Genomic DNA, 72,089 nt, shown 5'->3' with positions numbered 1-72,089 from the left:
TTCCTTGTTGCAGGACTGCCCCAATGCCATTCCCTGAGGCATCACATTCTATCTCAAAGGGCTATGTAAAATCTGGAATAGCTAATACCTGCGGAGACATCATAAAGGACTTAAGATGGTCAAATGCATCCTAGGCAGTGGCATCCCAAGTAAACCCGTCCCTCTTAGTTAAATTGTACAACAGCTGACATATTTTTCCATAGCCAGGGATGAACTTCCTGTAATAGCCAGTAAGCCCAAGGAAACCCCTTAACCCTCTCACTGTCTTTGGAGGAGGCCAATCTTTGATAACCTGTAACTTAGATGGATCAGGTTGCACCCCTTCTCGAGAGACTACATGGCCTAAATACTCTACACAATTCTACCCAAAAGAAAACTTAGAGTATTTGAGAAATAATTGATTCTGCTGTAAAACCTGAAACACCAATTGCAAATGGTGCAAATGATCTGTCCATGTCTTATTATAGACCAAAATGTCATAAAAAAAAGCGAGAACAAATTTTCGCAGAAAAGGTTTGAATAAATCATTCATGAGGTTTTGAAATGTGGCCAGAGCATTAGTAAGCCCAAAAGGCATTACTAAAAACTCATAGTGGCCCTCATGGGTACGGAATGCAGTTTTATCAACATCTTCAGGACTTATTAGTATTTGATGATACCCGGATCGAAGATCGAGTTTAGAGAAGTAGACTGCACCAAAGAGCTCATCAAGTAAATCATCAATAAGCAGTATTGGATACTTGTCCTTCACAGTCAATGCATTTAGCTCCCGATAATCAATACACATACGCCAAGTGCCCTCTTTCTTCTTAACCAATAGGACAGGGAAGGAAAAAGGACTGTGGCTGGGACGAATAAACCTCGAGTTAAGTAATTCTTGCACAGTTTGTTCAATTTTAGTCTTCTGCATAGGACCATAATGATATGGCCTCAAATTTAGAGGTTTGGCGCCTAGAACCAAAGGAATGTGGTGGTCATGACCCCGAGAAGGTGGGAGCTTAGAAGGTAACACAAAGATGTCTTCGAAAGCCCCAAGTAACTCATTTAGTTCGTGTGATTGTTGAGGAGATAATGTAGAATAGTGCAATGACTGACCCTCCATAGAATAGAGGAAGAGACCCAAATGAGAGTTAGAAAACTCTTTATCCAAATGTTGCAATGAAACTTCCTGAATAAGTGGGGCAGTAGGTGGGTTGTGAGTCAGTTTGTAGTGTTGAGCATTGGCATAAAATTCCATGGTCAATAGTTGGAAATCCCAAAGAACAGGACTTACAGAAGATAACCATTGGACCCTAAGCACCACGTCACAACCACCTAAAGGAAGAGAGTATATGTCAACGACACAATTGTACCCTCCCAAACAAAAGGCAGTGTCCCTACAATAACTCGAGCTCCGAGCTATTCCTCCATTAGCGATCATAACCTCAAAAGCTTGAGTACTTTGTGCTTGGCGACCCCATTTCTTAAGCAACCTAGAATAAATGAAATTATGAGTACTCCCTGAGTCCAATAAAATCTTGACAGATTGTCCAAGAACCATACCATCAACCTTCATAGTTTGAACAGACTGTTTATCAGTGGTTCCATAAAAAGCAAACTTACTTAAGGACATTACCAATAACTCAGGAGGAGCATCATCGACATCAGTGAATTCACAAAGAGCATCAGAATCAACAACATCTAACATGAGTAATTGTTTTAGGCCACATTTATGCCCCATAACCTATTTATCAGGACAAAACCAGCATTCTCCTTTGTCTTTCTTTAATTGAATCTCGGCAGGAGTTAATTTCTTAACAGGCACATGACCAGCTCAAAGACCCGCAGGGGCAGAAGGAGGAAGAAGTGGCGGTTGGGATTTAAAAGTGAGATAAGTTCTAGGTGCAGTTACTCTGAGCTTAGTAAGTTTAGAGTCTAATTGCCCAGCAATAACGATAGCCTCATGTACATTTGCAGGTTTCAAAAGCTTAACATCAAACTTCAATTCACGTTTTAATCCCTCCAGAAAACAGCTCTTAAAGAGAATAAACCCAATTCCAGTGGTACAATTGGCTAATCTATGAAATTCCACAACGTAATCACGAAAGGTACCTGTTTGCCTCAATTTGAATAATGCCTCAGCACTATCCTCGAACTCATTTGGGCCAAATTCCCTACAAAAAACCTTAGTGAATGCCAACCAGTCCGGGGTAGATGTGGGACAATTCATCCATTGAAACCACTACAATGCTTCCCCTTCCAAATGAAAGGATGCAGTGAGCACGCGTTGGTTCTCAAGGATGTTGTAGAATGTGAAAAACTGCTCCGATTTGTAGATCCAGGCGAGTGGGTCATCACCGTAGGAAAAACGGGGAAAATCCACCTGCTGTGTCCACTCAGGGCGATGAGGATGCCCCCCACCTGCCCAATTGAGGTTCCGAGGAGGTGGATGTAGATCTAAATCAGGAGGAAGTGGTGGAGGAGGAACGGGTTGAGTCATAGAAGTGTCGCCGACGCCCTGAAAAGAAAACTTACGCCGAAACTGCTCAAAGTACACCGGAAGGCAACGATCGAGATGAACGGGGAGATTGGACTCCAAAGCGGAGTGCACAGAGGCCTTCACAACATCGGCGATGCTAGATTGAATATCTGCAAAAGAAGCTTCCAGAGAAGAGAGGCAAGCGTCCATGGTAGCAGAGTGGGTAGCAGCGGGTTTACGGGGCATACACGGAAGGACCAGGATCGAAGGGTGATACCAATGTTAGAGATCAAACCTCCAGACCTGCTCAACCAAACCTTGTAGCTAGCAACAATGGAGAAAAGGGAATTGGAGAAGATGAGATGAAGCACAATTCTCAATTTCTGTATTGATTTTCAACCTAACATTGCAACTGAATTACAAAAGCATATATGCTTTGCGAATGCTAGATGGCGAAATGCAAAACAATCTAACAACTTATAAGTTCTATTACAATTTTGCCCCAAAAGTTAACATATTAACCCCAACATTTATTTAATATCAAAACTGATCACAAACCATAACACTAATCTCTTAACCTTGCCCCAACTAACTTGGTCCTCCAATATTAAGTCCCTAATCTCATGGTTAATCCTCTCTTTCAGTCGATAACTCATTCATTAAGGCCATAATTAATAATTTCCATTTTATTCTTCACTCTAAGTTTATTCTCATCAAGTAATGTATAATGAGACAAGAATATATACCTAAGATGCCTTGCTAAGAACTTATGGCGTCTTTATGTTAATAAAATAAAACATCAAAATAATTCTTAGGTATGAGTACCTGATACGGTTAAACGTTTTTTTTTTTAATCCCCGAGAGTTGTTGGCCATGATGTTCCTTATTTGTTTAGTGTTTCTATATTAAGCGCCTCACCTGCAGTTGCTAAATTCCTAATTAAATTTTGTTTTTGGATTGGTACTTATACCTTCTTTAACCAAAGCGTTTGTTCCCCCTCGAACAATTGAGGTTCTTTAAAAGAACCAAAGCATTTGTTCCATATTTGTACAATTTTTTTTGAACAAATGATATTATCTACACTAAGGAGGAGGGGGTCAGCTTAGCCTCATAATGGGCTAAGCAATAATGTGGTTCAAATTCGCCTTTGGCGAGAATCGAACCTAAAACCTCTCACTTACAAGTGAAGAGGAATACAACTAGACTGTAATACTAAGTGACCATATTTGTACAATTAATTATTAGGATTAAGTACAAATAACTACTCAGTTTTCAAGAGTAATTCTAAATTGTTCTTAATTTTTTTAAAACATTTCAAATAACTATCCAATGTTTTAAAAATGGGATATTTGTTAGGTTACCAATGTTAAGTGATGACTTGAACACGTTTTGAAGCCGAATTTCCCTCTCACATCATCTATAAAACTCTAAGTATCCAGATCGATCTCTTTTGAATAGTCAAAGTTAGTGTCTTGGCTAAGTCAATTTTGAGATCCAAAACTCTATATATGAATGTTAGTGAAAATCATTGTTAGAGAAGATTCCTCCCATACAAAAGGAACTAACGCTAATTAAGGGTGGTTAGGAGGCTTTACCGTTGTACTGCTATTGCGCAATTACTTGTAGAGTTGTGGTTACAAAGAATATTGTTATTGTGGTGTAATTAGGTAATTAATTGTAGAGTTGTGGTTACACAACTTACTTGTAGATATAGCTATGTATGTGGGTTGACAAATATATGAGAGAATCATCCTCCCATTCAGAAGGAGCTAATGCTAATTAAGGGTGATTAAGAGGTTTTACGTTATGTTATTATGCAATTACTTGTAGAGTTGTGGTTACAAAGTATGTTGTTATTGTGGTGTAATTATGTAATTAATTGTAGAGTTGTAGTTACACAACTTACTTGTATATATCGCCATGTATGCAAGTTGATGAAGATATGAATCATTTTTTACAATCATCTTCAGTATTTGTTCATACTATCATTTAACAATAGTGACATCAACAATTAATGAAAATAACGTCATCACTTACTAAGATGCATTTAATACATCTCTCTAATGTTAGAGTAAATGTAGAAATATAGAGAATAATCCGAATGATGACTTTGAGGTACGACTTGAATCGTTTCCTTAAAGTGTTATTTGCCCCAGCTCAAATGAGTTTGCTAAAAGGTTCTTGGCAAATCACTTCCAGAATACAATAAAGTATGAAATATTCGATTAGCAAAACCGAATTGTATTCCTTTAGAAATAACTAGAAATAAATTGTATGGATGTGATGAAGAGAGAAAAGAGAGCAAAGAAATTATGTGGACAACAAATTTCTGAATGAATTCTCTTCTACTAATGTTACCAATATATATAGAGAGAATTGCACCTTTTAGACATATCATTTGGTTTGAGTATGCCTTTTCACCATGGGATACAACCAATGCCGGATCTAGGAATTTAAACTCGGGGGGTCCCAATAAGCTTGAGATTTCCCGGAGCATTTTCCAACACAACTTTCTTTATTTTCTTATCATGATCTGCAAGGAATTGCAAGAGCTTTAAATAATTCCCCTATTATTCGAAGTGTCACTTTCATCGTGGCCACGAAAAGGAAGGCCTTGTCGCAACAAGAACTTAGTGCAATCTATTGATGCATTCAAGCAAAGACGATATTTCATACACTCTTCTTTTGACTGTTTGATCACAACTGCTTCAATATGTGTCTTTTGTTTCATTAGATAACTAGCCGCTTCTCTAGTTTTATTGTGGAAACTACCAATAGGACCAACATGTTTGTCAAAACATTCTCTTGCATTCTTCTATTTCTTAAAACCTACCCTAGTAAAGGCCCTAATTGTGAAAAGTTGATTTTAAAGAGATAGCAATGAAGCAAAATGCCGCATCTTTAGATATATTATACTCCAACCAATCATATTCTTCAAACCACGAAACAACAAATCATCGCTTTTTCTTTGCATGCAAAGTGTATGGGAACTCATACTTTGTAGGCCTACAAGGTCCCATTTGCAAATATGCTCTTTGGACCTCATCTTGAATATTTGAAGGATAGTCCTTCATTCGAATTCTTTTTCCCGGGTCTTTCTCAAGATTATTAAAATCAATGTCACACTCATTTTGTCTTGAGCTCGAACTACCCGAACAAGTAGATGGTGCTATTGGCTTTGGCTTGAAAAATCTTTCCATATTTTTTATTTCTAAACTACACATTTAACCAAAAACACAAAACATATACCAATCAACCAATAAACAAAAATTTCATCTATATTTCAATGATAAAATGAGTATACAAACATAAAACATATCAACAATCATATCAATAATAGACTAAAAATCTCCACCAATATCTAATATAATTTGATTGAGATTAGATTAGAATACCAAAAAACTTACTTGAATTTTGAACCAAATAATGGTGGTTTGGAGAATTGAAACAAGTGGAGGTGTGATATTGGAGTAATGTAATTATAATATGGGATTGGGTGGGATTAGAAATTTAGGGTTTTGGGTGAATATAAGAAAGATGGGGGGATTAGGGGGAAAAGCAGAGGAATGGGGAAAGGAAAAGGGACTCTCGGGAAAGATGGCCCATGTGGGGCTAGGCTTTAAAAGAATATGGAATCATGGACAAACGGCGCCTTTTGCCTCATTGGCTTTAAAAATAATAATAATAAAAAATTGGCCAAAACACTGCATTTTGGACCAATTTTTAAAAAGGTCCTGTTTTCTTTCTTCTCCCCTGCTGTCTTCTTCTCCATTGCAACCTGCAAGCTGCAACTTGCAGCACAGACCTCGTGTTTGAGTACGAGGTGTCCCTCGGAAAATTTCTAGCTGCATTTTAGGATTGTCGAGAGGTCCTGCCAGGTCCCTCTGTAGATCCGCCACTGGATACAACTTATTTCAGGAGTATATCCAATGGACATATTTGATACAAAACAGCAATTAGTCATATATGTTATAAAGCATGCAGTTAGATACCTAATTAATGGGTATGTCTGTTAGCCACAATGAAAAGCTGCATAGCTTTTCTTGAAAAGATGTAATTATTAGGCAAAGAACCCAACTCTTTTCTGCTAACTCAAAACACAAGCATATACGTATGCCTATTTGATATATATATATATATATATATATATATATATATATATATTCTTGAAATATCCTACATCTAATATCATCAAGTGAATACCAACATTAACCTTCATCGATCTTGAGGCAAAATATATAATCACAAGCCTTCGACATTCAGTATTACGGTCTGGTGGTATTCCTCTTCACTTGTAAATGAGAAGTCTTAGGTTCGAATCTCGTGGATGGCGAATTTGATACCAAATTAGGTTGCCCATTGTGTGGGTTAGCCGAACTCCTCCCTCCCCCTAGTGTAAAATATATTGTTGTACTAAAAGAAATAATAATAATTACAAGCTTTTGGACCTTAAAATCCAAAATTCAAAATAATAATAGACATGCAGAAAGTGGTGAAAATGTGAGATAAAGGATGGTGGTGAAGAGGGGCAGAAATAAAGAGGAAATAATCCAAACAAAATCTAAAAGGAAAAACAACTTAAATGGTTTTTTCTTTGTGATTTTTAGTTTTCAGTTTGTGGGATTTTCCATTTACGTTTCTTGTACAATTCTCCCACCGTCCTTCATTCTTCACCATTCTTTTTTTCTTATTTCTCTCCTGCATCTAACACAAATATAAACTAAAAACTAAAAACCAAAAACCAGATAATTATCAACTGAGGTAATTAATCGCTCATATATTCCATCGCTCGGTCTAGTTGCAAGATTGAGTTTTCTCTTCCTAGCATAAAAGGTAAACAGATAACACAAACTAAAGTGCATAAAATGGGATCAAATTTTCACATGAGTTCGGTTGTACGTAATTTCCTTTGTAGAAAGCATGCTAATCTGCACTGCCGTGAACAAATATTGTCCATCACTCAGCACCTTTCTATTTGTTTTGTTGTTTCTCTGAAGCTTTTTCCTTCTGCCGTATTTCACTAGACTTGAGGGCTAGGCATTCACCGTCTATCTTGCAAAGCAACAAGAAAATGGATGGCATCTTTCAGACTTCCTTTTTTCCCACCACAAGAAACCCTACAATTGTACCTTTGCTTCTTCTCCATAAATTCTTGTTAATTTGTTTTAAATTGCCATCTGACATGGGCATACAAAGATTTCACGTAACTAATGTGATAATAAATTGGCCGAAAACTGTGATGAGATATAGTGTAGTGGTGGAGTACCCAATTCTTCTTTTTTTCCTCACTTACAAAATGCATGCATCATATTGGTGGAATATTTTTATATGCCTATTCTATTTCTATGTTTATCATATATACATTATTATTAATTTGGTTTAAACACCCAAAACCGGCACCACTGTTATATTTATACCTACATTGGGGAGAGTATCAACAACTGTGCGTCTAAATAAAATAAAAATTAAAACAATAATTCTACTTGGATGCATAAAATTAACACATTTGCTTGCACATTACTTTAATTAGAGAGCGTGTCTATTATGTGAGTTTAAACAACATTACCCTAATTAAAGATATTTTTTATTACTTTTATTAGAAATATATATGTTGAGCATGTTTGTAGCTGTGTGTGATTAAGATTAGACTGTACGAAATATACATGTTATCCTGGTTCATAGACGTGTGTAATATATTTGACCTACTCAGACACTATATATTGAATTGAGTACTTTCGAGATAAACGTCGAAAGCCAGCAATTAGTCATTGCCGATTGTATGTATTAAGTAGGATTAAGAGTTTACATCATTTTTACGCTATAAAAGAAATCAGTTTTGATGTCTCCCCGGAGCCATTTCCCTTTGCTCCTCATTCTTTTGCTGTCACGACGACGCTAATATGCATCATGACAGCCATATCATGCTCAAGTCACTACTAACTAATAATTTTCTTTTAAATAGAACAAATAAATAAGGAAAACAATTCTTTAAATTGCTTATCAACCGATCCATCTATCCTCACCTTAATTCTCCTAAACTGCATATATGATGCTTATGGGTAGCCCTATTTGCATTATTTAAAGAGTGTAAAGTTCCACTTTATCCCCTAAAGATAGGAACACAACTAGATCATTGGACTTGTTAATTCATTTTGGTGTTGGAATTAAAGAATAAAACAACGGGAAAATGACGTGTCGATCAATACCAAAGTTAGGGATGACAATTCTAACTGTTAAACCTGATAACTGTGGATAACCGCCCGAATGGATTGGATTTGGGTATGAAAATTCAGGTATATTTTGGGTATGGGGAAAAATCGTGAATATTATTCGATTATGGTTTTGGATATGGTTATAGGGGTCCTCAATCCATATCCGTAACCGAATCCAAACCGAATAATATATAATATAATTATATGTGTGTATGTATATATATATATATATATATATATTCATTATTCACCGAATCCATTACATTGAGAATACAAAAATTGCATTGTGTGAGTTGCATTTTGTGGCAAAGTTCAAAAGTTTTGATATGAATCAAAATCTAAGAGAATTTAATAGTATTTATGCGAGATATCAAAGATCAACCAATATTATCAATGTTTAGATTTAATTTTTATGTTCCACAAGATCCATTAATTAAATCATTTTATACATCAAATATTTAATGACAAAATTAATATTTACTAAATTATCATGCGTCAATTGGACGAATATATTTTTTGTATTAACGAAGATGGATATTGTCACATCCCGGCCTGGGCCCCTACCACATCCCGGGTTCGACTCCACCATAGCACGATATTGTCCGCTTTGGGCCCCGACCATGCCCTCACGGTTTGTTTATGGGAATTCACACGAGAACTTCCCAGTGGATCACCCATCATGGAATTGCTCTCCTGCGAACTCACTTAACTTCAGAGTTCCGATGGAACTCGAAGCCAGTGAGCTCCCAAAAGGTCTCGTGCTAGGTAGAAATGGGAATATACATATAAGGTTTACAGGATCCACTCCCTTGGGTGATGTGAGATGTAACAGATATAATCGTTAACCAATAGGAAATCCGTTATTCGGTGGGTATGATTATGGATAATACCCAATGGTTAATTTGTGGTTATGGATATGGTTAATTTTCGTGGTTATCGGATGGATATAGTATTTCCGTTCCCAAACCGATCCGTTGCCATCCCTAACTAAAGTAGAATGACTACATGTCAATTTTTATGTTGCAAGATTAGGCTATGCTTGAATAGTCGGAGTAGGATTCTCTTCTCTCTTATTCTCATTCCCTTCCCACCTCTTCTCTCATATATTATTCTTTGTCCTTTTATCTCTATAAAAAATTAATATAAAATGTTGATATGATTTAATTGTCACCATTCAAGTATAAGAGAAAGAAAAGGAAGAGCGATTAGGAGTTCTCCTCCTGAGTAATCACCGATATTTTGAGTGTCTTTGCTACAAATTATCTCCCAAAATTAATTATGAGACTGATCAGCATGAGTGCAAACTCTGAAGTATTGGAAGAGCAGCAATGCCTTCAGTACTGGCAGTAGGCAACATGCTGACAGTTACTTTAGTGCTAAGGTTACAAATAATACAAGCTCTCTAGAAAAAAAAAAAAAAACAACTTATACAAGGCTACAAGCTCTACATTCAGTGTGTTGCACGACACCAAGTAAAAGAATGGGCAGGAACTAAGCAAAATTCATGCACGAACAAGAGGTGGATTAATTTAGAAGGCAAAGTCTACAACGTAATTATTTAAGGGTCTATTTGTAATTGCCATTGAAATGATTGGAGCGTTTTTAGACAATCAAATGTAATTTTTAAATACTTTTTAGAATTTACACAATCATATTCGTTTAAGATGACAACTTAAACTATCTAAAAGATATGATAAAATTCCATAAGAATTTCTTAGAATTTAAACAATCACATTCCTGACATAATTAGGATTGCAACAATATGTTAATTTTGTGTGTTTAAATAATACTACTATATTTTTTTTATTAATATACTACGTACTAAAATTATATATTTTTTAATTAATATTCTACGGATAAAGAAGTTTGTGGAATTATTAAAGATTTGGTTTAAAATAGAGAACCAAATCCAAAACGGTTCCTCCTAAGATAGTGGTGGAGTGTGACGAAGCCTAAAAGCGGTAACACTTAGCAGCCACAACAAGGGAAATTTTGACAAAAAGTTCTCGATACTGTTCACTTCAACGAAAAATTACATTTTTACAATAAAAGGTTAATCCTCGTAGTATTCATTTTACTCTTTATTTTGTTTTTATTGTTAAAATTCAAAATTTTTATGCTATTTTCATTAGTTTTCTCCCAAAAAAAACAGGTAATAGCAACACCGACTGAACCTTGCTCGGCATATTCCCCATGGTTAGTGGTAAGTGCGTTTCTAAGTTGGCCAGCTCCCAAGGTGAACTTAATTCCCTTCGAATATTCCCCTCATTCCCGCGCTTTATCTCATCCTATCCCTACCCTCTTCACCATCCGATCCTCCAACCATCCCAAAGTCATCCAATCTAACGGCCCTAATACCATCACGCACCCAACAAATATTGGCCAAGAGGGCATTCGATTCCAGACAAATCTTTATGCTCGTAATATTCCATTGGAATTTAAATCCCAATAGGCTACTGAATCACACACTTGGATTGCTATAAATACCCTTCTCTTCTTTGTGTATTTCTCAGGAGAAATTAGAACAACCAAGAAATACTCCTTGTTCTTTTTCTTCTGCTTCTTTGTGTGTTTTTTTCTTGGTGCAAAAAATTTCACGAACAATGGCAGGAATTGTGGTGGTTTTTGACTTTGACAAGACAATCATTGAGTGTGACAGTGACAATTGGGTGGTGGATGAATTGGGTGCCACTGATCTGTTCAATGAACTCCTCCCCACCATGCCTTGGAACTCTCTCATGGTATGTTTCTGTTGTAACGGAAAATTTCGGATCCTCCAATTGTTTCTAATAATTTCATCGTATTTTATGTTGCACACATGTGTTGTTTTTATGGATTTTCTTGTTTAATTTCGTGATCTTTTTAATTGATTTGTTTATTTTTCGGCAAAATATTTGCAGGATAGGATGATGAAGGAGCTTCATTCACAAGGAAAAACCATTGAAGACATTATGGAGGTTCTGAAAAGGACTCCAATTCACCCAAGAGTTGTGCCAGCCATTAAAGCAGCTCACGCTTTAGGGTATCTTCGTTTCCCCACACCAAAATTTTCTTTTCTTTAATAACTCTTTTTAATTTTTAATTTTTATATTATTTATATGAAAATAGGAGATTAATTTTGTTGTTTTTGTGGGGTTTGCAGGTGTGATTTGAGGATTTTGAGTGATGCAAATCTGTTTTTTATTGAGACAATTTTGAAGCATCTTGGGCTAGAGGAATATTTCTCAGAGATAAACACTAACCCAAGTTATGTTGATGAAGAAGGAAGGCTTAGGATTTCACCTTACTGCGATTTCACCCAATCTCCTCATGGCTGCAGCCGCTGCCCTCCCAACATGTGCAAGGTATTACTTCACTTAAAAATAAATAAATAAATTCATAATTTTAAGAACGAAACAAATAAAATATATATTTTTCCAGACGAGAAAAGAATTTGGAACAATTGGGTCCAAAAGGCTTGGAAAGTTTTTCACTATTTTGTTTTATTTCCGGACATATCCTTCCACCTGTTCTATTTGTGACACAACCACCCCCCCCCCAAAAAAAAAAAAACCAAACACCCAATTTTGAATATGTCATAATCAATAAGGATTTTGACCTTCTGGTCAATATTTTTCTCATACATGATAATGATTTATAAATAATAAAAAATATTTATCGCCAACATCGGCTTTAGCTAAGTTGGTAAAATAATGTGTTTAAACTTGATATTATTACAAAATTTTCATCAAGAACTTAATTTGGTTTTACTTTGATTAATTTACAGAGTGTGATCATTGAAAGAATCCAGGCTTCTGTCTCAACTGATGGGAAGAAAAGGTTAATCTATCTTGGTGATGGAAGTGGAGATTATTGCCCAAGCTTGAAGCTCAAAGAAGGAGACTTTGTGATGCCAAGGAAGAACTTCCCACTTTATGACCTAATCTGCAAAAACCCGTTACTCATCAAAGCTGAGATCCATGAGTGGACTGATGGAGAGGAGCTTGAGCAGATTCTGCTAAACCTAATCAACTCAATTTCCATTGACGAACATGCTCAGTTTCTTTCAGCTGATTGCAAGTTGCAGACTATTTCTGTTGAGGCCCTTCCTCAAGCTCTCCCTGTCCAGCAGTAGTAAAAATTAGTCAAATAATTACTCTGTTTGTGTAATGTACAAGTGTCTGTTGTTGGTTGACCTAATTGATGTGATGCTTGGGCAAATTAATGTGATATCGCCAAGCAAATACAGGAAAACCATTAGTTTTACCCTAACTTTGTTTTCTAGGGTTGAAACAAAGGTTTGTAAGTATGTGATTTCGTATTGATAAAGAAAATTCGATCAATATATGGTGTTTCCTTGAGAAAATAAACAAAAGTACTAAAATGTTAACCAAGTATAACACTAGCTACATTTGGAAATTCACAAAACCAAATACATAAAATTAATGATCATTATACATGTCACATATATATTTATGTTACATTATCACCTACCTCATTTGTCCGGCCACAATGTTGTGCTCAATTTAGTGGTACAAGTTTTATGTAAGATCATACTTTTATAAAGATTCATTAGATTCTTATATACAAGATCTAGCCGTTGATTATTAAAGATTAAAAATGTTATTTTCGGCATTTATGTGCTTTCCAATTCTTTTTAGGGTAGTGTTATTCACATGTTCATTTTTATTTCTCACATATTTTTTTTTAAAATTTTTAACTGTTGAATTAAATAAATGAATATATAAAAAGTAAATATAAATATATGAATAGAACTATTTTTTTATATGGGTTGTGAGACGTTGTTCTGCCTGCTGTGGAGTAGCTAGGGTGGGATCACATCACCTTCATTTTGTTTCTGTCTTAACAAACAAGTCATCTCTCTTTTTCTAATTTACTAATAAAACATTAATAAAGATGGTCTCTGCCCTCTCACTTCCCTTGCTCTTGTGTTTGTATGATTACGGTTAAATTATGTTAATATTTTATATTATTATATATTTTTGTCTTATTATCTCTATAAAAAGATAATATAAAATATTGACGTGACTTAACCTTGACCACACAAACAGAAGAGCATCGAAAAAGAGAGGAAAGAGAATCTGCCTTCCTTTAAAATATCCATAAAAAGCAGAAACAGAAACAGAAGAAAACAAAAGACCATTCAACTTAATTAACTGGGGAGGCTTTCAAGGTGTTTTTAACTTTTAACTATGATGCATGCACAAAATGGGATTTTGATCCTCTCAAAGGCAACTTTCCAAGGCTGAAACGTGGACAGACTCGACAGAGACTCATACATAAAAAGAAACCACTCAAACGAGTAAAAGATGTTGGCTCTTGTTACGATCATGGTTCATGTACCAAGTATTCATTGCTTTTGTATTTGAAATGATCACATACAAAGATACTGAGGATAGTGAAATCAACTTTTATCTGACAAAATATATAAGATGCTCTTATTGTCGAACGCAAAATAAAGAGCGTTGGTATCCATATCATGATTACAAATTAACAATGTACAATCTCATAAGCTAGGAGAAAGACGTAAATATATCTACATTATGTGTCTGACTGATTGCTAGATGTCTCGCATTGTCCCTAGAGGCTTTTAGAGCAGTTTAATTTGCAAAAAGTTGATAATTTTCCATAAGGGAAGCTAGCTTAGGTCATTTTCAGTAGAGATGGTTAAAGGTTTAAAAACTAAAAAGTAGTTTAATTTGTCCAAAAACTCATCTCCAACTGATAGTTGATTGATTTTATGGAGCCCACCAGATCATTAGTTGACCAAAGGGCACCAAGTTGGCCGAATGTAGCCCACCTCTTACCCCCTTTCATGTGTCTAGCGCCTCAGTTGCAATAATTGATTCAAATTCAACGAGTAGATTTGAAAACAACTAATGATAGTTTAATTAAATTAATCAATAAATTTAAAGTATAAACTTAAAACTAAAAAACTATTGAGAGGGCTATTGTCACATCCCAGCCCGGGATCCACCATATCCTGGGCTCGACTCCGCTGTAGCACAATATTGTCCGTTTTGTGCCCCAACCACGCCCTCACGGTTTTGTTTCTGGGAACACACGCGAGCAAAACTTCTCAGTGGGTCACCCATCCTGGGATTGCTCTCGCGCGAACTCGTTTAACTTCAGAGTTCCTATGGAACCCAAAGTCAGTGAGTTCCCAAAAGGCCACGTGCTAAATGGAGGTGGGAATGTACATATAAGGCATAGAGGATACACTCCCCTGGGCGATGTGGGATCTAACAGTTATCTTTAGCCATTTCGGTTGGAGATGGTATAGGCGTATGACCTGACACTGTTCATTTTTAATTTTTTTTTTTTACAAAAGCTATAATTCTAAACAAAATTATGTTTAACCCTTTCGGTTGGAAATAACTTTATCTTTGTCGTGGGGCAAGCCGATTATATTATTGATATCACTTATCCTCAACAATCCACTGGACATTGTCATGCTGATGGCACGTATGTGTACATGCACGTTCCTAATAAAAATGATGGTGAACCTTTGTCTTTCGATAGGAAATTATTGAATGCATGCAGTGTTTCTGATTTTAGAAGTGACAATTTCGGTTGGCTTGTTGTGTCGAGACATAGTTATTCAACTAGTAAGTTCATCGTACACTCTGGTATATATACATTAGGTAATACTTTCGCCAAAACCTACTCGTTATTACACTTTTTTTTTAACTAATAGCCTAGCTAGCTATTGCAAATGCTAACAAAGTTGTGTAATTTGTGCACTTTATTTGTTTTTCCTTAGCAATTGGTACCTTTTATGAATTTGGGATAATAATAATAAGGCAAATTTTATCTGAATCTATATAACATTTTTCTACATCCAACTTACTCTCTACATGACACATCCCGACCGGAATGTCCACTTGGACTCCAAATCAAGTTGTGCTGGCCGACAATTGGAAGGTGACAAAGCCATAAAGTGTAGTGTGGTGTAATATGTGAATAAATTTAAACCTAAACGTGCCTAAATATAAGAGTGCGTTGTGAGCAGGAATGAATCCATTTCACACGTGATGTCAGAGCATAAATATAGTACAGTAAGAAAAGATGAGAATTATACCATCGAAGGTGAGAAGCATAAATACAGTACAGTACAGTACAATACAGTAAGAATCCTCGTCGATAAGAAAGCTCAGCTACTAAAACGTAGAGGGGCGAAAAACAAGGGTGAGTGGGCTTGAAAATAAAGTTTTATTAAAACCTTTCTGAAAACATTGTAACCCCTCATCGTAAAGCAAGTATAGTTTCCAAAATATACGTACTACGTATAGTATAAATATACTTACCACAGCTTGCAAAATCTCAATAATTCATTACGGTACAATATCTCGTAACTAAGGACATGACATCCAAAATCACAAAATCTCACATAAGCAACATATCTTATCAGATGCTCATCAACACATGTTGACACATGAGTCATGCAGAGGTATTCTAACATGAACATGACCGGGTGTAATAATAATATACGCTATAGTGCTACAATCACGTGAAGACTTGCGTTATTCGCGGTTACATACGAGTCGGAGTTGCATATTGCAACCTGTATGACAGGACTGGCACCTACTTGGATCCAAGGCAAGCGTGTGGTGCGGAAGTGAACATACACATGAAAGACTAGCCCTAGCCCTGGGCAAGCACTAACACGGGATGTAGCAAACGATGAGTAAATAACTTAAATATAGCCATGCCACAGTGATTCAATAATTCACATTGTCATAAAATTGATAGATAAAATATTAAACATGGCCGTAATTAGAATCTCATAAAGGTACGCATACATGTGCATCTCGTAGGATTTATGATAACTTCGTAATTTTATGTTATTTCGCTAATTCTTATAAGCATTAGACTAAGCTACGCATACGTAGTAAAGTCTTTTTCAATGTATAAATGGAAACTAACAAATATGCATATACTGTATAAAAGAAAAGAGCCACTCACCTGAAGTCCGTGCTACAACTCCCTAGCATGAATATCGAGGCATCACGAATGATCGTCGCCTAGAACAAATATCAAATCACATCTCAGAATTCTTATCGATAGACCATGTAACTTACATAAAACACATCCCCAAGGAAGTTCTAAAATGATTTGTAACCCATTGACCAAAAGTCAATCGTCGGTCAAAGGTCGACGTTAAGGTTCACAACCCTACGTAACTCAATCCGAAAGATCTGCACCTCAGATTTCCGATCCATAACTTCCCAAAAGTTTCAATAAGCTTCTAGAACAACATCCTATAGTTTTGGAATGATCCAACGATCGGATCTCCACCAATTGCTAGAATTGGGTTGCTATCAACGTTTGTTTTACAAAGTTAGAAATTCAATTTGGGAAGATCCGTATGTCGGATTCCCAATCCGTCAGTTTCTATGGTCCTCAAATTTTACATACTATAAAGTGTTAAGGTTTGGTGACGATCCAATAGTCAGATCATCAAATCATAAAATGGTCAAGTGGCGTAGTATTCTATTCTAGGTTCAAACTATTGAACTATAACAAACGATGATCAAATTGAAATAAGAACATCGAATTTAACTTAAAAAGGTAGCATCAGCCCGCTGCCCACGCGCCGCCCCGACTTGTCGGAAAATCAAAAATCGAACAACTCTAAAAATTCCAAAAGTTTATAGGAATGAAGATCTCAATGAAAGGAACAACTTTCATGCTTGGGCTGAAGTCCAATTCGGCCAGGAAGTAGCCTGAAAATGCCTCGATACTGCCAAAAACGTAGAAATGGGTGGGCTTCGATTCACCCTCTCCGATGCTCTGTTGTGCCCACCAAAGCTTGGGACTTGTTCCTGGGTTTAAGAAAATTTAACCCATGGCGGTGGTCGACGAAGTTTACTTTAGGAATGGCGGATCGCCGCCATAGGTGCCCTTGAAGTTGTTAGTGCAAACTCACGAACGCTAGGCCTAAAATCCACCAATTAATGGATGAAAATGGAAGAGGGGAGGTTATAGGATGGTTTCCAGGTGGTGGCGACGATCAATTCACTGGGAAAACTGACAGAAAATGCAGCAGGAAGGAACCGGGTCAGGGTAATCTGGTACTCCCTTTTTCTCTCTCCTTTCCCATCATTTATATCCTCTCCCATTGGTCATCTCCTCACCTCCTTCTTCTGGTTGGTCCATCCCTTCCATGTTATCCTTTCCTGATTGGGCAACAACCCTCTCTTTCATCTCCTTTCTCTTTTCTTTCCTCTGTCCCTTCTTCTCCTTACCCTCAACTAAAAATAATAATATAATAACAAATTAATTCTAAAATAATAATATAATAATTATAAGAAATATATAAAATAATAAATAGTAATCTTTACAAAAGTACTTTTTGGATTTGTAGTTCCGTAATTTTTTAACTATAACTCCAAATTCGCTTCCGCTTGCGCCTACCTGTCTGTATCGTTGAGTACTTTAGGAATACGATAAAATAATAGCTCATAAACTTCATAGAATGATAGTCAACAAAAGCCAATGATCTCGCCTCTAAGGGCATTTTCGTCAATTCACTCATTTAAAATTTATAAAAACATAAAATTAGGGACGGGTTATCACAATCTACCCACGTTTAAAAAAAATTCATCCCCAAAATTTGAAATCACTTGCTATTCAAAAGTAATGAAAAGACAGCAGAAAAAATAAACATGTAAAGGAAGATATCAAGTTATAGTGGTTGCATAAAAGAGAATGTCATTCCGTCGCGATCGGATTGCAGTGATTCCTCTTTCGTGACTCCAAACTCAAACTTTCCTTCTCCTTCAATACAATACTACAATATAAAATCCTTTATGAAAACATCATGTCAAAATAGATATATAGTAACATATAGTCAAAATATGTATATAACATATCGTACAATTTAAAATAGTTATGCTGAAGTCAAAATTGAACATAGAAAAATTTCACCTACGCACTTGTAGAGTCACATAATCTAAGAATAAGCATGTAGTAACTTTGGGTCGAGCCCAAACAATAACTAAATAAACTAACGTAAATGGCCTAATTGTCCACTTGCTTAACGAGTCCAACGAATAAGTTATCGATATTACAGTTTGTAGCCCGTAATACTGATAACTCATAGTTGTCTCGACAAGTAAGTAATAAATTCCCGAGGCTGCAATATTACCATCATGCCCCTCATTGGGAAATACACATAAATCATCCAATTAGCACCTCAATCGCGCTCACGTACTGCCATCTTGGGCGACAACGCAAATAGCACACAATTTGCTACATTGTAATCTCAATCATTCACTACTTGTTCACAATAGTCTTCTGTCAATCATGTGCTATGCATAAAATTTCCATACTACATCTCAATAGTGCCATATCCAAAACCAAAAATTGTAACCGTAGTTACAAGCAACTAAAATAAAGATAATTGTATGTTACAACTATGCTAAATGTAGAACAGACATAATGCAACACATCCATTAAGGTTCAAGTAGTTCGTTCAGATTACCTGTTAGTTTGAAGATGGATTGTGGTATCGGACACAACTTTATACTCATAGCCTTCAAGAAGACTTCGCAAGGCTTGGAAGTAAAACACGTGTCGCGGTGAGATACAATAGTGACACACACACCATATAGCTAAACAATGCAATTTGTAACGCCCTAGTGAGCATATTAATATTGAATTTCTCTCGAGTTTAGCGAAAAACTATGCCGAAAAAGCTAAATGAACACTTAAGAATTTGAGAGTGAAAACAAGTCCATCAAATCTAGAATACAATGTAACTAGATTAAATGCATAACATTTTGCTACAACGGTAGCTTCCGGAATAATCAACTACCAACGATAAAGATTCGTTCAACAGGGTATTTGTGGGGTGATTGAAGCATTAAATGTCAAAACTAAATTTTTTTTAAATGTTCGAGCGATTCACCTAAATTGTCTGTCTGTTTCAAAATCAATACGAAATGTAGTGGGGTGGACACGTACCAAAGGATGACTGGAATGCCTTCCGACATAAAAAGGTGAATATGGAATAACAGTCAAAGTAGATGTTGATCGAACTGCTAGAAATTCTAATAAATTCAAGAATGGGTAATTTTACCAAGTGGTCTAAACATAGTCCTTTTGGACCAACGGAAAATGAACTAACTTGTCACGTCGGTTGATGGTCACTGAAACATCATCATAACTCCACATGTACAAGATACTGCGTATTGGAAGCTTATGGTGATATTTTCCATCCTTAAACAGATACAGGAAGTGATTATAACCATTCAAAAAATTTCTTGATATCTCACAAATAACGTCAAAACAATACTTGTGAATTCCAAATGAGGTGGGATAAGACAGGCTAAAAGTGTTCACAGTAGATACATCTTTGCTGCGGTAAACAATAACTATGTCTGCAACCGAGGTGATACACCATGGTGCAATCGTAGATGTTGATTTGGTATCCCGAATGTCGTTGTCAGAAATTTAGCTCTTCTCAAGAGAAAGTGTATTTGAGAAGTTGGTGAAGATTTTGGACATGTTTCTCTATAGAAAAGTGTCATCCAGTTTTCAAGTAAAGATGGTAACTGTTGACTCTAAGTCATGAGTAAGAAAGTTCATTTCATATGGTTCCAAACGTTGGGAAATATAAGCGATAATCAACCATGATGCCTCTACACAGCCGAAACATCCAAAGAACACGTCAACATGGATTTCAAAGTGATCAATGTCATCGAAAGATGTAAAGCGATGGTGAGGTGAGATAACAGCTCAGTTGTTAGAAACTTTTTCATATTCAACATCTCAACTAAATTAACCTTCCTTGGTCGATAAGTGAGGAAAAACACTATAGCAGAAAAAATCGATAACAATTTGTCAATAAGGTTGACAAGACCAAAGATTGTCTAAAATTTCACAACACCTTGTGAGAATTCCAACTTTCTTCCACTACAACCTTTTTGGGAAAAAGAAAAGAATATCATCCACTGAGAGCACGTGTTTCAAGAAACGTACCTGCTCTAAACAAGTTTGAAGAATTTGGTATAAGGCTGACTATTGGTGTTTAGAGAATTTAGTCTCACTATCGAGGTAGATGAGAAAGTTGTTGATAAGACCACTATGAATTAGTTAGGCAATGGAAGAAAACTTGAGTTACAAAGATTGGTCGGCTAGACCATCAACTTGAAGTAGGGTTTAAATGGTTTTAATTATCACCCGATGAAGTTGCTAAAATCTAGGTATGACCTTAAGGTTCAGCCTTTCGCCTTTGCAGATAGGTTTGAGGTTCCCTAGAAAAGGTGTTTGGTTGGATAAATCCCAAATCGGTAAACTTTAGTAACTAAGTTCTCTCAATGATGTAGGACTTGTTCGAAAAGTCGCAAGGAAAACTGATGTAGTACGAGAAAGTTTATTAATGGTGTACTTCACTTCACCATTTTGTGATATCCCAGGTAAGATTTTGGAATATGACGCCTGGATGTACGTCCTCAAAACGTACCGTACTACTTCCTTTCACTATGCCATGTGCTAATAGGTCTGCACAGCTTTCTCAATACTCAATTCACTATAACAGTGAGAAATTAACTCGTACTTCGATTCTACTGTCTACCTGTGTAAGTGATCGAAAAGGTAGCTAATCGGAGAGGTTATGTTTACCCAGATAGATAATAAGGTAAAAACAACTATAAGTTTACTATCCTAATACAAAGTTTGCTCCTAAGTTTCCATGATTTAGTTTCTTCGGCTCAGGTAGTCATTGTTAATCAGTCTATCAGTCGCGTCGCTAATTAACACATACGATATTTTGATATTGTTTGCTACCTTGAAACTGTGAACTGACATTCAGCTATAAAGGTATCACTCCCAAATACTAGTACCTATGTCCGATATCAGAAATCATACCACCTGAATACTGGTTGACAATTCTTGGATCTTGGACAATATCGTCAATTAGTAGTGCCACCATAGGCTGATTACAGGCTAGAGCCCACTCGGGTAATTGGTTTCAGATGATTAGTAAAGAACTGGTCCTATGAGTTGGTTTCATTAATTCTAGGGAAAATACTTACTAACACGGGGTTTTCTACTGACCGTAGGTATAACAACTCGTGCACTTGTGCCTATGCTCGTCCAAATGACGAGTACATCACCAAAAGAATTTCAGAAAACTAGTATTGGTCAGAAAGTCCTAAAGCCGGAAAGGAAGTTGTTATTAATCTACTTTAGAACGAACTTAAAAGGAAGTCGATCTTCCTTTTGAAGATCCGGAATGATCACTAATGTGTTTGAAAATATTAGTGCTATCGGGGGACCAAAAGTGATTGTCCCAAGATGTTCTTCCGTCGAGTGCTACCGTTTTAGCACCACATTGTCACACGAGACATTTCTAAAAATTTTGACAAAGTAAACTTCGAAGGAATTCTAATAGATGACATACTAACGGATGCTGCCAAGGAATCAAAACTATTTATGGTTTCCATTCTCGAAAGGGTTGGTAGAAATGACTAGATGGTGGTGGAATTGGTAGTTAAATCCCCTGTAATGCACAACTATCGATATGGTAGCCCTGCCTCAGGGCCGTCAACTTGTCTCAAATCTACATCTTTCCTTGGCAGGGAAATTCTTCACTTAAAGTTTAGAGGCGGTCGCCAAATCGATTTTCTCGAATGTCAATAAGTCGCCAAATCCACCCAAAACTTAGGAAAACCTAACATGTTTTTCATAGTCAACAAGGTGTCAAAATTCAAAATTTAGGCTCAAGAACCGAGAATGCTAACATCACGCGTGTGGTGAACGCAATACTGCCCAACTTATGCTCTGATACCAAACTGACATACCCTGACTCAGAATGTTCACTTGGACTCTGAATCGAGCTATGTTGGACGACACCTGAAAGGTGACGAAGCCATAAAATGCAGTGTGGTGGAATATGTGAATAAATTTAAACCTAAAAGTGCCTAAATATTAAAGTGTGTTGTGAGTGGGAATGAACCATTTCATACGTGATGTCAAAGTATAAGTACAGTACAGTAAGATAGGATGAGAATTATACCATCAAAGGTAATCTTCTACACCAAGATTTGCCAAGAATCCTCGTTGAAAAGAAAGCTCAGCTACTAAAATCTGAAGGGGCGAAAAACAAGGGTGAGTGGGCCTAAAAATAAAGTTTTATAAAAATCTTTCTGAAAAGATTGTAAGCCTCACCATAAAACAAGCATAGTTTCCAAAATATACTTACTACGTATAATATAAAAATACTTACTGTAGCCTACAAAATCTCAAGAATTCATTACGGCACAATATCTCGTAACTAAGGGCATGACATCCAAAATCACAAAATCTCACATAAGCAACATATCTTATCGGGTGCTCATCGACACATACTGACACACGAGTTCATGTAAAGGTATTCTGACATGAACATGACTTTATGTAATAATAATATACGCTATAGTGATACAATCACGTGAAGACTGGTGCTATTCGCGGTCACATACGAGTCAGAGTTGCCTATTGCAACCTGTACGACAAGACTGACACCTACTTGGATCCAAGGCGAGCATGCAGTGCGGATGTGAATATACACGTGAAAGACTGGCCCTACCCCTGGGCGAGCACTGACACCGGGGGTAGCAAACAATGAGCAAATAACTTAAATATAGCCATGCCACAATGAGCAAATATTAAACATGGCTTGAATTAGAATCCCATAAAGGTACGCATACCTGTGCATCCCGTAGGATTTATGATAACTTCATAATTTTCCGTTATTTTGCTAATTCTTATAAGCATTAGACTAAGCTACGCATACGTAGTAAATTCTTTTTCATTGTATAAATGGAAACTAACAAATATGCATATACTATATAAAAGAAAACACCTACTCACCTGAATTCCTCATTACAACTCCCTAGCACGAATGTTGAGGCATCACAAATGATCGTTGCCTAGAACAAATATCAAATCATGTCTCAGAATTCTTATCGATAGAACACGTAACTTACATAAAACACATCCTCAAGAACGTTCTAGAATGATTTATAACCCATTGACCAAAAGTCAACCGTCGGCCAAAGGTCGACTCTAGGGTCCACAACCTTATGTAACTTCATCTGGAATATCCGCACCTCGGATTTCCGATTCATAACTTCCTAAGTGTTTCAATAAGCTTTTAGAATAACATCCTAAAGTTTCGGAATGATACAACGATCGGATCTCCACCAATTACTAGAATTGGGTTGCTATCAACGTTTGTTATACAAACTTAGAAATTCAATTTAGGAAGATCCGTACATCAGATTCCCAATATGTCTGTTTCTATGATCCTCAAAATTACGTACTATAACGTATTAAGGTTTGGTGATGACCCAATGGTTGGATCGTTGAATCATAAAATGGTCAAGTGGCGTAGTATTCCATTCTAGGTTCAAACTATCGAACTATAACAAATGATGATCAAATTGAAATCAGAACATTGAATTTAGCTTAAAAAGGCAGCGTCGGCCCGCTGGCCACGCGCCGTCGCACGTGGCAGTCGGCCGCTCCGACTTGCCGAAAAATCAAACAACTCCAAAGTTTCCCAAATTTTATAAGAATGAAGATCTCGATAAGAGGAACAACTTTCATACCTAGGCCTAAGTCCAATTTGGCCAAGAAGTAGCCTGAAAATGCCTCGATACCGCCAGAACCCTAGAAATGGGTGGGCTTCGATTCAACCTCTTTGATGCTCCACTGTGCCCACCAAAGCTTGGGACTTGTTCCTGGGTTCAAGAGAAGCCGACCCATGATGGTGGTCAATGAAGTTTACTTCAGGAATGGCGGATAGCCGCCGTGGGTGCCCTCGAAGCTGTTAGTGCAAACTCACGAACTCTAGGCCTAAAAGCCACCAATTAATGGATGAGAATGGAAGAGGGAAGGTCGTAGGATGGTTTCCAGGTGGTAGCGACGATCAATTCACTAAGAAAATCGACAGAAAACGTAGCGGGAAGTCACGGTATGGGTCGGGTTGCGCAGGAAGGAACCGGGTCAGGGTGATCTGGTACTCCCTTTCTTTCTCTCTCATTTCCCCTCCTTTCTCTCCTCTCCCATTAGTCATCTCCTCACCTCATTCTTCTGGTTGGTCCATCCCCCTCCTTGTTCTCCTATCCTAATTGAGCAACAACCCTCTTTTTCCTTTCTTTTTTCCTTTCTTTCCTCAGTCCCTTCTTCTCCTTTCCCTCAACTAAAAATAATAATATAATAACAAAATAATCTTAAAATAATAATATAATAATTATGAGAAATATATAAAATAATAAATAGCAATCTTTACAAAAGTACTTTTCGGATTTGTAGTTCCGTAAAATTTTAATCGTAACTCCAAATTCGCTTCTGCTTGCGCCTATGCGTCCGTATCGTCAAATACTTTAGGAATACGATAAATAATAGCCCATACACTTCACAAAATGATGGTCAATGAAAGTCAACGATTTGGCCTCCAAGGGCATTTTTGTCAATTCACTCATTTAAATTTATAAAAATATAAAATTACGGACGAGTTATCACACTACACCCATATTATTTTTAATTAAAAAATTAATATCTCTTTAAACCCAAATTTACTACCTAAACTACCCTCACAAACTCAATTCAAAATGTAAATTTATCTTTGCACCCATTTAGAAAACGAAATTCCAAATTGAATAGTTTGGTGAAGTTTCAACTTGTTTAAGGGAATGAAAGCTTTCTAGAGTTCAATTTGTGTGGACAAGTCAAATAATTTGGTAAATTTTCTACTTGTTTATGAATCTTGTGAGACCACCACAAATTACGATAACAAAAAGTGTGCCAAACATTCTAATCTAACAACAGTCCTCATCACTTTTGGCTTCCTAATGAACCAATTTTCAGTAGTTGTGTCATTCCTTTTTTTTTTCTTATTTAAAGCAACGGCATGAGTTTGTATTAATAGAGATCCAGAAAAAAAATAGTAGCAGATTACAAAGTCTGGGATAAATCTTGCAACACTAATCGCTACAATCATCCAACAATATGCTCATTTACTTTCGTGAGTGTTACTGTTATGATCGCAGAGAGCTACACAATCGTCATTTTTCTCTTTTTACTACCTTTTCCTCAATTTTTACTCTATCAAATCATAAGCAATTAGACTCTAAAAGGTAATGACCACACACAAAGCATAGCAAACCCAAAAAATTGAAATCAAACGAATTTTTTATTTATTTTTTGCATAAATCGATTCATACCTTAGTTTTAGGATTTAAAACTTCAAAATCACTATCCATCAATAAAAAGCTTGTTTTTAGTGCTTAGATATTGAATGTGGGTTTGTTGATAACTTTTATTTTTATTGTTAATTTCATCTTGCACTTGATGGTAATTATGCAATAGGATTAAAAAGACAACTCACATTTAAATTTTAAGTTGGTATAAAAAGAGGTTACATAGGTTTAAATAAAATATCCTTAATAATAATAAATAAATTTTATGTTCTATTTGTTTCTACTTTTTGCTTTTGCAACATAGAAAATAATGCAAATAATCCAATAAGCTCCCATTTCCCTAAGAAGGGACAGAGATTCACTCCAGATCACACCTAAGAGCATAATGATCAAACAATTTGGACTACTCAAATTGAATTTGATGGTCCTTATTAACTCATTCAACTATCCCATCTCACACAAACTAAGGACTTCGATTTCTCTTTCACATAACTAAGTGCTAGTTAATGACAGCTCAAAGCTAATGCTTACTCTTTAATCCACACTAGATTTTGGATCCATTTACCTTTAAAGAGACAATCTTTGATTCCTCCACTATGCTTCCACTGTCTAGCAATATTTTTTTTCAATTCTAACCTACCGTGTTTCCCTGCAAATGATTGAATAATTATACCTACCGTGTTTCCCTGCAAATGATTGAATAATTATATGTGCCTTTTATCTCTTTCAAGAAATAGACAAAGATTATTCAGAAAAGTCATGAGCTAGTGAAATGATTTGTATTCTTTAATTAGATAGTGTCACACACTACGTTTAATGTCTAAAATATTCAAAGCATATATGATATATCATCTAATTGAACTCCTAAAAGTAGTAGGGTACGTCAAACTATGCATGATAATATGGCAAGTAAGCTTTAGGAGAAGCACCTTGACCTTCTTTTTCTTGCGCAACATCTAATTTTATGGTTTTTTTACAAAATAATTTCGTTCTCCATGATCTGAATAGTTCATTTTGTAGATCATTAAACAATAATTTATGCGCAATTTTACTCCAAAGTGAAATTGTGGAGTGAACTCAAACAAAACCAGTAGTTAAGGACATATAAATCCATTAATTGATTAGTGTTTGAACGCTACTGCTTGTATTATATTCAGTTTTGTTTTTTTATCTACTAGGATTAAACCTGTAAATGTTAGACATCAAGAAACTTTACTGCAAATCTAATTACCAATCCATTCCAAACCTTAGCATCAACTTCACTACGAAACCACCATCAATTTGATTCCGTAAAAGTAAAGGGATGGCCTTGGAAATTTGAATATACCCAAAAAAAAAACACAAAAAGGAGAAAGATAAGGGACGAAAGGAAAGGAGTAAACCATCTGTTTCTAGAACGAGTGTTATTCCAACGTGAAGATTTGAAGGTCTATTATTCCATTTTTATAGTGACCTCAAGCTTCTCATAACACTAAGACAATCTTAACAACATTACGTTGATTTATAAGTTACAAATGATATTTAGATCTGCATTTTTTCTTCCACAATAAGCGTTACGTTCCATCAATGATTTCAGCCATGAATACGAATTTCTAGGAGCAGGGAATTTATATTGCAAACTAGGTGATTTGTGGTTGCTGACATTTTAATTGGTGGCATCAGTTTTTCTTGCAGCTTGACCAATATTCAGCAACAAGCTTGGAGAAGTAGGAGTTGGTATCCAACAGCTTTGAAGGTTGTTCATACTCCACCAACTTCCCTATTTTTTCAAACAAAATCACACTACATATTAGCATTAGGATTTAATAACCAATTACAGAAACATCATATCCCCCTGATGACTGTTTAGCAAAAATTTTAAAAATTCTAATTGAATTAGACGCGTTCAAATTTTTTCTGTCTCAAATTATATTGAAATGCGATTAAGAGATGATTGGAAAGAAAAGCATACCATAGGAGAGAACCATGACCATGTCACTGTCTATAACGGTTGGAACTCTGTGAGCTACAGTTATAACCGTGCATTCTGCGAATTCCTGCCTTATGATTCTCTGCAGAATGGCATCTGTTGAAGAATCAATGGAGGCAGTAGCCTCATCGAGAACTAAAATTCTGTTCCTCTTGAGAAGGACTCTTCCGAGGCAAAAGAGCTGGCGTTGCCCGACACTCCAATTTTCCCCTTCATCACTCACTGTTGAAGTCATTGTAGTTTTAACTTACAGTACAACATGATTCTAGTTGGAACCGGGGATTAAGTAAGATGTTCATCATTATGTTTCTCATTCAGTCATAGGAAAGATCATAAACTCACCAGAGGAGTCAAGTAGATTTGGTAGGTCGCTGACTGTCGCCTTGAGCTGGCACTTCTCTAGAGCCTGCAGATGAAAACGTCCTTAAAATTGTACTAGTACAAAACAGAACGCATTGTATGTAGTGCCTAAAAACCTCGTTTTATTAGTAAAATTATGCAGGGAAAGCCGTTTTCATCATTTAACCGGAGTCAGTTAGCTCACCCTCCATATCTCATCATCGGAGTAAAGGCCTAGAGGATCCAAGTTGGTTCGGATGCTACCTCTGAAAAGAGTTGGTTCTTGAGGGATAATGCTTAGCTTCATTCTCAAATCTTTTAGACCCATCGAACATATGTCAAGTCCATCTATAAGAATTTTACCACTTGCCGGCTCTACTAAGCGAAACAAAGCGCTTATGAGTGTGGTTTTTCCGCTTCCTGTCCTTCCCACAACTCCTACTCTAGTGCCTTCTTTGAATGTGCATGTAATTCCCTTTAGAACTAGCGGAGCATTTGAACGATACTTTATCTGTAATCAACCAAAAGAAATAATCAATCATTAGAATTTCAACCTGATCAAATGATAAGGTAGTTAAAGAACAACGATAGTATATTACCTTCAGAGAATAGAGCTCTATTCTACCCTTGTTAGGCCATGACGTTGGCGGCCTCTTGTCCTCCACAATTGCAGGAGGCTCTGGCGGAATCATCATGAATTGTTTTATCCTTTCAACTGAGATAATGTAGTTGGATAAGTTGCAATACCATCGTGTCACAAAAATTTGTGTCCCCGTTAGCGTTAAAGCATATGACAGTGAAAGCCCAATAAGCCCTGCAGACATCAAGAAATTTTTTTTTCAAGTTAAACACCTATAAACACCTGAAATTCAACACATGGATTGCTATTATTAAGTACCTGGAGCAACATAACCCTTGGGAAGTAAGATAAGTAAGAAAGCAGCCACGAAAAGGGTTAAATTCTGAAGTACTTCTGTCCTTAAAATTAACCACTCCATGGTTGCGTTAGAATGAAAGAACAGTCGAGCATCTGTGTCAACTAGCTTCAAGTAGTTGTGGAAGAATCTGTCAACCATTTTAAAAGCTCTTATAGTAACCACTCCAAGTGCTGTCTCCGATGCATAGTTCATAACCGGAGCTTTGGTTGTTCCATTGATTCTTATTAGTTCCCTTGCAGTGGCTAGATAATACCCCTGAACATATTTTGCGGCAACCATGGCGAGAATGCCTACAATGAGAACTTGCCATGTGACAGAAGCCATAATTCCAATCGTTGCCAGGAGTTCAAGGCCAGCAGACATTATGAAGATGATGGAGAAGGGTACATCAAAATCCAAAATACTTAAATCAGATGAGGCCTGCAAAAGTATAAATATCAAATGGTTTTGATAACAAGTGATGGGAATACAGTTACCAGAGTGCATAAAGTAGAATTTTGTCTACTTACTCGTATCAAAATCCGGCCAACAGGGGTTGAGTCAAAGAAGAGCATGGGAGCCTTAAAAATAGCATCGGTGAAACCAGAGAAAAAGGCTTTTGAAGCTTTCAATCCCATATAAGCTGCTGAAAATGACCTTAGATATACAAAGACAGCACTAAGTGTTGAAATCGCTGTATAAATGCCGATGAGCATGCCATTGGTTACGTTAGGCATTTGAATGCCTAGAGCTAGCCAATAAGTTGAAACAGCCTGAAGACCAACAAAACCAGATTGTGTTATTATGCCGAAGATTAGAAGAAGAGTTCCTTTAGACACAAGAAAATAATCCCGGATGGGCTTCAGTCCAACATCACCAATCCCTCTCTCTTCTTCTTCTGTTAGTTGCACGCCAGGCACACCCTTCACAGAAATATCCCCTTCACTGTTATTTGTAGTGAGGTAAGCCGTCTGAAGTTCCTCCGGCATAACTATATCTCCCTTTTCAGATTCTCCTTGGCTTTGATTATTCGAAGGACCCAATGTTGTTACGGTATCTCTATGAGCATTTACAAGCTGCTCAAATGCTGTTCCTGCTGTCAAGAGACTCTCATAGCTTCCGGATTGAGTAGCTTGTCCACCCTCCATTACCTGCAAATGAAATAAGGTTTCATGAGCAAACCAATAATTGCAAATAAACTGCAAAAATGAATTAACAACAACGTACTAGAATTTTATCAACTTCTGAGAGGAATTCAACTTGATGAGTCACCAGAATTACAATTTTCTTTGCTAGAGTGGTCATGACGCATTCCTGCACAAGTCATTCAAATTGAGTAAACTGTTTCTATGAGATTACGATGCTAAATGTGGTTTTCATGCTTCTTAAAACGCTTGATCTTTGTCTTTCTTACATGAAATAGAGTTGCACCAGTATGGGCATCCACTGCACTGAAGGGATCATCAAGGAGATAGATATCAGCATCACTGTAGACAGCTCGGGCCAGCTGAATCCGCTGCTTCTGCCCTCCACTCATGTTAATCCCCCTCTGGCCTATTTCAGTAAGATCACCGTGGTCAAAACTATCGATGTCCTTATCCAAAGCACAAGCTTTTATGGCATTCTCATATTTGTTCTTGTCCATTGGCCTGCCGTAGAGTATGTTATCGCGTACTGTCCCACTTTGTATCCAAGAAGTCTGAGAAACATAGGCTATGGTTCCAAATACATCAACCTGCTTGCAAGCATTAATAAAGTTAGTATAAAAAAATTAGTGCATCGAGTATATTAAAGTTTTCATCTGTTTTCAACTCACAGTTCCTGAAATTTTTGGCATCTCTCCAAGTATAGCGTATAGTAGTGATGATTTTCCTGCTCCAACTGGCCCACAAACTGCAACTTTCTGCTCCCTTTGCACTTCTAAATTCACATCTCTGAGAGTTGGATCTGTTGATTGATCAGGATACCAGGTGAAATTACCTCTTTCTATTCTTAAGCTCTTATCGGAATTCATTGAGGGCAACTTCCTTACTTCGTCATCTTTCAGCTCGTCATCAAGCAAAAACACATTGAGCCGGTCAAATGAAACCTTGACTTGGATCAGCACTGAAAGAGCCTCTGGTATCATTCTTACAGGTTCCCCCATGCTCCTTAGTGAAGCTAGAACCGTGAATATGGTACTTGCATTAAGAGGGACACTTTTGAAAAGGATACATCCGAGAAAGACAACTGAAGAGATGATGGTGGGTGACATCCAATACAGCAAAGTGCCATAAGCCCTTTTAAATTGCGAGTCAGACAACCATTTGAATTCACGTTCACGAAGGGAATCGACAATGTTTTTAAATTTCTCTTCCCAGGACTGTAACTTGATGATTTTCATACTGTTCAGGATCTCAGAAGTGGCTCTGAGTCGCTCATCTTGAGCGATCATGAATTGGGACTGACACTTTTGAAGTGTCTTTGCAAATGGCACATTCAGGAGACCACAAATGAGGAGAGGAAGCAAACCAGGAAGAGCACCAAGACCCACCACCCAGAAAAGAACTCCAATGGCAAGGAATAGTTGCAACGCGTAGGTCCATGTCGAATGTAGCCACCATGGGAACTCGCCCATTCGATAGGCATCAACTGCTATATAATTTACAATCTCACCAGCTGAGTGCCTTCTCCTTCCCAAGCTAGAAAGTTTGAGCTGCTTTTTATAAACTGCCACCATCAAGGCTGACCTCATCCTCAATCCAGACCTCCTTGCGTCGAAAAACCAATGTCTCTGGCTCAAAGATTCAACCACTTTTGAAAGAACTAGACACCCCACTATAGTGAAGCCTTCAGAGAGAGTTGCATTTTCATTATTCGAGTAATTTACAAAAGCATAGAGTATAAGAGGAGAAATTACAATTGCAATCGTCCTGATAAATGCACAAAATGCTATCCACATATTTTCTTTCATGTAAACTTTCACTACTGTCTGCAGAACCAGGTTCCTGGTGCTGCTTGAGCTCTTCTCCCTTAAGAGTGAATCCCATGCATTGGCAAACTTTAGGTACGCTAAATCTGCTTCGTCTTCAGAAACAAGAGAAGGGATGTCTTCGAGAGCTAATGTTTTCAAGGAACCCAGGTTGAGCAAAGGGTTAATCCAAGAAAATGTCAGTTTGCTCAGGAAGCTAGCCCGGTCTACTTCTGATTTCTGGCTCTTTCCCGTCGATTTTTTGGTCAATAGAGGTTCAGATAGGCTGTTTTCTTGGGCATGCTGATGAACAAAGTGACTGAGGTTTCGAATAGCACACAAGAGAAGTAAGAAGCCCACTGGCCATGTCATTGCATCAAACATCTGAATGCTATGAGTTCTTACAAGTATTTCGATGTTTAGAGCCGAGGCCATTGAAAAGGAGGAGAACCACCAAACGGAGTTCAAGATTTTGATCCATTTGGAACTTTGCACAAGCAATGAAGCAGTGAAAGAAATCCAAATTAGTCCTCTGGCAAAGTAATCCAACCGGACAAAATGTTCCGATTGATCATCACTTTCGGATATTAGATCCCATAAACCAGCAGCAAAATATGCAATGCTAGTAAGAGCACAGCAAATTGAAATAGCTAGAGAGAACTGGTCCCTTCTGGCTGGAACGGTAATATAATGCTTCCGTATGGTGCTTACAAGGGTAAATAAGAGAAAAACACAGAGGAAGAGCAGATTTATGCCATTGATGATAGTTCTTTGAGTGCAGTAAGAACCCAGTTCAAGTTCACCACCACAAATCCATGAAAAACTACTCCCTGCATATCCGAAAACCGATCACAAAACATGTTAAGCACTGGGAAAAGTTGGAAAACACAAGTAAAATGAAAAAGTGCATGGAGTGCAATTATACATTCACATAGAGAAATGATCAAACAGAAAGAAGGCGAAGAGTTGAAGACGTAAAAAGCTATACTAATGAAGATCATTGAATACCACACTATTGAATTCTACTTCACTACAACAGCAGCAAATTTATCAATCGAATTCACTGAAAAACATACCATGTTCATAGAGAAAATTATAGTGGGCACTTACCAATTGAGCTCCTGAAGGAAGCCATACTTGTGCAACTTCTTTGCAGCAGTACCCCAAACTCTGTTGGAGAGATGAGCTCAAATATCAATATACATCTTCATAGAAAGAAGTACCCCACGTAACTTCTACCCCTTGCACCCAAGTTCGAATCCTCCTGACAAATAAAGTAGTATAAAATAACGTCTTGTAAAAAAAGAGATATTATAACCACGAAAATAATAAAACTGTGCATCTGCAGAAATGATAGATCACACATCAGCATCTTGTTCCATTTGTTTGTTTGATTGCATGGACAGTCTGTATCATCAGCAAACTAATGAAGTGCTTATTTATTATGGAGGCATCAGGCATTTCCTTGTCTTTATACACTTCACGTCTACAATTTTGCTACTTGCATTTCTATTTATTATATAAAAACAAGCTACTTAGCAAACATGTTTACACAATTCAGCCAAACATTCATTTTTTTATTTAGTCCAACTTGACTGCACAAACCCCACGTTTTTAATTTTTCTTTTAATTTGTTTTTGGTGTATATTTTTTGCAGTTTCATATGTTTACGTACAAGAACGGGTCAAATTTTAAAAAACAAAAACAGATCATATATCTTCATTACCTATTCCGGTGCACTAAGGTCACGGGACATTGTAGCCACACCCGACTGTATGAACAAGAACAATGTTCCACCTTTTTCTCTCTTTTTTCCCTTTCTTGCTAATCATCATTGTAAAAAACATTCGCAGAAAAATAAATTTCAAACTTTCAGTTTTTACTTTCTACTATTTTATTCGGTCTTATATTGTTTACGTACACCTGCAATGTAAAAACAATGACAGGAGGACACCTTTGTATCTCTGTTCTTTTTTTTTCACTAACCATTAAACTCGTGAAAAACATTTGCAGAAAGCAAATTTCAAAACTATGAATAACCCTTTATTTTACCAACTCTAATTAGTACTAATCCACTGTTTAATCATATTATCATCAATGACAATATTAATCAAGAAGTGGGGCAGGAGGGACTCACTTGGCAATTTGGTTTTGTGGGATTTCAGTTTTAGCCATCGCTCTTGTAACCATGTGCTCTCCTCCCGTCCAGACCATATTATATGGGTTGAAGACGATCGTGATTTGTATTGGAAAGTGGGGAATGATTCCCATTATCAAATAGATGAAGAGAATAGATCGACAAGAAAACAGATACGTATCACTATCACTTTGGAGACGTTGAAATAGGTAGTGATTGTTGTGGCCAAAAATCAATCATGGAGTCACGACACTTGGGACGATAATATCATGTCTTAAGTCGTTAAATTTTACAATGGTCTACATATAGTAAAATGTGAAAAATATACATATTTAAATGGAGAGATTCACGATCCGTGAATTTTTATTTTATTTTTTATTATAGTTAATAAAAGGGATCTTTTGATATATCCGCCTCAGTTTTGAATTTTCTAGATCAAACATTCATGCCTTTTAGTGATTTGATTAAACTTTTTTTTTGTCATAATTTTGGTGCTATATGCACATTATATTGTAACAAATTTCCTATAATCTAGCCTTTTGATTACACTCTCTTGAGTCTCCTCTGTTAGAGATAATTGTTAAAAAAAAAAAGTTGGTTAGATTCAATTTATTTTCACAATAATGCTACAATTCAGCAATAATTATCTACGATTTAAGATATTTTCTTTCCAAAATAGTTTTTAATATTTTTAAACCCCCAAAATCAAACGTATCGAAATAAGTTTTTCTTTTAGTACATTAAGAGAAATTAGGATTGAGAATAAAATAAACTTACCAATACACAATGTGTACAAAATAAAACGTACTAAATAAAAATAATGTACCAATCTTAAAAATATGTATCAAATCAAAAGTACCAAAATTGCAAATAAACGTATCAATTAATGATTTTGGTAAATTCAAACGTACCCGCAAATAATATATATATAATGTATTGTACCTAAAAATAATTCATCAACAACTATACTTAAAAAAAACAACAAAAAAGAAAATATAATTTCACAAAAAAAATTGAAAATATTACACGGAACTTTTATGTTGATTACCAACTATTTGAAAAAGATAAAACCATTTGGAAAAAGAAATAATATTAAATGTTTGCATAACAAAAAAAAACTATGATAAAAAAACATATTTGGAAGAAGAGAAAATATAGTTTAATTACTAATATCTCCACTAAATAAGGAAAAATGCATTATGCAAATAAAAGGATAAATTCAAAAATTATTTTAATTTTAAAAAATAGAGGTGACTATTGGTTAAAGCACTTTAATCAAATTTTAAAAAGGAACAGATGTTTAATTAATTGTAGAATTATCAGAGAGACGGGCCATACGACTCACTTCCAACACCAATATTGTCCCTAGCTTGGTAATTACTACCTGCACAATCTGTCAGGTGTGGGGTTTTATCACAAAAGGTCTCGGTATTAGTTGGAGTAGGGTTAGGATATTTAAACTCTTCTTTTCTCATTGATATGGTTGATGTGGGACATTTCAATACGCCCCCTCATGTGGGACCCAATTAGTGGGTCACACGTGGGAGATCCACACATCGACAACCATTACCACATGGAGCCAGGGAGACTCACCCTACACGCGGGGCCAAGGGACCCACCATCATCGCGCGAGGCTAAGGGGACCCACCCATCACGTGGCAGTACAGTACATGCCCACTCCCTGGCTCTGATACCATGTAGAATTTTAATGCTTAACTTTTATGTATTCCACAATTCTGAATAAAAAGTACATACAATACTTGTTACAAAAGAAAAGAAAATAAAGGACACAATATCCTTCTTAAAATATGACTCTAATAATTACAAAATATTTACATTCCTTATTTCCTAAATATTGACTTATTCCAATACTCCCCCTCAAGTTGGAGTATAGTTATTACGCATGCCCAACTTGACAAGCAAGTCATCAAACCTCTTACTACACACGACATGGGTAAGAATATTTGCAAGTTGTTCATCTGAGTTCACAAACGATATTGACACAATCTTCTTCTCTAGCTTTTCTTTGATAAAATGTCTATCAACCTCAACATGCTTAGTCCTGTCATGCTGTACTGGATTCTCAGCAATTTCTCTAGCAGACTTATTATCACAATACAACTTCATTGCCTCATTCTGTTTAAAACCGAGACTCCAAAGCAATTTTCGTAGCCAAACAATCTCACATACACCTATACTTGGCTTCGGCAGAAGACCGTGATACCACATTCTACTTCTTGCTCCGCCACGTAACTAAATTACCTCCAACAAATGTAAAATACCCAGATGTAGACCTTCTATCAGTCACGTTACCTGCCTAATCAGCATCAGTAAATCCCTCAATCCTCATATGTCCATGACATTCATACAAAATTCCTTTACCCGGGGCAGACTTCAAATATACCAAGATTCTCATTACCGTCGTCATATGATCAATACTAGGTGAGTTCATAAATTGACTTACCACACTTACGACATAGTCAATATCTGGACGAGTATGAGACAAATAAATCAGCCTCCCCACTAGTCTTTGATATCTACCTCTGTCAATCAGTTCCTGATTTGGATAAATCCCTAAATAATGTTTCTCTACAGTGGGAGTATCCACAGGTTTACATCCCAGCATGCCTGTTTCTTTTAATAAATCCATAACATACTTATGTTGAGACAAGAAAATACCTCTAGATGATCGAGTGACTTCCACGCCAGGAAAATATTTCAAATCTCCCAAATTCTTCATCTCGAACTTAGCTGCAAGGTTTTGTCTAACTTCATTATCTCTTCATAATCATTACCCGTTATTATCATGTCATCCATATAAATAATTAAGGCCGTCACTTTACCACTTCTCTGCTTCACAAATAATGTATGATCCAAGTGACTTTGATAATACCCAATCCTCCTCATAACTTGAGTAAATCTACCAAACCATGCACAAGGTGATTGCTTAAGTTCGTAAAGTGACTTTCGCAACCTACATACTCCAGTTTTCCCTCCGGCATTGTACCTCAGAGGAAAATCCATATATACCTCTTCTTCCAAGTGCCCATGAAGAAAAGCATTTTTCACATCAAACTGTTTCAATGGCCAATTCAAATTTGCAGTTAACGAAATCAGAACTCGTACTGTATTCATCTTCGCTGCTGGAGAAAAAGTTTCCTGATAATCAACACCATAAGTTTGAGTATAACCCTTTGCTACTAACCTTGCTTTATAACTGTCTATCGATCCGTCTACCTTGATCTTGATCGTAAATACCCATCTACACCCAATTGGTTTCTTGCCTTTAGGTAGCTCCGTTACCTCCCATGTATTATTCTTGTGTAGTGCCATCATTTCTTCATCCATTGCAGCATCCCATTTAGGATCCTTCAAGGCATCCTCAACTTGGGTTGGTGCTTGGATTGCTTCCACATTATTTACCCAGGCTTGGCGTTCCTGTGCAAGGTTCTTGCATGACACATAATTTGCTATTGGATACTTTACTTTTCCTTCAGGAGAAAACCTGTCAAGAAGAACACCATAATTTTTCCTTGGCAGCAACTTATATGTACTTACATCATTATTTGGATTAGTTACATGAGCATCTGTAGTACTTACCTCAGGGATATTTAGAGAAGACACATTGGGTGACACTATCGAGCTAGAGAGAAGGTAATGTGGGTTCTATAGGCGGCACTTCTTCCCCTGAAGTACTTGGTTCGGCAATAGGCTGCTGGACTATTATAGCTTCCTTGGCAGGACCTTGCCGAAAGTCTGCACTTATCTCGGTAGGCAACAGCTGAAGGCCCATATCATTCTCTGCAGTTTCTTGTCGAGAGACTGGTGTCCCATTTTCATCCTTTTCATCAACACATACTCCCCCTAAATTACATATCACATCCTCTGGTACCTCTAACCACCCAAGATCAACTTGATCACCACTAGTGTTCTCCCCCTGGTGATCTGAAGGTGATGGGATCGAAGAATAAAAATACTCTGATTCAGAAAAAGTAACATCCATAGTCACATACATATGTCGAGTTTCAAGATGATAACACTTATACCATTTCTGCTCGGAGGCAAACCTAACAAAAATGCACCGAAGGGCACATGGATCCAATTTTCTATAATGAATCTTGTGAATATGAACATATGCTACATATCCAAACACACGAGGAGTAAGGTTATTAGTGGATACTACATGAACATGTTCCGTCAATACTTGAAGAGGTGTACAGAATTCTACAACTCGAGATGGCATACGGTTAATCACATACATGGCATAGGTAATGGCTTCAGGCCAAAAATGTTTAGGCACAGACACACCAATAAGCAAGGCACGAGCAGTTTCCAAGATATGACGATTCTTTCTCTCAGCAACCCCATTCTGTTGTGGAGTATGCGGACATGTAGTTTAATGAATGATTCCACAATCTTGGAGAAACCTGGATACTTATAATTTATGTACTCTCCACCATTGTCGGAATGCAAAACTTTAATATTAGTGGAATACTAAGTTTTAATCATCTGTTGAAACAAACGAAACACATTATAAACCTTACTTTTATTTTTCAACATATACAACCACGTCATGTGAGTGCAATCATCCACCAAAGTAACAAACCACCTAATTCCTGAAGTAGTACTAACAGGGGAAGACCCCCACATATCAGAGTGTACTAGTGCAAATGGTGAAGATCTTCTATTTATACTTGGAAGGAATGATGCACGATGACTTTTGGCTAAAATACATACTTCACATTTCAATTCTGAATCTTCAATACCACTGAACAAATCAGGTAATATATGTTTCAAATAACCAAACGATCATGCCCCAAACGACGATGCAATAACAATACCTTCTGTAGATTAATATTACGTGACGAATGAACCAAATTAGCTCTTCCAGGAACCACGTCATTCACATAATATAGCCCATCTCTCTTAGTGCCACGCCTAATAATCTCCTTTGTCTGAATATCCTGAAGCAAGCAAAATGAAGGATACATTCCTACAACACAATCCAATAAACAATTGTGTAACGAAAAAGAGGGTGTAAGAGACAATGTTCCCACTCTAATAACAGCAGCAGTAGTACCATTAGCAGTTGCCACTCACTTTCTATGAGAATCTTTCATGGACTGAAACAAAGTTCTATCATACGTCATATGATTTGTTGCACCGGAATCTAAAATCCAACCTGTATTTGCCATTTTAATAATACGCAAAATGACAATTGCAAGAACAAACAAGCAGCAACCTTTTTTTTTTGTTCTCCCTCTCCTTCTATCCTTCTAGCAACTAAGTCGCACAAAAGGAAAAGGGGTTGCAGCAAACAACTACACGCTGCAATCCTTTCCAAGGATTATCCACGGCACAAGGAAAAAAGGTTGCAATTATGTAGCAATTACCCACCCACGGCAGAACTGCAACAGCCACTCACGACAAGGCTACAGACGGGCACATGGACAACAAACAGATTGCAGCAACAGAGCAACATTCCCACAAGGCACAATACAAAATATAATACACGACACACTTGTATATAGAGTTCGGATCGAAACCAAGTTGTGCAACATAACCCTCACAGTAACAGCAAGGTATTGCGTTGCACTAAAGAAATTCACAGCAGCAGTTAGACAACATGCTGCAATCCCAGGATACTTGGCCTGACCAATTTCTGCACAATAGTGCAGGAAACCAATCGACCGAACGCAGCAGTGGAAGAAAAAAAATATTGTTTTACAATTTCTAGGGTTACGGCAGCTTGGCTTTGATGTCAAATAAAACTGTAGGGAATTTTAAGTTTCCCTTAATAAAATGTCTTGAGCTCGTTTGACAATCATTTCAGTAGAAAATATAATTTTATTTGATAACTATTATTAGAAACTAAAAACCAAAAGCCTAACTTTAACATCGCACAAAAATAAGGCGAGGACAAAATTTTAATAACCATTTTGGTTTTACACCCAAACCAATTATTATATAACATCAGTTTGTTCTGTTTTTAACTAAAGTAATGGGTGAAAATAAACCAAACTTGATTTTCGTTGTGCAGTTTTGTTTTGTTACTTTATATTATGATCTAGTGATATTTTTCTTCACTTATAAGTGAGAGTTTTTATGTTCGATTCTCACCAAAGGCGAATTCAAACCAAATTATTATTTCAAGCCCACTCTCTCACACCCATAGTGTATATAATATCATATGTATTTAAAGTGCTTGTTTGTTATGGAGGCATCAGGCATTTCCTTGTCTTTATACACTTCGGGGGCGTTTGTTTGCCCTCACTAAGTGGGACTGGACTGGACTAGCTGTTAGTCCAATATCGTATTTGTTCCGTGTTGGGATAAACATTAATGAGATTAAAGGGGACTCGCACAGACAAAACCCTTCACTAAGAGGTCTTAGCGAGACCCCCCAATAACCATGGGACTGCTAAGACCTTCACTGCGTCTTCGTCTTCTCATGTTCTCACTCCTTGTCATCCTCATTCTCCTCTCTCTGCTCGCTTCGTCAGCTCGCGTTGCCAACATTGTCAACACTCGCCACCCAGAATTGCATCGTGTGCTCGTTTCGAATCTCACAGAACCCAGAACCCAGAACCCGTCGCATTATCTCCCTGCTCTTACCGTCGTTTGAATCTCACAGAACCCAGAACCCGTCACATTATCTCCCTGCTCTCGCCGTCGTTTGATTCACTCCAATTCGAATCGCAAAACCCATACCTGAAAGCCAATAGACAGAGCCCAAATTTGCTGAAATTGCAACCCACATTGAAATCGCGAAACCCAGATTCCATCGCAAATCACAGACTCGAATTGCAAAACCAAATTTGTTAAAAGCTCTGCACATCTTTCAATCGTCAAACACATATTTACGCAAAACAACTTTTCAATAATAAAAAAGGAGAAAAACAGTGGGAGCTTTCATTCATTTAAGATAGTTTTCTGGAAAATGAAAAGGGATAAAGTGAGAGGGAGTGCTTTGGTTCTCGAGAGAGAGTGGAAAAAGGATAAAGGATAAAAGAAGAGGGAGAGCTCTGGTTCTCGAGAGAGTCTGGAAAAAGGAAGAGTGTTCCGGAAAAAATGAAAAGGAATAGGAAAAAGAAAAAGGAAATAAATAAATAAATATTATTTTCTTGTTAGTCCGACACTGCACTAAACGCTTCACTAAATTAATCCAACTTAGTGTAGTCTAAGCCAATCCAGCTTATTATCTAAAGTTAGTCCAGTCTGAGATAGTCCGGTACAATAAATGCACCCCTCACGTCTACAATTTTGCTTCTTGCATTACTACGTATTATATAAAAACAAGCTACTTAGCAAACATGATTACACAATTCAGCAAAACATTCATTCTTTATTTAGTCCAACTTGACTGCACAAACCCCAGGTTTTTTATTTTTCTTTTAATTTGTTTTTGGTGTATATTTTTTGCAGTTTCATATGTTTACGTACAAGAACGGGTCAAATTTAAAAAAGAAAAGAAAAAAAAAAACAGATCTGCACTAAGGTCACGGGACATTGTAGCCAGTGGCGGATCCATGAAATAATGTTTGGGGGGTCAACAAGGATAGCGCCCGCAGCGCGAAATTTTTTTTTAACAGAAACGGCATGCATATCGTCATTTCATCGGATCTTGGTAGGATAGCGTGATCAGCCTCTCGCCGATAGTTACCATACTAAAAGGTGCCTTCACTTTCCCTGACAACAAAAAATAAACATAAAATTGGGTTGGATGGTTCATAATAAACATAAAATTCTGATATGGTGGTTCATAATAATATTTTTTAGAGATCATATTAATTTATGTTGAATATAAAGAGAAATAAAGTTGTTAAATATGTGGATGTGGAAAGGGCACACACATCATTACCATTAATTTATGTCAAATATGTGGATGTGGACGCATGGGAACTTTGCAATCTGCACCAAGACTTAATGGTGACATCTTCAACTTGACACACGAACCGAACTGACAGCCTATGGCTTTTTACACAAAGCAAGCAATTTGATGCTAGCTGTACAAATTTGATCGGAGAGAAACTAAGAAAAAAAATTAAATAAGAAGAGTGTGTGGTCACGTGGTGTGAAAGGAAGAGAGAGAACGTCTTCGTCTTCGTCTTCCTCTTCCGCCAAACCGAACGAAAACCAGAAGAAACCCAGAAAAATGCAGCAGATCCAAGAGGTCGCACCAGCAGCTTTAAGGGGTCGCACCAGCAGCTCCAAGGGACCTCTAAGGTTATTTCCATGGCTTCCAAGGGGTCGTGCGACCCCATTGACCCCACTGTGGCTCCGCCTCTGATTGTAGCCACACCCGAATGTATGAACAAGAACAATGTTCCACCTTTTTCTCTCTTTTTTCCTTTTGTTGCTAATCATCACTGATCTGGTAAAAAAGACATTCGCAGAAATTTATTAGGTCTTCTATAGTTTACGTACACCTACAATGTAAATACAATGACAGGAGGACACCTTTGCATCTCTATTCTTTCTTCTTTTTTTCACTAATCATTAAACTCGTGAAAAACATTTGCAGAAAGCAAATTTCAAAACTTTGAATAACCCTTTATTTTACCAACTCTAATTAGTAATAATCCACTGTTTAATCATATTATCATCACCGACAATAATAATCAAGAGGTGGAGCAGGAGGGACTCACTTGGCAATTTGGTTTTGTGGGCTTTGAGTTTTAGCCATCGCTCATGTAATCATGTGCTCTCCTCATGATTTGTATTGGAAAGTGGGGAATGAATGATTCCCATTATCAAATAGATGAAAAGAATAGATCGACAAGACAACAGATACATATCAATATCACTTTGGAGACGTTGAAGTAGGTAGTGATTGTTGTGGCCAAAAATCGTCAAACCATGGAACTCAGGACAATTGAAACGATAACTGGTGTGCCATGTCTTAAGTCCTTAAATACTACAATGGTTTACATATAGTAAAATGTGAAAAATATACATATTTATATGGAGAGATTCAAGATTCATGAATTTTTTTTTTTGTTTTTTCTAATTGATAAAATGTCTTGGGCCTGTTTGACAATCATTTCAGTAGAAAATAAAAAAAAAATTTGATAACTATTATTGGAAGCTAAAAACCAAAAGCCAAACTTTAAAACCGCCCAAAAATAAGGCAAGGCCAAAATTTTGATAACCATTTTGGTTTTCCACCCAAACCAATTATTATATAACATCAGTTTGTTCTGTTTTTAACCAAAGTAATGGGTGAAAAGTAAACCAAACTTGACTATCGTTGTGCAGTTTGGTTTTGTCGGTTATGGGCTAATCCCAATTTTAAGATCTTGCTAACATTCTTTTTATTTTGTCACCTAATATTATAGTATAGTAGTATTTTTTTCACTCATAAATAAGAGTTATTATGTTCAATTCTCATCAAAAGCGAATTTGAACCAAATTATTATGGTAGACCCACTCTCCCACACCTATAGTGTAGTGTAGTGTAGATAATATCATATGTATTATTTTAGACGACTCTATTATCCCAAGTCTCAGCATTTAGCATCAGTTCATTTATCCGCATTTAAAAAAATTTATTATACTAATATAATTGATATTAGTTTGTCCACATCAGCATAGTAGTATCGATTAAAGAGGTATTCACCGCTTTTCCACCTAATTTGTAAGAGATGCCAATTTTCTCCTGAACTTTAATTTTAACCAACCCTCTTGTAATTGGCTAGTTTCTAGTAACGAATTTGTTGAGAGTAATTACTTTTCTTATTTGAATTTGGGTCTTGAATTGGAATAGGTGGACCGAGACGATAATGTGAATCATGTCATAAAGAAGGCTAATGAAATGGCATCACAACCCAACATATTGTTGAAAAAGCAAGACCTTGGAGAAGATTCATAGTTGTCCACATTAGAGATAGAATTCAAACAAAAATTGTACGACGTGAACTAGTGGAAGAGAAGAGGAAGAAAAAAAAATGTGTTGTCCACATTAGGGATAATATTACCTGGCTTTCAAACAATTGTCATGTGTCGTGCATGTGACCAAGATGAATGGAAAATTGAATGAAAAATTCCAAAATCCAACCCCAAGAGGAAATTGATCAATTATAAAAGTTTAGGGGGTGATCGACTAAACTAAAGTTCAAGGGAGAAATTGGCCAATTATAAAGGTTCAGAGGGTAATTGGCTAAAATTAAAGTTTAGAGGTAAAATTGGCAGCTCCTTACAAGTCCAGAAGGAAAATCGACAAATAAATCATATCATGGATCTATTACTAACAATGAATTAACAATTCATCCCCAATTCAACAATCAAACAATATTGGTGAAATTAAAGGATTGGAATAAATTGAAGAAATCAGACAAAATATTGAAGAAAGTTTAATTTTCATCATAAAATCAATTGGCATATGAGAAGTAACCTAACTTACGTATAAGCCCAAGCAAGGTCCTCTTCCCATCAATGTGAAATTTGCACGAGCAAATTTCCGTCACGGATTGAATTGATGAAAATCTACACACACAAAGAAAATAGACACATGGAATTACACTACTACCGTGTAGTGTTTGCAAAAAGGTCTCCAATGCGTAAGTCAGAAAGACTGTAGGAAATAATTAGAGTGTGGTGAGAGCTTTTGGTTACTAGAATAAAGTGGTTGGTCTTGGCTATTTATAGAAAACTGAGGATTCAACCCTAGCATCCAGGTTCGTTGAACTTGTAACCAAAGAGTTATCTTGTATGCACACCAATGGAGGAATATTCCTCTAAGATTCCTGGAGTATGCTTTGGAGAGCCTTGCCATGCTAGAAGACTGATGGGCAAGCGCATACATATCAGGGTAATCTGCGTAGGTCAAGTGGCGATCAACTTGGATTGTTTGCGATGATATGGGCTCAGGCCCTGTTGATTGTGGGCTTTTAGGGCCTTCGAAAAAAATATGGCATGTTAGCCTGTTAGGTTTTGACTAATGGTTTGGGTATTCTAAGGAAGAGTAGTTATATTTGATAAGTTGTACACATGACGTATTCTCATTGATTGGGATATATTATGTTCCTACATGATTTATTCTCAACACGCCCTTTTACGTGTGGCAAATTTTAAAGTCTAACATGTGGACAACACAAATAGCATGATGTGGAGCACGTGTAGCTATTGAACTTCACAAGTGAGACAACCTATTCTGATACCAAGAAAGTAGAGGTTCCACCACAAAACCAATTAGCAATATAAGGAGTAGCCCAACTCCTTATAAACCCATGCAAATCCCTTTTTTTTCCAATAAATGTGTGAGTCATTCTCAACAAATATAATATCATTTTAATCAAAGAAGTTTTTTCATTCATCTACTCATCCCATTAAATATAACACCACTAGAATATAATAGATGATGTGGGCATAACTGTATTGGTTGGAGTGAATGTGTATTCGTAAATTTTTAATATATGCGCAATTATATACATGATAGGCATTTCGTAGCCCTTTCAAAAATTGAGTTGAAATGCCAAACAAGAGTTGATTGAGTTGGTAATGATCGTTTTCTTTGCTATACCAAGGTTTAGGTTCGAGTTCCATTATTGGCAATCTCTCTTAGTGGGCAATGTAAAATATCTTTAAAAAATGCTAAGATCTCTTCTGTAAACCCTCAAAAAAGTTTGTAGTAAGTCCTGACTTTGGAATAGATCGTAGTGTGTCCTTCCCCTATACTTTATTGAACCTTAGAATTGAGTTGAAATAAATTGAGACTTAAAGTGCTTTAAGGATAAGGAACCCATTTATGCCAACTACTCCCACTTCACATGAAGACTCTATCCTGACAATGTATAGCTCCAATTAGTCGGCATGCAGTGTTTAGGGAAGTATACGAAGAAGCAATTTCATGTGCTTCTGCTATTCCGGTCCTACGAAAATGTCTGGTTCTTGTCTTTTGGAATGTTAGTTCAAATAAATTTCTTGGCTTTTGGAATGTTAGTTCAAATAGAAATACTACCTGCTACTTTTATGTCAAGAATATTTCTATTTCACTTATTACGCTTTGACTTCAAATATTCTTTTATCAAGAATATTTCTATTTAACTCATTACATTTTGACCTCAAATATTCTTTCATCTTGCCTTAACTTTGCGTATCACTTCTAACAAAAGATAAAAAAAAAAAAATCATTTTCATTGTTACCATGATTGAGGTTTCCTAGCGTGTTCTATCAATGATTCCTTAATTTTCATATCCACCAGTCAACCATGTGTAAACTTGTCACCTTATGATGATTTGCTCCGTCTATATATATGATGATATAATTTCTGCACCCTTCTTATTCATATTTATCATTGAAAAACACATGCATGTATGACGCATCTCATACCTCACTTTTAAGAATGCATTCCAATCTCTACTTCTTAATTAGTAAATCACTAGTTAATCATGATTTAAAAGGCGGCAATTCAAGCTTTAGTTAAAGTTAAACACGCCTTCAATCTATTATTGAGGAAGAAGGTGCCAAAATTAGTCACTTCTTCCATTGTCCTGGTGGAAGACAAAAGTATTGAGACAATATGCCGTCTGCAAAAAGATGCTTCCCATAAACTTTAATAAAAATAAGAGAGGATCGAGTAGGTTTACCGGCGTTTTGATTTAATAATATTATGTGGAAAAAAAAAATTAGACATGAATAAATTGTTCATTATCCACTACATTATCCAAAAGAGAATGGTGCAGTTCAATTACCTTCTTTGTTATTTTTTTTTTTTTGTCTGGTAATAATACTCTATACTGGTGCTAATGCTGTATAGTGAATAATTTAGGGCTAGGTATGGGCCGGGTCAAGATCAAAATTGAAGGAACCGGACTAGACTCGATGGAAAATAAAACGTGGCAGGTCAAGCCGGAGAACAGAAAAATGAAAGCTGGAACCGAATCTAACCCGATCCGTTTAAAACGAATCGGTTCCTACAGGTCCCCGGATTATTCCTGCCTGCTGTGCTTCGCTTGACCTGCAACAAACAACGAACAAATGAAGCTATGAAGCTTCAAGAAATTTCAAGTGTCCAGCGTCCTACCTGTATGTTTTAGCTCAAATTCTTGCAAATAACACCAATCCATATATCCAATTAGCTACGAAATTAGCAAGAACTCAAAAAACACATATATAATAATGCAATCTTCAACCCAAATAAAAAAAATCGAGATGGGTCGTCAAGTGGTGGTCGGAGTTAAAAGGAGCTGAGAAGGAACTCAGCTAACGAGAATTCAGTCTGTCCGAGAAAGCGAGAGTCAGTCAGCCTGGTAGAGAGAGATCGAGAGGGAGGAAAGTCTCCGAGTTTAAGAATCGATGAAGACGATGTGGGAGAGAAAGATCGAGAGGGAAGCGAGTCCCCGAGTTTAAGAATTGATGAACAAGATCTGGGAGAGAGGAATCGAGAAAAAGGAAAGTCTTTGAGTTTAAGAATCGATGAAGACGATTGAGATTCAATGAAGGCGATCGAGATCCAACGAAGATAATCTGAGGATAAATGGAGAAACAGGGAAAGGAATTTGCAGAGAGACCCTCGTGTGTGTATGAGAAGAATTGAATGCATGTGCATATAGTCCGGGCAGGGGACCCGTGTAATAAAAAATTGGACCCATCCCCACCATTTATTTGGATTTGCCCCACCTCGTTTCGTGTACCAAATATAAGGCCTTGCCCCGAACCACCCTGGCCTGCAGGTCCAGGCCCGTTTGCCCAGCCCTAGAATAATTAGCTCTAACAATTATCTAATTAACGTGTAATTAAATTAACCTCGAGCGTGAAGTTTCGAGTACTTATCATTTGTGCCTGAAGTTCAAAAATGTAAATTTTGTAAAAGCCAGAAATTCTAAATTACATTCCCTTGGAAACTATATTATTGTGAGCTTTTTACGCATCTCATTATTCTTTTAGAAAAATGAAAATTACAAACTTGGCAAAGCTTGATTTTGTCACCCGACGTCATTGGAAAGAACTACTTTCCCTGAGTTGTAGATGCCAAGATCCATCTTGGGGACACCATCAAGGAAGGAAACACTACATCCTCCCAAGATTGGGCAAAAGCCATGGTCTTCATTCGTCGCCACATGCATGAAGAGTTAAAGAGTGAATACTTAGCGATTGAGGACTAACTGGCCCTTTGGAATGGCTTGAGAAATAATTCTACAATGTTTAGAATCAGCTCCTAAATGAAACTTTATGGGAGAATGTCACTAAAGCAGACATGCTGAAAAAGACATTTAGTATTTTTCATGCCTCTAATTTGCTCATGCAACATCAATATAGAGAGCGCGGTTTTATACAGTATAACCGGCTAATATCAATACTCCTTATGGTTGAGCAAAATAATGAGCTCTTAATGAAAAATTATCAATCCAGACCAACTGGATCATCATCATACCCAAAAGTGAATGTTGTGGAGCCAAAAATAATCACAAAGCGACACGTGGATTTTTGGGTGAAGATGACAAATTTACCCTTGAGGCATACTGGGTCTCCTACACGCGAGCAGTGGAGAATCATCCATCAACCAAATCAGGAGTACCCAAAATAGGTAACAAGTTCAAATTTGTCTCATCCATCCTCATTCCATAACTTCCAAAAACCTCCCAAAACATTTCTTTTATTATGATAATTAGCCAATTAATATATTTATACCTAATTAATATATTAATTGCTAATTGAATCACCAAATAACATCCCAAAACACACTTAAAGGCCGGCCACACCCCATTCCCTATATATATGACCCTATTTCTTCTAAAAAGCTAAGTTGATACTCTTGCAATACTCCCAAAAATCCTCTAAACACTTTTTCTCTCTAAATTCTAACTTTGGCATCGGAGGTTCTTCGGCCAAAGCCCCCCCCCATTCATCGTGGGAGTGTGAGGTTCTTGGCCTTGACCAAAGGTGTTGATTGTTTTGTAGGTGCAATTTTGTCAAAGAAGAAGAAGGCGGAAATTTGCATCCACAAATGCTACTTCCCTTGAAGCATACATCACGTCCTTTTGTGGTAGTAACTCCAAAAAGGGACGTGGCCATAAGTGAGGCCGATGGAATGGAAAAGGTAAAGGTCATGGTGTTTATAATTACAACCAGGGTCAAAGCCATAATCCAAACCCAAGCTTTAAAAACGTAAACTTTTATAAGAGGAAAACTCATATGAATAATGCTCCCATAAATATTGAATGAGTCTGCAATAGGTGTGGTGGCAATATGCAATGGGCATGTATATGTAGTACCCCCAAACATCTTGTAGGTCATTAAAAAGCCTCCCACAAAGAAAAGAAGGTCGAGACTAATTTCATCGACCAAGCTGATTTAATAGGTATACCTAATCTAGTGTTCAATTTATTTGGTCAATTGAACACAACCCTTCTAGATACTTCCAACTTTATTGTGAAAATGGGGAATGAAGCTTATGAATCCGATTAAATCAATTTCATTCAATGAACTTTTATTTTCATTATCTAAACTTGTTGTTTGAAGCTTGTAATTTCAATTCAATAAAAAAATTGTTGCATTGTCGTTTTCTTTTATTATGAATAAATTGTTTTTAACTCTGATTATTTTACTCATCAGAAAGCATAGATAAAAACTATGGTTGTTCTCAAAACAAGAACAATGATGAAGATATTTGTCTCGCGAACTACGCAACCAAGCATACGATACTTCAAGATCAAAAAAATTCTTAAGCTTAATGCTTACAAAAGTAAAAGTAACAACAATATCTGATCAATCAGACGTAATTGAAGGCTTAGGAAAAGCCCATGTCATTTACCAAATGGAACAATATTGTCCATACAAAATGGGTTATACGCTACTCACTCTACTAGAAATTTGTTGAGCTTTAAAGATATACATTTGAATGGTTACCACATTGAAACAAAAAATGCAAATAACGTAAAATATCTATGCATGACCTCCGATGACACCTAGAACCGTACATTGGAGAAGTTGTGTGGTTTATCAAGTGGATTGTATTATATATACATAAAGACAATCTAAGCACATAATCTAGTGAAGCAGAAGTTCATTGATACAAAATTTTACATGCTTTGCATGACCTTCTGGGTCATCCAAGATCCACCATGATGCATATGATTATTACCAACTCTAATGGGCATCCCTTATTGAGCAGACATATTACTATATTAAATGATAACCCTTATTCTCAAGGGAAGTTGGTAATTAGACCATCGCAATCAAATATGGTGCTGAATCCCTATCATTTTTTCAAAGAATTCAGGGGAATATTTGTGAGCATATTCAACCACTTTATGGACCATTTTGATATTTCATGGTTTTGGTTGATGCATCTACTCAATGGTCACATGTTTACCCCTTGGCTACTTGAAATGTAACTTTTGCGAGACTTCTTGCTCAAATAATTAAATACGAGCACAGTTCACTTATCATCCTATTAAGTTAATTCAACTTGATAATGTTGGTGAATTTATATCTCAAAGTTTTGATGAATATTACATGACACTAGGCATTGAGGTTGAACACCTTATTCATCATGTCCATACTCAAAATGGTATAGCAGAAGCATTTATTAAGCGACTTTGATTAATCACTCGCGCTCTATTCATGAAAACAAAATTGTCAGTTTCTATAAGGGACATATCATTCTACATGTTGCATCATTAGCTCGATTGAGACTTGCTGCCAACCATCAATACTCCTTAGTACTACTTGTGTTTGGGCACCAACCAAACATTTTACGTTTACGACTTTTTGGTTGTGTTGTCTATGTGCCTATAGCATTGTCACAACGTACTAAAATGGGATCTCAACCCAGATTGAAAATTTATGGGTTTTGATTAACCATCTATCATTCAATGCTCAGAACCTTGACGGGTGATATTTCTACCGGCCGGTTTGCGGATTGTTATGATGTGAAAATTATGTTGACACACAAATTAAACCCTATTTGTGACAATTGTAGTAAGGATGTAAGTAGGGATCGTTCTAACCGGGGATTAACTAGGGGTGCTAATCTAACATAAATTGATTGAAAAACACAGAAACTAAACTTAAAGACTCTAACAAGACTACTATGACTCAAAACAGATTTGAAACACTCAAAACTGCCTAAAACAATCAAATTGACTCAAACAGAAACTAGAACTTGAATTGGACGAATTTGAAAGTGTTTATGACTCCAAATGCTTAAAAACACAAAATAGAACAGACTTTAATGACTAAGACTCAACAAAATATGGGGGGAATGTGTTTGGACGAAAGTAAACTAAATGGGCAGATTGTAAAGAAAACAGATTGTAAGATAAAATTATGATGAATTAATGGATGATGGAATAGCTAAGGGGTTCTTCTCCACACATGAAATATATGCAACGTAAATCGATTTCCAGTTATCAATTTAATAAGTTATGAACCTCGACACTCCAAGTTAATTAGGTCCGCTTAAATTAACCTTAAGATTTCCCTACAATCATTGAATTGGATGAATATGCATCGCAAACAAATTATTCCTAACAAGTTCTCTATATGAACAACATGATAAAGATACAAGTTAGAATCATTACGTTCTTTGGAAATCATAAGCATCGACAAGGCATTCGTAACTATGAAAAACATGATACTCTTGCCAGGAATCTACTTAACACGATCGTGACTAGCGACCTTCACTACTTACGAATATAAATTCATAACGATTAGGTGAAACAAACTCATATCCTAGCACCAAATTCAAGCATGCAAATTAAGCGTGCACTCTCAATCAACATACAAGAATAAGTTCTAAATCAAACGGTTAAGCAAATTGTATTTACGACTTATGCAACGATAACTGAAAGTAATCAACTTATTTCACATATATAATCATGGTTTTGAATCCACCCTTAGCCAAAATGAATTTAGCCAATCATACTTAAAGCAAAACAAAGATTACATGAATTAGACATTGAAATATAAGATAGAAAACACCTAAAATCGTTCAACAACTCAGAATGAAGAGCCAAACAATTGTAGAGAATCTATCCCCTTTCCTTGCTTGCGGCAGATTGGGTGGTGGTGTTTCCTGGATTGTTTTGATGATGTAGAATGGAATTTGGGGGGTGTAGAGGCATGGCAAGGGGTGTAGGATGAGTGTGGATGAGTGTTTGATGGGTGGAAGGTGGTGGAGAGCTCGGCAAAGATGATGGATGGGTGCTGCAGATTGTAGACTAGGGTTTCTGGAATGTAGAATGAATATGGCAGATGGTAGTTCGGCCTAGATGTTATAATGTGTATATATAGGCATCCAAAACCCTAGGGCAATCAGATTAGGACCTTTAAAACCCAAATCCATCAGAAATTAGGTTAAAACAACCAGATTTTTAATGGGAAAAAGGCCTAGGGTGCGGCTGGTTTGCTAGGGTTAGAGATGGGCCTTCTAGAATGCCTTGCAAGGCAAGGAAATCAGGTATTCTAGAAGGCTAGGTGCGGCAAGGGTTAGGGTGATCAGATTAGGCAATGGGCTAGGGTTTAGGTGCGGCAAAGGGTGAAGATCCACAAGGAATTAGGGTTTAGGTCCACTTAGTTGTAGAAAGGGATGTGTATAACCCAAATCCACAAGGAAAGGGCCTAACAAGTCAGAATTCAAGAGAGATTGGGCTAGGAAGGTGCGGCTCCAATCTAAGAGGGTAAGGATGGTTCATCTAAAAGCCCAAAGCCACGAATAAAAACTCTCGGAAATGGAAACCTCCAAGAATAGAAACTTCCAACTTTAGAAACTTTGGTTTCCAATTCCGAATTCTTTGTTCTTCACTTTCATTTCTTCATTTCTTAAGCTCCTTTGACCTTCAAACTCGTCCATTCCTTGTGCTCCATAAGCATACACAACATTCCAGCTCAATTTTGCTCTAAAATGCTCCATTTCGCACTTCTTTGCATACTTTGTCTCTAAAACCTGAAACTACACGAAAATGACTTTAAACACTTAAAATAACTAAAGAAAAACAACATAAATGCACAAGAACAAGCCAACTAAGTCGCATAAATATGCTCCTATCAAATTCCTCCACACTTAGCTTTTGCTAGTCCTCGAGCAAAACACAATCTAAACCTTCCAACAATTGCCTCAGGGATTTCCAATGCACATGACATGTTAAAAATCATTATCTCCACAGATTTAAGTCATCTTTACACTTGAGCACATACTTAATCATAGTCACCACTTACTAGTTCACAATTAATCAATTAAAACAATGTTTTTGATGTAGTAACATGCCTTAGAGAATTCGCTCAATTCCTTACAAGATATGCACTCAATTTTCACTCAGATTTTCTAACTACAACCCTATACTAGTTATATGTGAGAAGATTGATGTAAATATGAAAACGAACGCTCACATATATGTATCACAAAGAAAGCAATTTCTGGAGTTAATAAGCATGTTTAGATATGATCTCATGAATGGAATGCTACCACTTAAATGCGAGAACCAGTGACACCATATGCTCATACCAAATTCAAACTCCACAAATTGAAACACATAATACTCAAGATTGAAGTCAAGGGTTGTAATGGGGCTTGGGGTATTGGTTAACAAATGAAGGATAAGGATAACAAACGTTCTTAAAGCAATAGCAAGCAAAGTAATGAAATTAAAACTTAGAATTCACTTAGATTGCAGAAATAAACTTTTAGACACGAAGGGAAGATTCAAGCAATATTTAGGGCCGAATTCAATGTTTTGGACCCTTTCTTCAACAAACACATCTTAGAACTCTTTTTTTTTTTTCATTCTTTTCACAACTTTTCTCTCTCTCTTTTTTTTTTATTTTTTTTTTTATTTTTTTTTTGTTTCATGCCGTGACTATGGCGCACTAATTCACACTTCCCCCACACTTGTTTTCTGCCATACATTAATCAAAAAGGAATTCAATTTGAATCATGCTTTACTATGCTTCAAGAACAAGGGTAAGGATGGTCCTAATCTAGGCTAGGTGAGGTTAATGTGGGTTAACAAACAACATGGGCTAAACAAGGCTCAACGGGGTTAAACCTACAAAACAAATGCATGGAATGAAGGCTTTTTGGCTATGGTGGTAACTACTAACTTCATCTTGAATATGTGTTATGCAATTCAATAACATGTTTTGAATGAAATTAATGAGTTCTAGCATTTGGAACTAAGTGATGAAACGCCGTCTAAGTAATAACCAAGCAAAGAATAATGAGATCATGCAACGACTTTAGAAAACAACAATGCACAGATTTTAACTCTCCAAATAAACGTTTAGGCTCAAGTCTCACAAGGTTGTAGCGTTTGTTTGAGTTCCTTCCTTCAAGCATGTTACAAAAACTAATTTTTTTTCTTTATGATTACATGTGAATTCATAAGTTATAACCATAACCAAGCATAAACAAAGAGTAAATCAAACTTTCATCCATGTTAATCATTCTCTTTAACAGCCATGCAATTACAAACCGAATCCTCATCATTGTGTTGGAAGGTACCCTAAGACACAAACAAACACACAAAAACAAATCAAAACAACTCTTTTTGGATTTTTTTCAAAACAAATTTTCAATTTTTTTTGGGATTTTCGGATTTTTACAACAACACATACTAAAACACACCAAAACAGCCTAAAAACAGCAAGGAACAACATTTGAAATTATGGGTGATAAAACCCTACGAATTTGTATCAAAACACTTTGGTTACCCCCCACACTGAAATCAAACATTGTCCTCAATGTTTCAAGCATAAACTAACACAACTAACCAACAAGCAAAGAAAACAGCAACTAAACAATCTAAATGACAGAAACGAAATAGCAACAAAGAGAAGGGTTTAGGAACGCAAATCTGGAATTGGAGTGCTCTCTAGGTCTTCCTTTGTCGAATGCATGGGTTGCCTCCCAAGTAGCGCTTTCTTTAACGTCGTGCAGCCGGACGATGCCACATTGATCAACCTTCATGGGAACCCACGACATAGTGGGTTGTCTCCTCCACATCATGTTCTACAAAGCTCTCGTAGTAAGGCTTCAAGCGATGCCCATTCACCTTGAACACTTGACCTGTTTTGAAACTACGAACTTGGACTGCACCATGAGGAAAAACATCAGTAATAACAAAGGGTCCAATCCAACGTGAACGTAACTTACCCGGAAATAGACGAAGACGAGAATTAAACAACAACACTTTTTGTCCAACAGAGAAGGACTTGGTGTGAATCATCTTGTCATGAAAGGCCTTCGTCTTTTCCTTGTAAAGGCGAGCATTCTCGTAAGCTTCATTCCGTATTTCCTCAAGTTCATTCAATTGTAGCTTACGGTGAAGTCCCGCCTCATCTACATCCATGTTGAACTTCCTCACGGCCCAATGAGCCTTATGCTCCAACTCCACAGGTAAGTGACATGGTTTACCATACACAAGCCGAAAGGGGGACATTCCTATGGGTGTTTTGTAGGCGGTCCTATAAGCCCACAATTCATCTTCTAACCTCAAGCTCCAATCTTTTCTTGGTCATTTCACACAGTCACAGCTGGATAAGGGAAATAGGGTGTGGGCCCCCACGACTACACAAAATCCTCACATAAAAATAATGATATTAAATAAAATATCATAATAATAATATAGTATTATACCCTTTTTGATCATTTCACACAGTCACAGCTGTTTTACATAAAAGTTTACCAAACACTATCATACTGTTTTTTTTTTTTTTCCAAAAGCACTTTTACAAAAAAGTTTACCAAACACTCTATTGCTTTATTTCACAGCTGCTTATTCTCATAGCACAATATAAGCATCTTTTTTTCAAAGCACAGCAATACCAAACCAGCCCTTAAAGAGCTCAACAACACTGCTAAATATTTGACAAACGAATTTGAAATGAAATATCTGGGGAAAACAAAATTATGCTAGCGGAACTTTGGTCCATCAATCAATTTACGTTGAAGAAATCTTAAAGTGATTTGGCGTGGATAAAACTCATCCACTTAGCACGTCAATAGTCACTCGGTCTCTTGACATTAAGAAATATCAATTTCGCCCAAAAGAAGATGATGGAATGGTTCTTGGTCAGAAGTACCATATATGAGTACAATAGGTGTTTTATTGTATTTACTATTTAGTACAATGTACTAGACTAGATATAGCTTTTTCAATCAACTTATTAGCAAGATATAACTCTAATCCAACAATTCAACATTAGAAGGTAACCAAAGACAAAACAATGTCTTCGTGAGACAACAGACATGAGCCTGCTTTATTCCGAGAAACCTACATATGACAAGATTCTTATTGGATATGCAAATGCTAGTTTTCTCTCTGATACACATAAAACCTGCTCATAAATTTGATATGTGTTCACTTATGGAAATACAACAATCTTATGGCTCTCAACGAAGCAAACATTAGTTGCTAGATTTTCCAATCACTCAGAAATACTTGCTTTCTATAAAGCTAGTCGTGATTTTTTTTTGTTAATATCAATAATCCATCAGATCTGGAACTCATGTAGTCTAAATTCAAAAACAAACACTTCAACTATCATTCAGGAAGACAATGTAGCGTGTATTGCTCAAATGAAGGAATGATTCATCATGGGCAATAAGATTAAACACATATCTCTAAAGTTTTTTTAATACACGTGACCTCTAAAAAGGCTAAAATTATTGAAGTCGGACAAATCCATTCCAACGGTAACTTGTCAGACCTATTCACCAAATCTTTACCAAAGTGTACAATCCAGAAGTTGGTGCATGATATCGGATTAAAGTTGACTTAGTAATCAATCATATTGAAGAATTCAAAATCAGAGGAATATACTCATCAAGGTATCCAATATACATGTGTATTCTACTTTTCCCACTTAGTTTTTCCTAACAATGTTTTAACGAGGTAACAAAAGCACACTCAACACTATACCAATGATCCAAGCATTGTTGTACTCTTTTCCTTTGCTGCAATTTTTTTTCCCAATGAATTTGTTTTAGTAAAGTTTTAACGAGGCAAGCGATATTAATATATGGGCATCCAGGGAAAGTGTTGTGAATGGTGTGATGTGAATGCCCATTGCTACGTGGCTTAAATAGTGTTAGTTAGGTTTTTATTATTTTGGTGTGTGGATTCTCCATAAGCATTAAGGGGGATGTTGGATGAAAACTTCTATATAAAAGGTATATTTGTATCATTGTTAACACCAACAAAGAGATGAAAGTTGAAAGAAATTATACAAATTTCCCTTGCTTCTTCATTTTCTTTGTCTGACACAAATGAAAGAAAACAAACAGAGTGATACATGATCATGTTCCTCTTCAATCTCCAGCACATGTTTTCTCGCATTATTTTTTGCCTATTCATAACATGGGTGAACTTATTTTTCTTTATTTAATTAGGTTATTTTATTTACACCTCATATTTTTCTTTAATATTAAACGATGGATTCATATACTCTAAATTTAAGTCCTAAAAGGTAAAAATCAAAAAGAAAATTCTGAATACAAGACAAAAAAATTTCCTTACTCATATTCCTAAACTTCACTTCTAGGCTCTAAAAATTTGCATGAACTTAGCTTTTAACATAAGCTACATATGACTATTTCCAGAAATGAATGAACAGGCTTTCCGTGAAAGTTTGAAAGCTCAATATCAGACTCCATCACTTCAATATATATGCATATAAATACAAGACCTAACAGCCCTAAATTGAATAACAAGCAACATATGAATATGTAATATTAAATGCTCCAACAGACTTCTCTTCGTCTCGTTTTTTGGCATGGGGGCTTGGCCTTCCTTGTAGTTCTCTTGTAGGCCTTTGTTTCCACTTCTGTTGCTTTAGTTGGTTTAGTTTTACTGTTCCTATAGCAGTTCCACTACCAAATTTACCAAGGACAGATTTGGTGGTTTTAGTTGTGAAAGCCAACATGAAGGAAGAGCTGGTGAATAACTTGTTCAACTGACCTAGCAACGTACTCCATGACATATCTCGCTGGTTGAGTGAAGACCAATATAAAAGCATCGGGACATGTGGCACTGACTACCTTATCCACACCTTCTATAGGGGCCGAATTTTTGGAAATTATCCCTTCTTCCTAATTCACCAAATCAGTAGATCCGTACTATTAAAATTTGATTTAACGGCTGAAGTTATTATAACTTTTAAAATTGGCCCTTGTTTGTAGCCGATTGATCAATTTCAATGGCACAGATTCCCTAATTTGGTGGATTAGAAGAAATGGATCTGGAGAAGATCTCTTTCCGGAATTTTTATTGATCATTTGTTAAATTCATTGCATTTTGTGCAAGGTGTGAGACATCCACACACCCCATTCTACTTCTCACACACCTTTTTAATTTTTGGTCACCAGATCGGATGAATTGAAGAAGATTAACGAACATAAATTATCAAGGGGTGTGTGAAAAGTAAAATAGGATATGTGAATAGCACACCCCTTTGTGCAATTCCGACTGCCAATACCACAATGTGGAAGCACTTCGTTAAGTCCAAATTGTCACTTTTACCAAAAAAAGAAAAAGAAAAAAAAAGTCTAAATTGTCACTCTTGTAATTATATAACATTAGTCTTTCAAAAATATTGACCTGTAGTTAGCTCATATATTGATTTTAATTCTTTGAATTGTACTTTCAAGTTTTATTAAAATTCATATTCTATTTTTGTTATTTGATGTGTATTTTTTACTTGGGAATTGTTATTGGCACTCTATAAATCTCATTTTGCACTCCAAATTTTCAATAATTAAAAAGAAAAATATACTTGTGAGGAGTGTAGAATGAGATTTCTGCTAATAACAATTCCCTTTTACTTAATGTCTTCACATTAAAATTTTGGTTTTATTAATATGCACATTTTAGTTCATCCAATTAATAAACTCAAATTAAAAAACATTAAAAGAAATTAGTACCACATAAGGAAAAATATGTAAATACGTAAGTGTACAAGAATGACTTTAAATTGACTTGTTTGTACCGAAATGTCTATACATAAATGTTTGTACCAAAATATTTGTACCTAAATATTTGTATCAAAATGTTTGTACCTTTCGACAAAAAAAAAATGTTTGTACCTAAGTGATTGTACCGAACTATATTGTAATGAATTTATGTACCTAAATGTTTGTACTCAGATAATAGTAAATTAGTGTAGACTTAGGAAAAGAAAAATTATGAAATTACCATTAAATTGAAATTAAATGACATAGACTATAAATGCTGACATTTAAAAAGAACCGATGGACTAAACTAAGGGAGTGTTGCGAAATCTCATTCCTAGATTTCACTATTATAATCTACGTATTTGTATGATTGAGATTTTATATTATTTCTCGAGAATTGATTTTAATTTGTTTGAATTTAGATTTTAATTAAACTAGTTACAAAGTTAGACGTTTGGAAATTAATTATTTAAAATCCGTAGACCTTTCGATGTAACAATTTATATTTTATAATAGATCTTGAAACCACGAACATATAGGCGAAAGCCGTTTGCGAGTCCGGATTATAACGGTATAGTTACGGATATTTGAAATTGTTTTACTAAACTATAGATTTTAAATCAATTAAACTTCCACAAGGAAGAAGCCTAATCAGATTTAAGCAAAAATAAATGGACCAATCAGCTAGAAGAAGAAGGACCAATCAAATTAAAGGGGGAAGGTTTCAAAAAAAAAAAAAAAAAAAAAAAAAAACCAAGGGAGGTGTCTGATTCTAACCCGTTTCAGGGGGAGATTGGATCCGTTAACCCACCAACTTGACCTGTTTGTATCTCCTTCGTCCGAGCTGTGTTTTGGGTGATCTTGGTGTCCATGGAAAGCTCTTGACGAGCTCTACATCTCTGTTGTGTTAGATTTCCCATTTTCTTTTCCTTCTTTGCAGTTCGAAGCCACAAAGCTACGACTTTTTCGACGGTTTTATCATTTTTCCAATGATTACGACAACCATTTCCTTCGAGTGAGGTATGAAACTTCATCTACTCTTCATAATCTTCAAGTTGGTATGCTTGGTTCGTACTTTCGTATTCATTTTAGAGTTGGGTGTTTAGAACCCTAGAAATCTGGTTTTCTTCGGTGAATTTGGACGATTTCTGATTAGAATTTATTGTCAGCCTAGTTGTGAAAATTAAGGTTTTCTAAACCCTCCACCTTGGCTACCACCACATGTGGCAGTGCGTGGGACATTCCACGAGTGTTGTCTAGGTACCAAATACCTTCTAGTGACCCTATGAACCTATGTCTAGCTCAATTTCCCGAAATTCAATTGTTTGGTGTGGTGATCAAATTGGACCACCACTTGTTTGTGTGATTGACGACAATCCGATTGTTGGATCGTCGTACAATTTTGTGAGCACCCTAGTTATCAGTTGTTGGACTTTTGAGAACTTACGAATTGGAAATCCGATGTGCGGATCTTCTGGATTGAATAACCTTAGATTGTTGACCTTAATGGACCTACCTTATCGACAATTGACATTCTAGTCAACGTGCTCTACTCTAGAGTGTTGTTTATCTCTAGTTTGTTGTTAAGGCTCGATGGAGCTTAGTTGGCTCATCACGATGACGTGTCATTTCCAATTGACGTGTGTCTCGATATATGTATTAGTGGCACCATATTGAGTTATACTTGTTTATTAAATGTACTTTCTATTGAATTGTTATTTTTATTTTTATTATCGATATATGTTTATTAATTGTGATTCGACTATAGTTTGGAAACGTTTATGAAATGTGGTTAGATATGTATGATTAGTATGATGTGTATGATTATTTTTATGACAATGTGAACCCATAATCTTTTGAGAAGTATTTTGTAGAACTTTTATGCTTGTATGATAAGATAGTTAATGGTCATGAGAAGTTAATAGTGCAAGTGATTACAATGTAAATCATAGCGGATGAGATAAGGGTAAGTGGTTTGTGTTTTGATCTAACTGCACCATGTAGGAGTGATACATGGATGGTCTTGCTTGGTTAATCCATGTTGGGGGACCGTACTATTTTTGGATCGCTCTTGGTTAATCCGCGTTGGGCGATCCTTATGGCCATTTATACTTAGGAGTGATCATGCTTGGTTAATCCACGTTGGGTGATCACTGCCTAATAGTTCTGTAGGTGTGACTCTGCTTGGTTAATCCTTGTTGGGAGGTCACTACCTACCTAATTATATTGATCCTGCTTGGTTAATCCGCATTGGAGGACCATACTATATATGGATCGCGCTTGTTTAATCAACGTTGTGCGATCCTTATGGCCATGTATGCTTAGGAGTGATCATGCTTGGTTAATCCGCTTTTGGTGATCACTTCTTAACAGCTGTAGGAGTGACTCTGCTTGGTTAATCCGTGTTAGGGGGTCACTGCCTACTTGGTTACTTTTTCAAGGGTAGCTCTACTTGGTTAATCCGCTTTGGGGGGCCACTTCTTGTTTGGTTATTTATGTAGGCTTCAGCCGAACTGCGTTCCTCTAACCCTAGTTCTTTTTATGTACATATGAATGATGGTTTTGAGAATCTTGAGGTTTGAATTAGAAAAGCCGTTGGATGCCTGGATGACTCCTTCGGAGTTTGTAACGACTTGATTATGATTTCATAAAGCATGATTCTATACTCAATGTTTATAGATTGTGATCGATTGTCTATTTTTACTAAATATCACATACTTGTATTATTGCCACTCACCCGAGCCTCGCATTTTATCGAAGTGTCTGATTGGCCCAATGTACCATTTCCATGATGTAGGCATTGATTTTACATGTGACAGATCTGGGTAAATTACGAGAAACCGCTTGATATTTTGGATTCCGTTGAGTGATCCGAAATCCTTGCTCTTGCTCATTTCCATAAGGTTAGTCTAGAATCCTAGATTCGAGCGAATGGGAATTACCCGCACTAGACCTTGTGAATATAAATTAGGGAATTATATAGAGTTCTTTAATTAGATTCATAAAATGATATGTTATCGCATTGTTTGATTAACGTAATTAAATACTAAGATCATGCATCTTTAATTCATGAATTGTTTAATTGACGGGATTGTAGAATGACGTTGAATATGATTGTTATTATTATGATTATTTTAGTTGATCAAGGTAGCTTGAGATTAATATTATGCTTCGTTGGTTATTTGATATGTTACATGCTATGGATGTATCACGCTAAAGATAAAGTGAATGATGTGATAATTGTTCGAGTGTAATGTATGACGAACTACGAATGGCTTGATCCCTATTGAGGGTACATAGGCAGTCTAACGATGAGGTTAGATGCAGCCATAAGATACACGAAAAATCACTACGAAATTTGATTATGAAGTTGTCATTTGCCATATTCTGGAGGCGGAATAAGTTTGAGATACGAGTTTTGGTGACGTCTGATAGGAGCATATTTATGCGACTTAGTTTGTTTTCTTGCATTTTCGTAGTTAGTTTGTGTTATTATAGTGTTTTAAGCTATTTTCGTGTGTTGTAGGTCTAAATGACAAAGTTGGCAAGAAAGTGCAATTTGAAGCAGTTTTGGGCACCAAATGGATAGCTTATGAATGAAGCAAGATGGATGGACGAATTTGAAGTTCAAGAGGCTAGGAATGTGCTGAAAAGATGAAGAAAATAAATCCAAGACAAAGAAGATAAAGAATCATCTCAAAAGAAGGAACATTATCCAAAACTTTATCCAACCTTATCTTATCCAAACTAACCTTATCTTATCTTATCCTTAACTAATCTAGCTTTATCCTATCTTATCTTATCGAAATCAATTTGTGACTTAAATCCAGCTGCAAGGGAACCTAAAAACCTGATTTCTAGAAGGCCTATCATTTCCCTACATTCATGCCGCACCCTTATCCTTCTAGAACCCTAAATTGGTGTCGTGGCCACCCTTTCTAGAAGACCCTAAATATCTGGTGCCTCTTCCTCTTCTAGAAGCCTTAGAATCTGCTGGAAACCTTAATCCTTTTCATCTTTGGTTTCTGCCAAACCCTAGTCCTTTTCCTCAAGGATTGTGCAATCCTAATCCTTAGGGATTATGCCATGAGTTTGCCCTATAAATATACATATCTGCCGCACAAATCAATTCACCCACGTACCCACATATATTTAGATATAATTGAGAGATTTCAGAGAGTTTTAAAGGTGCACTTGCATGGAAGAAGGAGAATGAGAAGCTTGTGTCGTGGCTTGCAATCCAAGGGAGAGTTCGAAATCTGCCATTGGAGCTGCTGGGACGTTCTTGGTTCTTTCTATCCTTAGATTTGTTTCAATGTTTCTTTTAATTTGGCTTTATGTTTTTACAGATATGAGGAACTAATCTCTTTTTAGTTGGAGTTGAATTCAAAGCCATGATTATATGTTTTATATGAATTGATTACATCCAGTTATTTTTTCTAAAGTCTTGAATGTGATTTGCTTATTTGCGTTATTAAAACTTGTTTGTGTATGTTAATTGAGGATGAATACTTAGTTTGCATGCATAAATTCGATGCTAGAGTATAAGGGAGTTTCACCTAATCGTTATGAACTTATATTCATAAGTAGTAAAGGTTGCTAGTCACAATCGTGTTAAGTAAATCCTAGGCAGGAGTATCATGCTTTTCATAGTTACGAATGCCTCGTCAATGCTTATGATTTTCAAATAACTTAATGACCTTTGATATGTTTTCTATCATGCTTTTCATAGTTAGGGAACTTGAGAAGGATAATTTGGTTATGATGCGTATCCCGTCCAATTCAATGAAATAAGGAAAATCTGATGGTTAATTTGTGCTGTCACGGTTAACTTGGGGTGTTGTCATTCATGGTTTAAAGGAACAATACTGGAAATTGGTTTATATGCATATGTCATGTGTGGAGAATGATCCTCTGGCTAAGTTTTCGTCATTCAAATCATCTAATTTATTTTGTTTTACAATCTGTTTAGTTTAATTAATTTCGTCCAAATCAATCCCCCTTTCAATTAAGTGCCTTAGATTAGTTAAAAAGGTGTTTCAATCTGTCCAACTTAGTGTTTTAAGTCCCACTAGTGTTAGATTCGTTCAAATAGTCCTTAGAACCTGTTTTGAGTCTTTTTAACTTAGTTTTGCTATTTTGAGTGTTTTAAGTCAGTTTTGAGTAATAAGAGTCTTGTTTAGTGTTTTTAAAGTCTAGTTAAGTGTTTTTAAGTCTAATTTAGTATTTCTGAGTCATATTCGTGTAGATTAGCATCCCTAGTTAATCCCCAGTTTAGAACGATCCCTACTTACATCTTTACTACAATTGTCATCAATAGGGTTTAATTTGTGTCAAGTTAATTTTCACATCAAATTTTGGCGCCGTTGCCGGGGATTAGCAAACTTGCTAATCTCTTTTGTTTCAGTCGTGTGTTTGTGTGTGTTTAATTGTGTCTTTGCCGTGCCTTTTAATTAGTTGTTGATTTGTTTTGTTTCTTGTTTCAGGTACTAGTTTATGACGCGTAGTTCTCAACCTATTAGTCCAAACATCTTGGAGTTCGACGACGATTTTGAGCGAACTTTGATAAGAAAGAGGAAGCAACCAGAACCTAATCCACCTAGTTCAAGTTCAGAGGCCGAATCTGAATTTGAAGAAGAAGAAGAATAAGAGCAAGTCATGGTAGCAGACAATCGTACGATCAAATAACTTTCAGCCTCGGGGTTGGACAATGGCGTACCTTTTTGCATTCAATACCCCGTGGCTGCCCAAGGAAAGACCGATGAGTTGGAATTGAAGTCAAGCTTGCTGCATCATATTCCCAAGTACCATGGGCTGTCCATGAAAGATCCGAACAAGCATCTTAAAGAGTTTGAAGTGGTATGTTCGAGCATGACACCCATCAATGTCGATGCGAACATTCTAAAGATGAAAGCCTTTCCATTCTCTCTTATGGACAAGGCTAAAGATTGGCTATACGAATTAGCACCCAGAACTGTCACTTTTTGGGAAAGTATGAAACAAGCATTCTTGGAAAAATTCTTCCCAACTTCGAGAGTTATTCTTTTGAGGAAGAAGATAAGTGGCATTCAACAAAACCAAGGCAAATCTTTCCCAGCATATTATGAGCGTTTCAAAGGTCTAGTTGCATCGTGCCTTCAACATCAAATGAAGGAAAAGCTGTTACTTCAATATTTCTATGAAGGACTCCTCCCAATTGAAAGACAAATGCTAGATGCCTCGGCGGGTGGTGCTTTGGTTGACAAAACACCGATGGCTGTCAAGATCTTAATTACAAACCGGGCCTTAAATGCATAACAATACGAAGGTGTTGAACAAAGAGACCCCACGGCAACAAGTCCATGAGGTAAGTTCAATGGCTGAAATTCAATCTCAATTAGCTAACCTCACAATGCTTGTGTCTTAAGTTGCCGAATGATGCAAGGTACAAGGAAATGCACCAAGTATATGTGGCGTATACTCTATGCAAGGTAACCTCAATGATCAATGTCCACAATTGATTGAGAATGGAGGATGGGAAAGCGCCAATGTCATAGGTTATCAAGGCCAAAATCACTAAAGGAATGATCTATATTCAAACATATACAATCCGAGATGGAGAGATCATCCAAATTTCAAGTGGAATGAGCCTTAACAACCTCAACAACAAGGGGGATTTCGACAGTCACCCCCTGGGATATATCAAAGGCCATTCGCTCAATCTCAACCTTAATCACAAACATCTCAACCAAATTCAGGTTCGCTATGTGATAATGATCAAACTATTCAACTACTAACTTCTATATCGCAGGGATTACAAAATCAAAATAATCAAATAGTGAATCAAGAAAAGGAGGTGAGTGACCTAAAAAAGCAAATAAGGAAGATTTCAGAGTTCCTTGGGCAGTTTAAAGAACAAGGCAAACTCCCTAGTTCAACCATTGTAAATCCAAATGGAGGCTTTGAATCCGCCAAGGCCATCATGTTGAGAAGTGGTAAGGAGCTTGGAAACCATCAAAAATCAGTCAAACAAAGCCTTAACGAGGATGAAAAGCTACTGCAAGAAAAAGAACATGGAGCACAAGCCACGACAAGGGAAGACCAACCCTTGCCGCAGCCTCATATGACCTCCAAACCATCAAGGTGAGTCCAAATATGAATTCTTCTAGTTCTATTTCACTAAATGTGCCATTTCCTAGCAGGTTTAGGCAATCAAAGAAAGAAGAGAATGAGAAAGACATTCTGGAAACCTTTAGGAAAGTTCAAGTCAATATCCCGCTCCTTGATGCAATCAAGCAAGATCCTAAGTATGCCAAATTCTTAAAAGAGCTATGCATAACAAGGAAGAGGAATTCGAACAAGAAAGTGGTCCCGGTAAGTGAGAATGTTTCTGCGGTGTTACAAAGGAAACTACCACCTAAATGCAAAGATCCAGGTAGTTTTACAATTCCTTGTGTGATTGGCAATACTAAGTTTGATCATGTTATGTTAGACTTAGGAGCTTCAATTAATGTCATGCCTTACTCAATTTATGCATCTATGAACTTAGGAGAGCTTAAAAGCGATGGTGTGATTATTCAATTGGCTGATCGTTCTAATACATATCCGAAAGGAGTTTTGGAAGATGTTTTGGTGTAGGTGAACAATTTGATATTTCCAGTGGACTTCTACGTGCTTGACATGGAAGATTTAGCCCATTCTACCCCATTGTTGATTCTTCTTGGGAGACCTTTCATGAAAACAGCCCGCACCAAGATCGATGTGTTCAAAGGGACTTTAACGATGGAATCTGATGGGGAGATTATTGATTTTAATATTTCTGAAGCTATTAAATTTCCTAAAGATGATCATTCTTGTTTTTCTATTGATGTTTTTGATTCATTGGCGCAGGATTGTCTTCATTCGTTGGACAAAGATCCCTTTGAAACAACAATTGCACAAGGAATTGGACTCAAAAATGAAGGGACAGAAGCCAAACACACTCACAGCATGGATAGGGAAATCTTTGCCGTGCCTACATGTGAAGATGAGGCCAAGATGGTTGTTGCCATTGAATCATTGCCAAAGCATCATGGTAAGTCTCCAATCCCAATTTCAATTCCCGTTTCTACTAACAAGTTGTTACCTTCAGTGATTCAGGCCCTGGTTCTTGAACTTAAACCGTTGCCAAGTCATTTGAAATACGCCTATTTGGGAGACAAAGAAACGTTGTCGGTCATAATCTCTTCAACACTCATGGCATTAGAGAAGGAAAAACTGATTCGGATGTTTAAATAGCACAAAACAGCCATAGGTTGGACCTTGGCCGACATTAAAGGTATTAGCCCTACAACTTGCATGCATCACATACTTATAGAGGAGGGGGCTAAACCAACTCGAGAGGCTTAACGCCAACTCAACCCTCCAATGATGGAAGTGGTGAAGAATGAGATTATCAAGCTTCTCGATTGTGGAGTGATTTATCCTATCTCGGATAGCCATTGGGTTTCGCCGGTTCAAGTTGTTCCAAAGAAATCGGGAGTTACGGCGGTGAAGAATGCTGAGAATGAGCTTGTGCCAACCCATATCCAAACATGTTGGCGAGTGTGCATCAATTAGAGAAAGATCAACGCCATCACAAGGAATGACCACTTCCCTTTGCCGTTCATTGATCAAATGCTTGAAAGGTTAGCCGATCATTTTTTTTATTGTTTTCTTGATGGATATTCAGGATATAATCAGATTGTCATAGCTCCGGATGACCAAGAAAAAACCACTTTCACGTGCCCCTTTGGTACCTTTGCCTATCGTCGTATGCCATTTGGGTTATGCAATGCACCGACCACATTTCAACGATGTATGGTAAGTATATTTTCAGATTTCGTTGAGAAGATTATTGAGGTATTCATGGATTATTTTAGTGTATTTGGTGATTCGTTTGATAATTGTTTGGATAATCTCACATTAATCTTGAAACGATGTGTTGAAACTAACCTTGTTTTAAATTGGGAAAAATGTCACTTTATAGTGAAACAAGGTATAGTTTTAGGTCATATTGTTTTAGAAAGGGGGATTGAGGTTGATAAATCAAAAATAGATCTTGTACGCTACTTACCCTCTCCTACTTCGGTTAGAGAGGTTCGTTCTCTTCTTGGACATGCAGGATTTTAAAGGTGATTCATCAAGGATTTTTCAAAGATTTCCAACCCCATTTGCCGTCTCCTACAAAAGGATGTCCCATTCAAGTTCGACGAGGAATGTGAAAAGGCCTTCAAACACCTCAAGGAAATGCTTACTTTGGCCCCATCATAGTCCCACCAGAATGGAGCCTTCCTTTTGAGCTTATGTGCGATGCTTCCGATTATACATTAGGAGTTGTTTTAGGACAGATGAAGGATAAGCAGCCACACGTCATCTACTATGCCTCTCGGACCTTGAATGATGCTCAATTGAACTATTCCAAAACGAAAAAAGAACTCATTGCTGTTGTTTTCGCTTTAGATAAGTTTCGTTCTTATTTACTTGGTACTAATGTTATAATCTATTCTGATCATGCAGCGTTGAAGTACTTACTAACGAAAAAGGAGGCCAAACCAAGGCTCATTCGATGGATGCTTCTTCTCCAAGAGTTCAATATCGAAATCCGGGACAAGAAAGGAAGTGAAAACGTGGTGGCTAACCACTTGAGTCATATGGTGCATGAAGAGGATGCCAATGTCATGCCTATCTTAGAGACATTCCCAGATGAGCAGCTGCTGTCCATTGAGGTAAGTGTGCCATGGTATGCCGATTTAGTGAATTATTTGGTGTCTAAACAAGTTCCAAGCACTCTAAACAAGCACCAACGTGATAAACTTAAGAAAGACGCACGTTTTTATGTGTGGGATGACCCTTACTTGTGGAAATATTACCCTGATCAAATCATTCATAGGTGTGTGCATGATTCTGAGTTTAATTCGATTTTAACTTTTTGTCACACTTATGCATGTGGAGGTCACATTGGCACTCAAAGAATTGCACGTAAAGTCCTTGAATGTGGTTTTTATTGGCCTACAATCTTTAAGGATGCTAGAACTTTTTGCTTAACATGTGATCATTGTCAAAGAACCGAAAACATTGGTTCAAAGGATCGAATGTCGCAGGCCCCTATATTTTGTGTCAAATTTTTTTATGTTTGGGGCATTGATTTTATGGGTCTTTTCCCTTCATCTCATGGTTTTGTTTATATTTTACTTGAGGTTGATTATGTTTCGAAATGGGTGGAAGCAAAAGCCACCCGTACTAATGATTCCAAAGTGGTTACAGATTTTGTGAAAACTAACATATTTGCTAGATTTGGAATGCCAAGAGTTCTTATAAGTGATGGGGGCTTTCATTTTTACAATCGGACCATTGAGGCGCTACTCAAGAAGTATAATGTCACGTATAAGGTGGCAACACCTTATCATCCTCAAACAAGTGGGCAAACCAAGGTTTCTAATCGGGAGATCAAGCTAATTTTAGAGAAGATCGTTAGGCCAAATCGGAAAGATTGGAGCTTGCGCTTGAATGATTCATTGTAGACATATCGTACAGCCTACAAAACACCACTTGGAATGTCCCCATTTCGGCTCATCTATGGGAAACAATGCCATCTTCCAGTTAAATTGGAGCACAAAGCACATTGGGCCGTTAAAACTTTCAATTTGGACCTTGATACAACTGGAACTCATAGGAATCTTCAATTGAATGAACTTGAAGAGATTCGGAACGAGGCGTACGAGAACACCCTTATTTACAAAGAGAAGACAAAGGCATTCCATGACAAGATGATTCATACAAAAACATTCTCCATAGGGCAGAAAGTGTTACTCTTTAATTCCTGCCTTCGATTGTTTCTGGGTAAATTACATTCTAAGTGGATTGGACCTTTTGTTGTTACTAATGTCTTTCCTCATGGTGCAATCCAAATTCAAAGTTTTAAGACCGTAAACGAATTCAAAGTGAATGGACATCGTTTGAAGCCATACTATGAGCACTTTGAGGAGCATGCTATGGAGGACATACCCCTCCATGATGTGGGCTCCAATGAAGCTTAAACAGAGGAATCGTCCGGCTAGAAGACGTTAAAGCAAGCACTTCTTGGGAGGCAACCCATGCGAATAAAGAAGAACTAGGAAGCTCCGACATCATAACCAAATTTGCATTCTTAAACTCTACTCTTTATTGCTTTTACTTTGCCATGCTTGTCATGTTTGTTAGTTGTGTTGTTTGCTTGCTTATGTGTGAGTTTATGTTTGAAACATTGAGGACAATGTTTGGTTGAACTGTGGGGGGGGGTAAACAAAGTGTTTTTATTGCAAATTCGTGGGATTTTACCACCTAGCGTAACTAGAGTTGTTTTTCACTGTTTTTAAGTGTTTTTAGTGTGTTTTGAAGTGTTTTAGTGTGTCTTTAACTGAAAATACGAAAATTTGACAAAAAATAGAAAATGTTTTGAAAAACCCAAAAAAAAGTCGTTTTAGAGTCGTTTTTGTGTGTTTGTGTCTTAGGGTACCTTCCAACACAATGATGAGGATTTGGTTTTTAATTGCATGGCTGTTAAAGAAAGTTACAAACATGGACAGAAGTTTGATATGCTTTTTGGTTAATGCTTGGTTGTAGTTTTCATTAACGAATTCACATGTAATCACGAAGGAAAAAAAAAATCAGTTTTTGTAACACGCTTGAAGGAAGGAACTCAAACTAACGCTACAACCCTGAGAGACTTGAGCCTAAACTTTGTTTGGAGAGTTATTAATCTGTGATTTGTTGTTTTCTAAAGTTGTTGCATGATCTCATCATTCTTTGCTTGGTTGCTACTTAGAATGCGTTTTATCACTTTAGTTCCAAATACTAGAACTCATGCCCGTTTCATTCAAAACTTAAAATTGAGTGCATAACATATAGCAAGATGATGTTGTTTAGTAGTTACCACCAGAGCCAAAAAGCCTTCATCCCATGCATTTGTTTTGTAAGTTTAACCCCTTTGAGCCTTATTTAGCCTATTTTCTTTGTTAGCCACGTTATCCCTACCTAGCCTAGAATAGGACTATCCATACTCTTGTTCTTAAAGTATAGTGAAGCACGACTTAGAGGGAATTCCTTTTGATCAAAATATTGAAGAAATCAAGTGTGGGGGAAGGTTATGTACACGAGTAGAAAGAAAAGAAAAAAAATGTGAAAAAGAAAGAAAAAAGTTGTGAAAAAAGTGAGAATGAACTCACAAGTATTGGTTGTTGAAGAAAGGGTCCAAAAAAAAGTTTGAATATGACCCTAAGTATGTACGAAATCTCCTTAGTGTTTTAAGTTATTTGCTGCATTCAAGAGTGAATTCTAAGTTGATTTCATTGCTTTGCTTACTATTACTTTAAGGACCTTTGTTTATCCTTGACCTTTCTTTGTTAACCAATACTCTTAGCCTCGTTACAACCCTTAGACTTCTATCTTGGGTGTTGTGTGTTTCAATATGTGGAGTTTGTGATTGGTATGAGCATATGGTATCCCTGGTTCTCGCGTCTAAGTAGTGGCATTCCATTCATGAGATCATATATGTGCATTAATAATTCCAAAAAGTGCTTTCTTTGCTTATAATATATGTGAGTGGCTAGTCTACATATTTACATCAATCTTCTCACATATATCTAGTAGAGGGAGTGTAGTCAGAAAATCTGTGTGAAAATAGAGAGTATATCCAGTTAGGAATTGAGGGAATTCTCTAAGGCATGTTACTACATTCAAAATGTTGTTTTAACTGATTAAATGCGAACTAGTGAGTGCTAACTGTGATTAAGTATGTGCACGAGAGTAAGGATAACTAAAATATGTGGGAGTAGTGATTTTTAGCATGTCATGTTTCATTGGAAATCCCTGAGGCGAACGTTGGAAGGTTTAGGTTATGTTTTGTTTTGTTGTTTCGTTTTGCTTGAGGACTAGCAAAAGCTAAATGTGGGGGAATTTGATAGGAGCATATTTATGCGACTTAATTAGTTTGTTTTCTTGCATTTTCGTAGTTAGTTTGTGTTATTATAGTGTTTTAAGCTATT

General features: G+C 36.6%; 5 protein-coding genes and 1 long non-coding RNA gene across 8 annotated transcripts in view; 2 read left to right on the top strand and 4 right to left on the bottom strand.

Annotated features, from left to right (window-relative positions):
- LOC139187802 (uncharacterized) overlaps positions 1-1,687 on the bottom strand; it is a 3,375-nt gene extending 1,688 nt beyond the window's left edge. The window contains exon 1 of the mRNA XM_070804398.1: positions 416-1,687. Within this exon, the coding sequence (XP_070660499.1) occupies positions 416-1,687 (1,272 nt within the window). The remainder of the gene's footprint in view (positions 1-415) is intronic.
- Positions 1,688-11,086: 9,399 nt separating this feature from the next.
- LOC103453549 (inorganic pyrophosphatase 1-like) lies at positions 11,087-12,992 on the top strand. Its single transcript, XM_008393087.4, has 4 exons — positions 11,087-11,411; positions 11,571-11,692; positions 11,813-12,014; positions 12,437-12,992. Exons 1-4 carry the CDS (start codon positions 11,274-11,276, stop codon positions 12,782-12,784), a joined length of 810 nt encoding a protein of 269 aa, XP_008391309.1. The 5' UTR covers positions 11,087-11,273; the 3' UTR covers positions 12,785-12,992.
- A 14,258-nt stretch (positions 12,993-27,250) lies between these two features.
- Positions 27,251-34,349, bottom strand: LOC103453551 (ABC transporter C family member 8). 2 transcript variants are annotated; one of them, XM_008393088.4, is made up of 12 exons: positions 34,175-34,349; positions 33,148-33,301; positions 30,904-32,867; positions 30,502-30,822; positions 30,315-30,401; positions 29,618-30,238; positions 29,069-29,528; positions 28,770-28,984; positions 28,376-28,681; positions 28,174-28,237; positions 27,814-28,053; positions 27,251-27,621 (listed from the first exon to the last, which is right to left on the bottom strand). In XM_008393088.4, the coding sequence occupies exons 2-12, from the start codon at positions 33,170-33,172 to the stop codon at positions 27,521-27,523; spliced, it is 4,404 nt and encodes a 1,467-aa protein (XP_008391310.2). In that variant the 5' UTR covers positions 33,173-33,301; positions 34,175-34,349; the 3' UTR covers positions 27,251-27,520. The 2 variants fall into 2 exon arrangements, with proteins under 2 accessions (XP_008391310.2, XP_028964136.1); XM_029108303.2 differs by lacking the exon at positions 34,175-34,349 and having other exon boundaries at positions 33,148-33,599.
- A 7,142-nt stretch (positions 34,350-41,491) lies between these two features.
- Positions 41,492-44,824, bottom strand: LOC103453550 (uncharacterized). Of its 2 annotated transcripts, XR_531878.4 has the most exons (3): positions 42,823-44,769; positions 42,036-42,548; positions 41,492-41,863 (listed from the first exon to the last, which is right to left on the bottom strand). It is a non-coding gene; the product is annotated as an uncharacterized lncRNA (long non-coding RNA). The 2 variants fall into 2 exon arrangements; XR_001791956.3 differs by lacking the exon at positions 41,492-41,863 and having other exon boundaries at positions 41,994-42,548; positions 42,823-44,824.
- Positions 44,825-55,072: 10,248 nt separating this feature from the next.
- Positions 55,073-55,555, bottom strand: LOC103424173 (uncharacterized). The gene is made up of 2 exons (XM_008362260.3): positions 55,270-55,555; positions 55,073-55,206 (listed from the first exon to the last, which is right to left on the bottom strand). The coding sequence occupies exons 1-2, from the start codon at positions 55,553-55,555 to the stop codon at positions 55,073-55,075; spliced, it is 420 nt and encodes a 139-aa protein (XP_008360482.3).
- A 9,801-nt stretch (positions 55,556-65,356) lies between these two features.
- LOC139187801 (uncharacterized) lies at positions 65,357-67,323 on the top strand. The gene is made up of 4 exons (XM_070804397.1): positions 65,357-65,413; positions 65,858-66,189; positions 66,249-66,420; positions 66,685-67,323. Exons 1-4 carry the CDS (start codon positions 65,357-65,359, stop codon positions 67,321-67,323), a joined length of 1,200 nt encoding a protein of 399 aa, XP_070660498.1.
- Positions 67,324-72,089: the final 4,766 nt, after the last annotated feature.

This window comes from Malus domestica, chromosome 09, assembly GCF_042453785.1.
Source record: "Malus domestica chromosome 09, GDT2T_hap1".
Taxonomy (NCBI): domain Eukaryota; kingdom Viridiplantae; phylum Streptophyta; class Magnoliopsida; order Rosales; family Rosaceae; genus Malus; species Malus domestica.
The sequence above is the reverse complement of the archived record's forward strand: the minus strand, read 5'-3'. Positions and strand labels throughout refer to the sequence as shown.

Coding starts and splice junctions, on each gene's coding strand:
- LOC103424173 (XM_008362260.3), bottom strand. CDS start 55,555: ATGTCCCCCTTTCGGCTTGTGTATGGTAAACCATGTCACTTACCTGTG. Junction 55,207..55,269: donor TCGTCTTCGTCTATTTCCGG/GTAAGTTACGTT, acceptor CTCATGGTGCAG/TCCAAGTTCGTAGTTTCAAA.
- LOC103453551 (XM_008393088.4), bottom strand. CDS start 33,172: ATGGCTTCCTTCAGGAGCTCAATTG. Junction 28,985..29,068: donor CAAGGGTTATGTTGCTCCAG/GTACTTAATAAT, acceptor TGATGTCTGCAG/GGCTTATTGGGCTTTCACTG. Junction 28,682..28,769: donor TAGAGCTCTATTCTCTGAAG/GTAATATACTAT, acceptor GGTTGATTACAG/ATAAAGTATCGTTCAAATGC.
- LOC103453549 (XM_008393087.4), top strand. CDS start 11,274: ATGGCAGGAATTGTGGTGGTTTTTGACTTTGACAAGACAATCATTGAG. Junction 11,693..11,812: donor AAAGCAGCTCACGCTTTAGG/GTATCTTCGTTT, acceptor TGGGGTTTGCAG/GTGTGATTTGAGGATTTTGA. Junction 12,015..12,436: donor GCCCTCCCAACATGTGCAAG/GTATTACTTCAC, acceptor ATTAATTTACAG/AGTGTGATCATTGAAAGAAT.
- LOC139187801 (XM_070804397.1), top strand. CDS start 65,357: ATGCATAACAATACGAAGGTGTTGAACAAAGAGACCCCACGGCAACAA. Junction 66,190..66,248: donor ATGACCTCCAAACCATCAAG/GTGAGTCCAAAT, acceptor ATTTCCTAGCAG/GTTTAGGCAATCAAAGAAAG. Junction 66,421..66,684: donor CGAACAAGAAAGTGGTCCCG/GTAAGTGAGAAT, acceptor GTTTTGGTGTAG/GTGAACAATTTGATATTTCC.